The following is a 72,089-nucleotide window of genomic DNA, read 5'->3' on the forward strand; positions in this document are numbered from 1 at the left end:
GTAGCCAAGAGAGAGACAAGTCCCATTATAAGTTCTCCTTCAAACAGCAGCATTTCTTTTCACTTTCTTCTCTACCATAGGTCATTCTCTCACCTTTTTCTCCAACACATTTTTCCCTATTATTTGCTTTTGTTTTCATATAATGTGATAGATGCAAAACAATACTGGTAATACTTATAGTGGTGGTCAAATTTATATGTCAATTTAACTAGGTCATGATACATAGATATTTCATTATAGATATTTCTGTGAAGATATTTTTTGGATGGAATGAACATAAATCAGTAGACTCTGATTAAAGTACTATTTTGTTTTGCTCGTTTTTTAACTTTATAGAAACTCATCATACTTGTATATAGTTTTAAGTTTGTAAAACTTATTTAAATCCCCAAATTAGGCTTTAATTATTCATCTAGGCTATAAAAAGTAGCTATAGCATGTTTATTTTCAGTGCTCTATAATATACCACATGTGAATATACTGTACTTTTCCATTTATTCTCTTTTTTAGAAATAATTACTTTGTATCTATATTTTGTGCATTTTTGTAATCCTTATTATACATGAGTTTCTTGGAATGTACCTTGAAATCAAATTGTTGGGTAATAGGGGATGCTCAATTTTCCAGAAAATGACACATTGCATTTCAGGAGTAATTTATAAGTGTTTCCATTGACCCACGTCCGTTCCAAATATAGACTTCTTCAATTTTGCCAAGCAAGTAGATAGAAAATCGAATCTATTTATCTTGTTCTTATGATATGTAAGCATTCTTTATTCTGGATACTAACATCTTTGTCAGTTATGTGTATTACAAGTATTTCCTTCCACTTTGTACCTTACTTTTTTACATTCTTTGAAGTATTTTTAAAAAACTAAATTTTGTATAAGTAGTAAAGTATAATTATAGCTTCTCTTTGGAAGAGGAAAAGTCACATTTAAAATATGATTCCCTCATCTCAATCAGAAAGATATTATTTTATATCCAAGATGTCTTCTATTGGATAGATTTTATGTATTTTCTTTTTCTTTTGGAATATAACCATGAAAGGCTGTACATTGGTACTCATTATATATCACAACTCTACTCATCCCCCAACTCTCGCAAGAAGACTGAATAATGTTTTAGGAATTTTAAAATAGTTATAACCAATGAAATGAGTTAATTTTAATTCCTGCTATGTGCTAGGTATTATGATAAAGAAGTTGAATAATTCGTAATCCTAACTCTAAGCCCATAAAATTCACCCTGTCGTGAGAAACAAATATGTAAAGCAGACACCTTAAAATCTGTTGGCACAGGTTCTGCAGCACATGGAATAAAAAGTAGCATGGGAGCACTCAGTTGGGCATTCCTTGGTTACTTAGCCTGTGTGCACTAACTGGGAATTGAAACTGTAACCTTGTTTTGGGGCCACACTCTTAACAGATTGAGCTAAGTCACCAGGGCCCAACTTTAGCTTCAAAATAAAAATTATCATTAAGATGTTTTAATACTAGACCACAATGATGACTCCATGAATTCGTATTTCTTTGTTGTTGTTGTTTTCAGGAGAGCATTACTGGTCTGTGTTTCTCAGACAGCTTAATCACACTGGAGCAGATCTTTACTAGTGGAGTCTCTGGTAGATATTCAAGCTTTGTTGCTTGTTTAAAAGAAAGCCAGAGAGGAAAAAAACTCTTTCTATGTTTATATATTTCAAATCAGATAAATAGTTACTGAAAAATTATTTATTTTTCAGCAACATTTTTCACATTCTATCTGCCTAACTTTAGTCAGATAAAATGTTATAATTGCCCAAATTTACATCTCAGAATACAAATAAGAATTTTTGCATACTTTACTCATATATTTTCAAGTGCCTTTTTCTCAAGTTTGTATGTGTGGAAGGCATCCTTTTGTTTGTTTTTGCTTTCAATAACTTGAGACATTTAAGAAGGACTTCCTTTGCATTTTGAAGCCTCTTTGCCTATCTGAATGATGCTTCTTAACTAATGACTGATGCAGGCTCGAGTAGCAACTTCTAAGCTCCTTGCTTTGGTTCAGGACAACTCTAAAGTACCATTTATACCCGAAAATATCTCTGCAGGGTCAGGCCAAAGCTTCCAGTCTGGGACATGGCCTTGGATGGTCTGCCTGCCTTTCCTTCTCCTGCTTCCCCAACTGCGTTAATGGTTTCCCCGGAGAATTCCTTATAAGTGGCTTGCACATACATTCTCAAATCAAAGTCCGTTTCTAGGTACTTAGCATAAAGACATTTAACCTTGAAAATCACAGGTAAAATAAGTCTTTTGCTTCATCTTTAATTTGATAGAAAATATAAACTCTGTAATAGATTGAGGTTTTATTTTTACAATTCAAATAGTAACACAATTTTATGCTTTGTAACAATATTTCATTTATAATTTATTAAATAATAGCCCTAATAGGGAGATGATTCAAAATCTATAACTTTTTTTTTCCAAAATCCATAGCTTATTAAAGTCCCATTTTATCTATAGAGTTACAATACACAGGACTTGGGTACCAAAAACTACCAGGAATTCACTAGTATGTACTGCAGAATGTGCAGTCAGTTATTCTCATTGAATTCTATGTAAAAATGTGCAATTCTCTCAGACTTCATTGTTCTCATTGAATTCTATGTAAGAATGTGGAATTCTTTCAGACTTCATTGTCATTTTCAGGATTCTTGGACAGTTGAAATACAATGACAGTCCTATTAGCATTAATATAGCTAGAGGGGTCTCTGAGAAAAACTACAAAAAATAGTATTGTTTTTCTTTTAGAGAATTTTCTTACACAGTATACAGCTAGGGAGATGGTTCTCTACAAAAAAAAAGCAGGCAATTAGCCATTTGATATTGACTAAGCTCAAATATTTATAGCCGAGCTAGACTTAGTGGCGGTTTCCGAGGAGGACCTATACTGCTAGGAGAGGCCAAACATGAAGAAGAGGTTTTATTTTACATTTTTTTAGAAAATGAACGATCAAACCATAAAAAGATAAAATACAGATTGCACACCTAAAATCCATTCAATTGCTTGATGTCACAGAGGACAGGGGACTGAGTAGAATAGACAGTGGGAAATGGAGAACAAGAGACAAGTGAATCAAATGAAAGCTGTTGAAGATGGTGGTCAGATGGAAGAGACTTTTATTTTAGTTCATCACAGTGGTCTTAATACTATGATATGTGCCACAAACTTCTATGATTGAAAAGTACTCGTTTACGGGTTAAGTTATATTTTTATTGTAAAGCCTGAGTTTTATTCCCCGTCCAAACATCTTTTTTCTACTCAGGCTACAAAGAAAGTCCCAATAAATTATAAAAATTCAAGATTGTATAAGTCATGTTTTATATTATACAGTTATGAGTTAAATTTGAAAAGAAGACAAAAATATTTACTGGGTTAAAAAGAAAATACAAATTAAAATTTTATTTGCAGGCTAAGCTTTTCCCCATTTTCAAGTATTCAAAACTTGATATAATTTTAAAAAAATTATTAAGAAAGATAATGTGATGCCGTGTCAAAATATTGATGAATATATAAAAGTCTTTTTGGGTCTTTGGTAAACTTACATTATATATATCAACTTATTTATTATATCTATATATATGATCTTATTTGTAAGTATTAAACAAATGCTAGAGTAGGCAGAATTTTAAGATTTTTCCCAATAACCTTTATTCCTCATGAAGGTGTGTGAAACTTGTGAATACAATAACATACCACTTCCATGATTACATCAGTTGTACAGCAAAAAAAAGATTGTTCAGATTAGGCCTTACCTTAGCAAGTTTTTTGTTTGTTTGTTTGTTTGTTTGTTTTTCTTTTAAAGCAGAGAGTTTTCACTGGTGGTTGGCAGACAAGGAAGTCAAAGAGATAAATCCTTCCTGGTCTTGAACACAAACTACCAAGTTTTAACTGCCTATAAAAGCTATGTGTCAATGCACAATGTATGACCTGTAGGATCTCAGAACAATCCAAAGAATGGCTGACACAAAAACGAAGAAAAACAAAGACTTCAGTTCTCTCTACCTGAAAGGGGATGAATTCATCAAAACCTCAATGAGCTTGGAAGCAGGTTCTTTCTGAGTCAAGCTTCCAAATGAGAATGCAGTTTGGCTGACATTTTTTTTTCATCTTTTTTTTTTCTTTTTTGACAGAAGCAGAGAGAGAGTCAGAGAGAAGACAGATAGGGGCAGACAGACAGGAAGGGAGAGAGATGAGAAGCATCAATTCTTCATTGCAGCTCCTTAGTTGCTCACTGATTGCTTTCTCTTATGTGCTTTGATGGGTGTGGGATTGTGGGGGGGGGGCTACAGCAGAGCAAGTGACCACTTGCTCAAGCCAGCAACCTTGGGCTTCAAGCCAGTGACCATGGGGTCATGTCTATAATCCCATGCTCAAGCCAGTGACTCTCCACTCAAACTGGAGAGCCCACGCTCAAGTTGGATAAGCCCATGCTCAAACTAGTGACCTTGGGGTTGCAAACCTAGGTCCTCTGCATCCCAGTTCGACTCTCTATCCACTGTGCCACTGCCTGGTCAGGCTGTTTTCAGCTTTTGATACCCTGAGTGAAAGGACCTTGCTAATTCATAATCCTGACTCACAAAAACCATGAGATAAGAAGTTAGTGTTGTTTTAAGTTGTGACATATATAGTAATTTCTAACACAAGATAGAAAACTAATACAGTTGGATAAATGGCATCTTCTTTACATTCTTTTTCAACAAATTCTGCTTTTATTTCTCTTAGCAAATTCTACTTTTGCTTCTTTTGAATTTATCACATAACATGGTAAGCCTTAAAACAGGACAAGAAGTTTTGTTTGGGATATACACAAAATGTAAATTGAAAATCTATCAAAATAATATTTATAAGTATATTTCTTGACATGAAAAAATAATGTTCCCAATATAGTGTTAATAAAAAAAGGTTCTAAACATATTAGTGGTTGATTTATTTTTATTTTACATCTGTGTTTACATGATTGTGGGCATGTAGGGCCAGTAGCCGTGGCCATCATGGTCATGCACTTGCCAGTTCCCACAGGATTCGGGCACATGGTAAAGAAACAGTGAAGCCAAAAAATGGTGGGCCATTCCTTTATTAAAGTCTCACACTGGCTGATGAGAAACACACAGGGAAAACACTTCCTTCTTCATTCATTCATTCAGAGCTCACAAAGCTACTGACACATTATTCGGTTCCACAACTAGGAGACTCTTCTCTGGTTCCTCCTAGAATCGAAGGCCTCACCAGTCCCAAAGCCCCTCACCTCTGGTTCCTCATCTACACAGCTCTTTCCCTGCCAACATGGCTTCTCACTTTTCAAAAATTGGCTTCTTCTCTCTTACCCTGCCATCTTGGCTTCTCTTCTCTTTCTCCTTCTCCTTATCTCCTTTCAAAACTTTTCTGGCATGGAAACCTCTCCTCCAGCAAACGTTAGCATAATTATAGCCCTTCCTAAGCAGGAAGGTAATTTGCAATTCATAGATCCCATACCTGGGGTTGCCCAGAACTGTTTTTAACAATAAAAGTGAGAAAATTAAAAAAACACAAATTTTACAAACTAATTTGGCAAACAGGGCATATATGCATACACATACTATATACCAATGATATTTTACAAGGCAAATACCAAAAATATTAATAAAAGTTTCACCATTAATATTTACTGTAGAAAATTTGAAAAGTATTAATGACCTCAATTTTATCAATCATTTAAAATACTAATCACTGTCCTTTCAGAATTTTACAAAATGTGGTGTGAGATCCTTAACCTTGACTTTTCATTTCCAAAATATTTTACTGTTATTATTTTTATTGAACTACTAAATGTGTGGAATATCTGTGTATTAGTCAGATTTCTCAAAAGAAATTTCTAGAGGAAAAACATAGAGATATATGTGGAGATTTATTACAGAAATCAGTTATGGATGCCAGGAATTCCCCAATCTGCTGTATGAAAGCGGGAAAACCAGAAAGCTAGTGGTGTCATTTTGTATGAGTCCAAAGATCTGAGAACCAGAGGGCAGCTGCAGTTGGTTCTGCATTCTCAAGGCTCAGTATTCTATAGCTCCAGTATTCTAGGGCTGGGAAATCTGGATGTCCCAGCTCAAGAAAAGAGAAAGAAACTTTGCTCTTTCTTTGTCTTTTTGTTGTTTTGTCCTCAATGGATTGAACAATATCCATGCATATTGACTCAGTCTGTGAGAATCAAATATTAATCTCTTCCAGAAACACCCTTACAGAAAAACTCAGAAATGTTTTATCAGCTATCTGAGCATCCCTTAGGCCAGTCAACTTGACACATAAAATTAACCATCACAATCTGTCTAATATATCACGATAATATAAGTAGGGGTGACCCTTGAACCACATATTGAACAGAAAAGCCACCACATTAGTCCCATGGTAGATCTGTCATATACAAATCAATAGCAAAAATGTATTAATGTCTTAATAGTGCCCTATAAGTGTGGCGAACCAGAGTGAAGCAATGTGTCCTTGTCTAGTTGACATTAGAATACTGTTTACACACAGTACACATTTCTTTGTACTGTATTTACATAGCTTAATGGGGTTTTAAAAGGTCAGAATCAGAGCTGTAGACATTTGGAACTGTGAATTATATACAGAGGCATTGTTGAATTCTCAATTATATTATTAAAGGGTTTACACAAAGTTAGTTTATACCAAAAAATAGATAGCTCTTGGTATACATTAATTTCAAATTTGTATTTTCAGTTATTTTTTCAGACCCTTATATCAGATACCAGGTTTACATCAAATAAAAAACATGGTCCTCATGCACCATTCTGTATTTTCAGGTAGTGTATTGACTTCTTTCTTTCTCTAATTGGTGAATACCAAGAATTAGCATTGGAACAAGATGAATGTGTTTTCTGAAAGCATTGTGGAAAGCCTTTGGAAAAGGAATGCTAACTAAATAAAGATACTGATTAGTTTAAATTGTTCTTTCATTACTTTTATTGTAGTTTCTCATATGCATTTTAAAATAATCCCAGAAAGGGGCCATAGACATAATCGAAGTTCCAAGAGGCTTAAAGAAAAATGACTATGCCAATGAGAGTTATGCAGAGACTTTGTAACAACAAAGCTAGCAAAATTTCTTCAATCCCAGCGAATTTATTCTCCTTAATGTTGGCTTCTATTGGAGCACATGTGAGAATAGAGTTTCCTACTTTTAGGTGAAACCACACTTATTTCCTGCTAAGAAAAGTTTGTTCCTCATCTTGGAATCTAATGAATTGAAAGAGAATAGGTAAATAAATAAGAAAGTGAGTCCTTACCAAGTAAGCTATTCCTCTGCAACTTTAATGGAAATGAGTGCTTGAGAGGCAAATTAGCTTTCAAAACTGTTTTAAGTTTTAATAAGTTTTGCCTGACTGATTTTGTGAGAATAAAACATAAGATATTTGGGTAACCTTAGGCTGACCATTAGACTAAAAATATTGTTTTAGTTTAAGAATAAAATATTGATGAGCTGAAATTATTTTACAATCATGATAAAATAAATCGTACAATGCTAAAATGATAGTTAATATGCAGGATAAAAGAACAAAGTTCAAAAAGTTTTTGACAGGTAAATTTGAAAGGCATAAAATTTACCATATATAATATATATAGCATTCTATTTAGGCCCAATAGTAGAACTACAAAGTAAAGATTTAAGGAGATCTAATTTGCAAAATTTGTGTGAATGAGTCTTGAGTTTTCCCATTGTTCTTTGACTGTTAAAGAAGCAGCATTACTAATATAGTCAACCTAAGCTTGTGCCAGCTAAAAATACATTAGTACCAGTATTGTATTTAATTTCAGAAAGTTGCAATTTATATAGAAAAATAGAAAGGATAGTGCAGACCTTCCAATGCTCGTTTTATTTATTGAAGTATATTTGACATACATTATATTAGTTTCAGGTGTATGACAGAATGATTCGATAGTTGGATAGACTGTGAAATGATCACATCAAAAAATCTAGTTAACATGTATAATTCCAATTTTTTCTTGTGATGAACTCCAATTCTTGATATATGAAAATTTATTGAATAAAATTTACTTGGTTGAGATGAAAAAAAGTTAAAGTTTATATGCAAGCTGAAATATACAGTGAAGTAATTAGGTATAAGGGCTGTGGCACCAGACTTTGAGGTTGATGCAGTGCCATTGGGTAAGTTGCTTAACATTTAACAAATTACTTTTATATCCTCCTACATTTCCCCACATCTGAAAAACAGCAGTAACTGGGACTACTTTGAAGGATTGTTAACATTAAAAGATAGATCTTACCTTTTGCGACAACATGGATGGACCTGGAAACTATCTTGCTAAGCGAAATAAGCCAGGCAGAGAAAGAAAAATATCACATGCCTCACTCATTTGAGGAATCCAATGAACAATGTGAACTGAGGAACGGAATAGAGACAGAGGCGGGATCAAAAGGACCAGAGGGAAAGCAGTCAGAGGGAAAGTGGAAGAGAAGATGGGATCAGAGAAGGGAAAGAGATTAATGAAATTATATATACATAACACAGCGTTATAGAGAACAGGACAGCGAATCCTGAAGGGAAGGGGGGAAGGCAGTGGAGGAGAGGGCAAAGGGAGACTGTGGGAAACATGAGGGTGGGGGGAGATATATTCGGTGGGACACTTGAATCTATGTAAACACAATAAATTAAAATCATAACAAAAAAGAGAAAGAAACAAGCAGGAGGTTATAGTTTTAAGGTATTCCATGAAGTGTGTGTGTATGTATGTGTGTGTGTGTGTGTGTGTGTGTATATATATATATATATATATATATATATATATATATATAAATTCTGTTTGACCTGTGATGGCACAGTGGATCAGTGGATAAAGCATTGACCTGGAGTGCTGACGTCACTGGTTTGAATCCCTGGGCTTGCCTGGTTAAGGCACATACAGTAAGTTACTAGTGGTTACCAGAGGGAGGGGGATAGAAGAAGGAGGGTGTAGGGGAAAGAATGGAGAAGGGAGTAAAGAAGGACAAATATACAGTGACAGAAAATGATTTGTCTTTGGGTGATGGGTATACAACATAATCAATAGTTCAAATGCTATAGAAACATTTACCTGAAACCTATGTACTCTTATTGATCAATGTCACTCTGTTAAACTTAATTTTCTAAATAAAAATTTTTAAAAAAGATATATTCAAAGCACATAGAAATTTCTTGGAATATCGTGCTCAATAAATTTTAGTTATTATTATTGTTCTTGTTGACTACAATTGCTACTAAATATTTGAAAAGACGTTCATATGGAAATGAACCAAGACCTCTTACTAGTTTTAAAGGGCAGAACTATTACTAATGGTTAATTAGGTTTTGAAGTGATTAAGGTTGACTCAATATAATACCTTGAAAACAAAGTGCCATGGTCTTCTTAAAGAAATAATGGCCTCCTGTTCCCAGATGACTTTTGAAAGCAGAAATTAGGGATCATACATAAGGAAATCCTAGAGCAAATGAGAGAACCAAGAAGGTTTCATATATATTTAATTTTAATATTGAAGATTCTGTGTTTTCCAATGCTTTTGAAAAACATTTTCTGCTTGAGAAATTATATATGGATAATATAGGTTATGTTTTTTTAGTTATTTATGAATAAAGATGGAAAAAATAAATATAGTAAAATATAGCTTTGCATAATTTATACATACTAGGCCTAAAATATGCTCTTCTTTGTTGTTGAAGAGCTATGAAGTTGATGTTTTATGTTAAGTAATGTTGTGAAGTCATTCGGAGATTTGGCCAAAAGCGAAGCAAAGATGTTGATAAAGCAACATTTCAGAATGCAGCAGTGAGGCTGAATGAAAAGTTCAGTTGACAAAGAGAGAGCAAATTTTGAGTCCTTATTTGTTCTTTGTTGTTTGAGAAATCACATGTCTGAGTATAAGAATTATCATAGGTAAAAAGACTATTAAATGTCTACTTTTCCAAGATCTGTGGGGAAAAAAATACCAATCACATATACAATTATTTCTCCTCGGTTACCTCTCCTGAGTGGGTATTTTCAGATAGTCCCATTTAATAGTAAAACCATTTTTCTTCACTTATTTAAACTCACTAAGGTCCCCAGTGGGGCTATCAAGTGGTGGAAATATATTAATTTGCATATATATTATAAATAAAATATATTACAGCTTTAATTAGAGGAAGAGTTCCATTTTTAATAATGAAGTCTTAGGTCTATTACCATAGTAGAGGAACAAAACAATGAGCACATGCTGTGTGTCAGCATCAATTTGTGTGTACAGAAAGCACCATCTGTTCACACACACATACACACACACAATTGGCTATGTGTAGCCAGAGAGGACTTCTGAATAATATTAATAGATTGCATATATAGTTTCTCTCAAAAGTTTCTATAATTAGTTTTTTTACCTCTAATCGGTGTTAAATTCATATGAATTTATTGACTGAGAATGTTAAGAACCTTTCTAATCTCAAATTTTGTTTTCCTTCTAGCTCTAGGGCATAGGAGACAGCTGTGAGGCACCATTACAATGAAATAAAAGAAATAGAATTATTTTATCACAAAACTACTTTTTTTGTAGATAAAAAGCAAAATAATGTAGTAGATGTAGTTGCATTTTTAATTTATCTGTCAAGTTAGACGAGCTTCTCTTTTTAAAACAATGAAGATGAAACCAACAGCTTGGCCCCACACACTTTACAACCAATAAAATGAAAATGAGCTAACTCCCTCAGAGGGGCATTATTACCCTTTGTCTGACTGAGCTCTGTATAAAGCTGTGCACTGTGGAAATTTTAATAGTGTCACACAGTGAAGCAAGCTAAGGGACCATAAAACCTCTACCTTGTCTGTGCTCGAACTGTAACCTAGCATTCATCTTTTTGTACTGCAATGCTAACTGCAGGTGCAATTATGAGACTGAACCTAATTTAACATGTGGACCTACCAAAGTAGAATGCCAGACAAAATCAAGTTCATCATCTGCACTTATTCTAAATGAATGCATTTGAACAATATTTACCATTATACTTTTTAAGTCTACATACATTGTTATATAGCAAAATTTCAGAATCTCATGAGAGAGTTACTTACATATTGAATTATCTTTGCATTGTTTCTGTCCTCACAGATCTGTGCCTTTCCATTGAGAAGTGTTGCATGTGGGCAGATGTTTAATTTGGGATGATTTCCAGTTGTTTTTTTAAAAGCTCATTATCACAGTACACTTCATTTTGTAAACTATACCAGTAGAAATGTAAATGCAATTTGAATTTAAAAGACCTATTCAAATAAATTCTTATTTTGTGGTAGAGGGAGAATAGATATTGAAAATATAGTAAAACTTTCTGGAAAGCAAGGTTTTTATCATGTAAGACTTCTTACATTTGATAGCAATTAATCTTGTTTAACACAGAAATAATTATTGTAATTCCCTTATAAGTTTTAGTTCGATAAAATTAGATGAAAATATCTACTTAAAGTCCCAAATTACATAGTTCAGTGAGATCAAACACTAAAAAACAATAGTTTAAAATTTTTACTAAAAGCAATGTTCTTTAGTAATAACTGAATTAACAGTTTCAAAGACTAAAACTCAGGAAATGGTGCATAAATAAAAAAGATTAGGAAAAAAATAGATACTAAATTTAGTCAACACAGTCTGTTAGTATAAAAAATGACTACAGAATATTGGCAACAACATTGACATCTGTAACACTCACAGTGAATTACTGAGAATTGTTTTACTTCTCCTTTTCATCACTCACTGAATGTTCACTTATTCATGCACTCATTCAGTCAATTAAGAAGTCTTTATGTGATGGTTAATATATGTACTCTGCTATAGTAGTTTTCAAAAGAATTGGCTAGAAAACTTTCAGTAGTTGTTTCCACACCACTGCAATATGACTTTGTCGCTCTTCCTATCATGTTTTGGAGTTTGTTCTCCGCTCCTTGAATCTGAGTTGGCATTATAACTTGCCTTGAATAAGAGAATGTGACAGAAGCAATATTGTGCCAATTCCCAGCATTGAACTCAAACGGCCTTACACGTGAGCCTCTCTGGGAAACCTGTCCAGCTACCACAAGAACAAGCCTAAGCATCATCCTGCTGGGTGATGAGAATGACATGGCCCAGCCTACCCTGCTTCCAACCCCCCCCCCACACACACACACAACAGCATCCAGCCCTCCTGGGAACAGCTACCTCATTGCCTGTAGACCTGTACCTGTGAATGAACCCAGCTGAAGTCCACAGAACTGTCTAGCTGTGTCCAGCCCTAGCTGACCCTCAGATATGTGAAGTAAAGATTATTGTTTTAAGCCACCAAGTTTCTGGAAGGTTTGTTTTACGTCAAAAGTAACTGATATTTAATCTACTTGTTTAAAAGATGATGTATATAAATCACTAGATAATTTTATTTTTGTTGCTATTTTTACATATTGTCCTTTTTTTAAAAATATTTTTTATTTATTGATTTTTTTTAGAGAGAGAGGAGTGAGAGAGAGAGACAGAGAGAGAGAGAGAAGGGGGAGGAGCAGGAAGCATCAACTCCCATATGTGCCTTGACCAGGCAAGCCCAAGGTTTCGAACCGGCGACCTCAGTGTTCCAGGTCGACGCTTTATCCCACTGCGCCACCACAGGTCAGGCCCATATTGTCCTTATTGAAAGGTTTTTACTTTGTACAGCGAGGGTTATAATTTTAGAGTTTAGCAAATAGGTATTTGAGCTTGTTTTCTTTTTTTTTTCCTTTGGATTAAGTTTAATACAGACAAATCATTGCTTCCTTTCAATATTTGTCATTATTTTCTCACCTCAGGAATGTGTTTTTCTTATATAACAAGGACAAAATGTATTCTTTCAAACTGTAACTGAGAGCACAGCATGTGCTATCCAACAATTCTGGAAAAAAACCCAGCCATTGGCTTATATTTATAGTTTATGAGATTGAGGAATATTTATCTGTTTATATACTTTCTTATTTGTATTCATTAATTAAAACGTAGAATTAAAAATTCTATGCCAACTGTTTCTTTTTTTTAATAATACAAGCATATGTCAAGTTATTACTGTGACTTATTTTTACTTTATTCAATGACAAATTGAATATACTGTAGTTCTTTTAAAATCTATTTAGTTCCATTTCCAACTTTGGTATATTGGGAAAAATCTTTATGTCTTTGAGAAAATTAAATTTGAAATAATAAGGCAAACTGCTGAAAGATGAAATATAATATGTTGAATATGTTCACATAATAAATTCTCACAACCAGCCAGTCATTTTTAATGAAAACTGTTTTAAATACATCAATATTATTACAACAGTAGTTTATAGCAGAAGATATAAATTTGCAACTAAGAAGTATTTGAACTTCCTAAATATCTGAAGGGTATAGTTTCATAAAAGACTTATTGTAGACAAGCAATCTAAAATTATAAATGAGGAGTTGATTTTGTTTTATTTTAACCAGTATTTCTTATAATTTATTCATTGATCTTTATAATAGTTCTATACATATTCAGTTAGTAAGGTTAACTTCCTTGTGAGATTCTCTATAGTTAATATAATTTAAAATTCTTGTTAAAGTGTAGTTGGCAAACAAAAAAATGTTTCAGGTGTACAACATAGTGATTCAACATTTATATACCTTATGTTGTGATCACTATGGTAGGTCTAGTAAACATCTGTCACTGTACAAAGCAATTTTGATAATAATGAAATTCCCTGTGCTGTAATTACATCACAGTGGCTTGTTTGTATTTTTGGTGAGACAGAGAGGTAGAAAGAGACAGACAGAACGGAAGAGATATGAGAAGCATCAACTCATAGTTGAGGCATCTTAATTGTCCATTGATTGTTTTCTGATATGTGCCTTGACCAGCGAGCTCTAGCCGAGTCAGTGACCCCTTGCCAAGCCAGTGACTTAGGGTTCAAGGTGGCAACCTCAGGATTTCAAACCTGAGTCCTCAGTGTCCCAGGTTGACACTGTATCCACTGTGCCACCATCTGGTCAGGTTCCAGTGGCTTGTTTTATAACTGATAGTTTATACCTCTATTCCCCTTCACAGTTTTCACTCATCTTTCCCACCAACTCTCCTCTGGCAACCATCAGTTTGTTTTGTGTTTCTGAGCTTCTTTCCGCTTTATGATTTTTTTTTTTAGAGATTCCACATATAACTGAAGTCATATGGTATTTGTCTTTCTCTATATGTGTTACAAATGGGAAAATTTTATTCTTTTTTATTCATGTGTGTGTGTGCATATATAGATCTCATCTCCTTTATTTATCCATCTATTGATGGATACCTTGATTGCCTCCATATCTTGGCTATTGCATACAATTCTGCAGTGAACATAAGGGTGCATATATGTTTTCAAATTAGAGATTTTGTTTTCCTTGAATAAATACCTAGGAGTAAAATTCCTGTGTTATATTCCTTCTTTTTGTTGTTGCTGGTATTAAAGTAAGTATATATATTGACCTTTGTTGGTATTATCCTTGAATAATGACAGAAGCGGATAGTTGCTTCTCCTGTGTTGCCCTGACTGGGAATCAAACCTAGAATATATATAAGCTGGGCTGACACTCTAGTGCTGAACCAACCAGCCAGGGTCCTGTCAATCTTTCTAAATGTTTATTCATTTAGTAGATCAACCTAAAATGAAGTGATTACTTTGGAAATTTAATTTTCAATGAGTCTTGCCATAAGACTTTAAGCATTATTCTTATTTAATGCTTTGTAAACCAGAGTTCTGAAGTGTGAGTATTTTATGTTTGAAGACAAACATTTTTCTAAAAGTTGCTCAAATGCAACTTTTTTTAAGGTGAACTGTCTTGAAAGATGCAGCGAAAGGTGTAATGATCTTGGAATAATGGGATATCTTAGCCAGAAATTAAAAATAATTTTAAAACTAAATTTATAAGTCTGGGACTAACTAGTATTGTCATTTATTTTATAAGTAATTTTATAAACTATTAGATATGGAAATGCTTAGTAGTCTAATCTGTTGATTTAGTTGCTCAAGAACAAATTGTTCTAGCACAGGTGTACTCAAAAACTATTTCCATTAGTAACTGTGACTTCAAAAACCCACAACCATTTTGTGCAATACACTACAAATATTTAAAAATATTTATATGTCAAAGTTGGACAATATACCTTCAATTCCCAATGATCTTCATTCAATTCTCTAAAATACAAACACATAGCCTTTGTCTCTTTTTTTAGTAGCCTTCCTTAATTTTTTAGAATAAGAGCATTTTATTAGATATATTTGGAAAAACTAAAGTTGGATATGTGCGAATAATACTCTTTAGGGGGAAAATGACATGAATTCAAAGAACTAATATTGTAGTGGAACAACTATCTGCCACGGATAGTGACAGGCAGTTTTCTAGATGAGACAGTTATAATGTGCTTTAATGAAGAATAAGAGATAAAAAAGAGATACTTAGGGATTGGAGTCAATGACTGATTTCTATTTTTATTTATTTTTTTGAATTTAGTGGGTTACATTGGTTCACAAAACTGTACAGGTTTCAAGTGTACAACTCAATAAAACACCCTCTGCATGCTGCATTGTGCAACCTTCCCAAAGCAAAGTGTTTTTCCTTCCCCATTTCTGGCTCCCATCCATTCTTTGCTCACCTCTACCTTGCCCCCATCTACCTCCCTTTCCTTTTGGCGACTGCCATCCTGTTGTCTGTGTCTATGTGTTATATGTGTTTATGTGTATGTCTTTGGGCGGATCCCTCCACTTTCTTTCAGCAAGTCCTCTTGCACCGCTCCCCACTGACTGTGGCCCCTCTGTTCCATGTGCCCGTGCTTCTGTTTCTATTTTGTTCCGAGTTTATTGTGTTTACCATTTTAAAATCATTCTTCTGATATTTATTTTCTATTTTTTTCATATTGATGTCTCCAAATCATTTCTGTAGAAACAAACCTGTATTCACAAGTAATAACCTTGAAAAAAGGGTTAATCATTAAAATCTGCCTAAATTTCAGATTTTATTACACTGCAACTTTTCCCTGATCCAATTAGAATGAAAATGATTGATGGTAGGTAGCTTTGGTGAACACTTTGGTCACGATAAGGTAAATAATAATACGTAAGAATAATGTTGACAAAAATGATAATTATTTCAGGCAGAAAATTTGGTCTTTGAATAAAAAAAATTATAATTGTAAGTTAAACAAGTTTGAAGCAATTCTCTGACAGACTGCTGTTTTTCTGCTTTCTAATATCTATTCCAAAACCTATTTTGTAATGCCACCTGTACTCATTTGTAAATATTCAGGCTAAGATCACATGTTTTGTTGTCACAAACAGGGTAATAGCTTGCACCTGGACTAAAAAAAAAAAATCACTAAGACCTTGCTGGGGAGGAATTCAGTCTGTGAGGGGGAGACTTGTGTATTTTCTCCTCATTGGGCCTGTTGTTATTAATGCTTCTGCAAACATGAGTTAGAAATTCTCCCTTCATGATTATCTAGCCAAGACTTAAATGCTAAAAAGGTTTCATTTTTTTCATTCAGTCTACCTACTAGAATTTATTATACTCAATGCCTTGTAAACACACACACATGCGTGTGTGTGTGTGCGCACACACACACAGACACACACACACACACTTACACCAGAGACAATAAAGGAAAAACATGCTTGCTCAATGTAGTTTAATTCAAGATCCAAGGTCTTTAGTAGTATGGTGGTATAAACATAAAACTGAAAATTTGAAATGTTTCTTTTAATGACTGTGAGTCACTCAGGTTATTTTTGGTTGTTTTCCCTCTGCATATTTCAGAGTGAAAATGCAATTATCCAGGTAGTTGTTTTGTGGAAGGAATGTTTTAGGCAGGAATAGGTGTTTGACCAAAGATTCCCAAGAGACTAAAAAAAAGAGAGAGAGAGAGAGAAAGAGAGAGGGAGCAAATCAGTTTCCATGATATTTTCACTCTCCAAGCTGTTGTGGAATGTTCTTTTATTATTGCAACTTCTGGAGTCCAATAAGCTGACTAATAATTGTAGTCATCTCTGAATAGCTCAAGTGGGAGCAATTGTTTCTCACAAATTCCCAAGTAAAATTCTGTAGTTATGAGCTGTTCCATTCTGGGTACACATGAGGAGTTACAAGTGCTGGGTTTTAGCAGAGAAGTCATTCTTTTAAGAAACAATGAAAGTGTAGATGAGAGCTTTCTGACAGAAGGGATTAAAAACCCAACTTTCCAGTCACTTTTTCTAATTTCCTTCGTTAGCTGATTTTTGTATCAGCAATTAGAAAAAAACAAATAAAGTGAACAAACTCAATTATATTGACCATCATCTAAGCTAGCAGAAAACACAGGAGGAGTGGGGAAGGAAACAGAAAGAAATATTACTTTATGAAAACAGAAAAAACATTAGAAAAAGTACTCCAATAATTTAGAGATTAGATATGCTAGAAATTACATGTGTGCTTTCAAAGGACTGCTCTTTATAATGTTGGCTTTGTGTTTTATTTGAAAAGAAAATTTAATACCAATCTTTCTCTATAACATTTGTGCCTGCAGTAAATTATGGCAGACCATGGAGGAGCATTGATTAATCCATGCTTAAGGGTCCAATTCTGCTTTCTATGTTCTAGGACCACATGGAGTCTACAGATGGTACAGAATGAAGCAGGCTTCAATTACTGATTAGAGCTATCAACAGGGAGATCACAGTCTTCTAACCTTATATTGTCGTTCTGAACTGAATTCTGTACAAGATATGACACTTAATAAAATAGCACCTACTGATATGAAACCAATTTATCATCTTCTCTTCTTCCTTAGCATTCAGAATTTTTTATTCACTATTTTCTGTTGTATTCTCATCAATGTCATAACAAAACTATTGACATTGAAATCTTTGAACAGATTTTATTTTAAAAAATATATGGTAGTGATATCACCTTATTGTTAGTAAATCATAGAGATACATGTGAACATGATACTGATTCTAAATATAGCACCATAGCAGGTGACCAATGAAATGTTTGAATAAGTTATCAGACATATTGGGGACTTAAGATGTTTAAGGTGTTATACAAATATGTCTGTATAGTAAAAGCATAATATCTTAAATCTCAAATAACAATTAATGAAGTTTTCATAAATACCCAGATTCTTAAATTATTTGTTGGTCTTCATTTAAGGCATAATTATCTTTATGGATGGGTATTTAGGAATAATGGTATTCAGAATGTAAATCCTTAAAAATTTGATGAATGAGTAGATTAATTTATGGTCAAGTTATTAATTATATTTATAAAATAAAATTAATATTTAGGGAATGTATAATATGTGTTGAATGTAAATATATTATTATTTGTGTAGTATTAGTTAAGAATAATAATAAAAATACCTTGAATGATATTATTTAGGATTGATGCATATATTCACCATTCCCTGTTATAAGATATAGGCCCACTCACATCTTAATATTTCCTGCCTGGAAATATAAGGCATTTTAATTTGAAAACCTGAAAAGCAACTTAAGAGGGTAAAATATAAAATGAACAAAGATATTTAAAAAACAAAATATCACCTGATCAGGTGGTGGCACAGTGTATAGAGCGTAGGATGGGGATGCAGAGGATCCAGGTTCAAAGCCCCAAGGTTGCCTGCCAGCTTGAGTGCAGGCTCATCAGCTTGAGCACGGGGTCACTGCTTGAGCATGAGATCACAGACATGACCCCATCATTGCTGGCTTGAGCCCAAAGGTCACTGGCTTGAAGCCCAAGGTCGCTGGCTTGAGTCCAAGGTTGCTGAGGCACATATGAGAAAGAAATCAATGAACTAAGGTGCCGCACGAAGAATTGACGGTTCTCATTTCTTCCCTTCCTGCCTGTCTGTCCCTGTCTGTCCCTCTCTCTCTCTTGCTAAAAAAACAAACAAACAAACAAATAAAAAACAAACAAAACAAAATATTACAGCATAAAATTCCTTATATGCCACTTGTTTATACATATAGTGTTCCTATAGCCTATTATTTCTAGGACATCATAGTTGGTTTATTTTGCCCAAATGATACTTTTAATAATAAAAATATTAGTTGCTTTTCAGCTTCGAAATTCAGTTTATTTGAAACAACCATCTGGCATATTTAAGTCTTCAAGGACAAAACTCAATTTTAAAATCATGTATATCCTAACAAATCATTGACATTGATACCAGGTAAAATATTTGTGGAGAATTTTAATGATTCCCACTGGATGTCTTAACGATTTCCAACAACATGCTGCCACAGATAAACAGATCAGGTCTTAGTCATTATTTCAGAGTTGAATACATAGAGGGTTCTTGAATTTTCCTTAGATTAATAAGATTTATGGATAATTTTAGATATCTGGTATGTGGCTTATTGGTTATGTTGCTTTTGTCATTTTATGTAACCTCAATAATCATCATTTTACTCTTCTAAAAAATAGTTATGAGCATGAAGATGATATGTGCAATGTGTGTGACACTTAGGAAGCATTTCCTGTACTGTCTGTAATTATTGCACATTAACTAGAAAACATACTGGAAAACAATGGCATGTTCTCAAAGCAACAGACAAATCAAAAGGCTGTGATCTTTTGTTTTGGTATATGTGTTTGTTTAGCTGTTCTATACATATATTTTTCTATTAACATTTTTCTTTGAGTAGTATTGTCATTAATTCTCTTTCTTTGAATACATTCCAACAGATGTGAGAAGGTAGTATCCTGAGTGCCACGATATTAGTGGGCATTATTAAATGATTCCAAGGATACTTCATATCTGGGTCATTAAGAATAAATTATATGTTCCTGTCAATCCGTATTACCTAATGACACAAAGATGATATGAAACTGGTCTACTTGCACCATCTGTACCTGTGGTATGGCATCGCCCACCTGGAGTGAATAACAACATTGAAAATAAAACTGTACTTTTTGGTACTCAGTGCTGCATGCAGAGGGTGCAAAATAAGTTGTAAATATTATGAAGTAAAGAAGTAAAGTGTGAATAAAAAATTCCATCTGTCCTATGGCCACAGTAAATTCCATACATTTTTCCTTTTGTGTTACATTTGCTACATTTAAGAAATGGTTTTCTGAGCAGCATCAAATCCTATATATGCATTGGTTGTAGGCAAAGAAATGTGACCTTACCTTAATATATATCGTTTTTACTTAATTAAAATGTGTGATTGATTTAAAATAAAGTTTACTTCTCAGTGTTTTACTTTATTTTGAAAAGGACTGCGGCATTCTCTAGATTTGACACAACAATATATTTTTTCACCACAAATGGGAATGTTTATTGACTCAATTTTTCTCCAACCTTGGCACACGGTATAAAAAATAACTGATTCTACATTCTATTGCCATCTGTTGTATGGCATTAAGATCAACTGCCCTTTTTTTCTGTTCATGGTGCTTTTCAAAGTTTTTCTTTGGCACACAGGTCATACCATCTGATTTTGCGGCTCTGTGCCCATGGGTGGACATCTGGAAGAGTTGGCTTAAATAAGTTGATGCTTGTTGCTAGATCTGGTAGAGATATCGTTCTCAATGTTTATTTTCTTAGATTGTCTGTTGGACTAAATTGTTTTTATTCCAGTAGCATATCTTCCATTGCACTTGCTTTTAAAGTCATCCAGTCTCTTGTGTAAGATTTTGGTTTCTTTCCAGTTCTTGCAGATATAGGTTAGTAACATGATTACGGTTGAGTGGAATATCTTCAGTTTTATATCCATGCTTTTTTTGTGTATACCCCTTATAAATAATTAAGGAACTAGTTTCTCCTATATTATGAACAGTATTTATTCTATGAGTCTACACTACTAAGTGATTTTAGTTCCAAACTCATGTTAATTTGGGGTCTAAAGAGTGGTTTGGCATAACCATGAGATTTAGTAAGTAGCTAGATTTTGTGACTCTTTTGCTAAATTTAATATCATTGGATTTTCTCTATAGGTTACTTTAAATGAAATATTTGATTATGAATGGCTTATCTGTACCTCCCTAAATGCTCTCCTTCTTATTTACATCAAAATAAAACTAAGATATCCTCCATTTGAAGATTTGAAAATAAGTGAGCTTAGAAATTTATTGTAAACAAACAAGGCAGCAGTGTGAGAATAGGCCTTTGCTACCATAGATCTAATAAGAGGGAAGTATAGTTTCAAGAAAGTGAAAAAAAGGAAGGTTTCATGAAAAAAATCAGACAAAAATTTTATTGTTATGTTTATTCTGTGTTTCAAAATATAGCATAATTGTCATCCTAAAATCTTCTAAATAATTAGGAAACTATTAGTCCCTCAGTACCCAGAAATGATATATTTCTTTTAAAATATATTAGCTACATTGAACCACATCTAAAATAAAAATGTAATTACTTGTCTCAGAGTCGTGCCTGAATACAAGCTGATTTATCAATTGCTCTGCCCTGAATTGCCCCAAACAAAACTTATTCTGAGTAAAAGGAACAAATGTTTTTTTGCTGACATGGAATGTTAGCATTCTTGCACGGCCACTATGATTTGCATTCATTATTTTACATAGCTCTCACATTGTGCTAAATTCTTGAACCTGACTGGTAGTATTCCATTTGTTCTGCTTTAGTTTACTCTCTACAGGTGAAAGTTCAGTGCTTTGTGTTCTGCCTATTATTCTCCTACAAATTGAATAAATTATTTCTATTGTTTAAAAGCCATTATTTACCCATTCAGTATAAACTTCAAAATAAACAGCAATTTAACCCTCCATATACCTATAGGAGATCCCAGAAACAAATCAGCAACAAATTTCATTATATTAAAGACATTGTATGTAAATAGCCTTAAGTCAGAGTTTTTATAACAATTTCAAGACTTTCTAGGTGTTTTTATTCACTCAAATAAAAATTCAACATTTATGTCTTGAATAGCTATTTTTTTTTCAGACTTGAGTAGGGGAATAATTATAATAAGTCTTTTTTAATTTTATTTCATTTCTACTAACTTATAAACTAAATTTATAAATTGGATAGATATTTCTAATATTTATTATTAAAAACAATTCATAAATGTAGAATTTTCACAGAAAAAGGTATCTTTTGCTTAATCAGAGCACTGCTTTATCCCAGATATTTCTTCTTGAAAATATAAAAGAATAAAAATCTTAGAATCTACTGGATAATTCTGATGATTGCCACTTAGGATAAGAAGAAAAAGAAACTAATTAAAATGTTATTACAACAATGTAGGGCCAGTAATCATGACCATGTGAACATTCACATGTAAGTTCTCATTTAATTTGGGCAGACAGTAAAGAAACAGTGGAACAAAAAAATGCTGGACCATTCCTTAATTAAAGTCTCGCGCTGGCCGACAAGCAAAGACACAAAGAAAACACTTCCCTCCAGTTTCACAGCCAGGAGAATCTTCTCTGGTTTCTCCTAGAATCAAAGGCCCCACCAGTCTCAGCAGAGCTCACAAAGCCCCTCAGCTCTGTTTCCCCGTCTGCATGCCTTCTCTTTCTCAGCTAACATGGCTTCTTCTTTAGCACCTGCATTCTCTCTGCTCTCACTCTGCAAATATGGCTTCTCTTTGCATCTCCTCCTTCTCTCTCTTTTTCCAAAACTTTCTGGAGAGAAAAGTTCTCTTCCAGCAAACATTAGCAAAACAATAGCCCTTCCCAAGCAGGAAGGTAATTTGCAATTTCGCAGACCATATATACCTGGTGCTGCCCAGCTGCCAAAGCAAACTATAAGCAAGCGACCATAAAAATCATATTTTACAAACTTATTTAACTAACAGAGCAGTATATTTGCACAGGTGGAAACTGGTAGATTAAGACACCCAGAATTGAAACATTAAGTTTGTATATGAGGTAGTTGCAAGAGGAGTGTCTCATGAGCCATAATAATTTGCTCTAACTCAAAATTTAATAATATTTTAGAAATTGAATGTTTAGAAATGTTATTGCTCTGAGAGTAAATATCAGACATTTTATTTTATTTTGTGGAATTATTAGGATAAAGAAAGAGATTTATTTATCTTTTAATTTAGCTTTCTTTCTTTCTTTCTTTCTTTCTTTCTTTCTTTCTTTCTTTCTTTCTTTCTTTCTTTCTTTCTTTCTTTCTTTCTGGCAGATAAAATGTATTATGCTCACTTTGTTAAAGATGATACTGCCCACACAGAAGCCATCGCCCAGATGACATTAATGTGTGTTGGGGGCAGGCTGTGGGCAGGCAGGATCCTTATAGCCTGGGGCTTGGTTTTGGGATTAAGCCTTTCCCACCCTTTTTGATGTGGGGTGGTACAATCCCATCATGCCCCAGATAAGTGACTTTGTATTAAAGACTTCCCTATTATGTATATTAGATTAAAAGTTTGGATTTCTACACTATAAAATAGGGGCAGAACGGGAGCTTGCTCTCTCGGTTCCTGAGATTGTCATTAGAGGAGAGAGCAGAGCAGAGAGCAGGGAGAGGCCAGGAGAAGCAGCCAAGATGGCAGAGTGTTGAGTGAGAAGCCAGTTTGTGCAGAGTTTATGCATAGAGAAGGAAGGAGATGGGGAACAAAGGTGAATAAGTCTGGTGAGCTAGAAACCTTTGATTCTAGGAAACTCGGATAAGTCAGTAGCCTTGTGAGCACTGAATGTGAATGGTGTTTGGAGTCCAGTGTGTGTTTTTACTTGCCCGCCGGGTGCAAGCTAGGATTAAAGAAGATGGCTCATCAGTTTTTGGCTCCGTTTTTTCTTTACCGACTGTCTGAATCCAATGCGAACCTGAATGGGCCAGGCTGCTGTGATGGTAGCCCTGGCGACTGGCTTTACGCTTTCTTTCTTTTGTTAAATTGTGACCCGTGTGTGATATTTTTTATCAGAAATGCCTTTATCCCTATTCTGGTGCCTCATACTCTTCTAGAACTGTGCTGCTTCTACTAATTTATAAGCTAAATTAGTGAGCTCTGCCAAACTCAGAAAGCAAACTTATGTATTGGTTTAAGGTACCACCTTGGTATGGTTTGTGTGAAGCCAGAAACTGGTGCACCATCTTCTTTCATTCTAGCTTGCACCCGGTGGGCAAGTAAAAACACACACTGGGCTCCAAAACCCACTCACATTCAGTGCTCACAAAGGTACTGACTTATCCAAGTTTCTTAGAATCAAAGGTTTCTAGCTCACCAGACTTATTCACCTCTGTTCCCCATCTCCTTCCTTCTCCCTGCACAAACTCTGCACAAACTGGCTTCTCACTCAGCACTCCGCCATCTTGGCTGCTTCTCCTGGCCTCCTCCACGTGGCCTTTCTCTGCTCTCTGCTCTGCTCTCTTCTCTAATGCTAATCTCAGGAATGAAGAGAGCAAGGTCCTGGCCTGCCCCACTTTATAGTGCAGAAATCAAAATCTTTAATCCAATATACAAAATAGGGAAGTCTCTAATACAAAGTCACTTATCAGAGACATGATGAGATTGTACCACCCCACATCAAAAAGTGTGGGAAAGGTTTAGTCTTAAAACCAAGCCCCAGGCTACAAGGATCCTGCCTGCCCACAGCCCGCCCCCAACACACATTAACATCACCTGGGCAATGGCTTCCACGTGGGCAGCGCCATCTTTAACAAAATGAGCATAATATATTCTATCTGCCCAACAGTTTGTTATATAACTCTTTTTACAATGGTAAGGCCTAAAGATCAGGAGAGGACTGCCATTGAAAAGGCTGTTGCACACAGAGTTCCCAAGAGGAGGGTCACTCCATGACACAGAAGGACACACATGAAGCACCAGGGTCTGGAAGGAGGTAGAAGGAACAAGAGAAAAGTGTGGGCTAAAGACTTTGTTGTGATTCCTCAGAAAGGACTGAGCAGGATAAGCAGGTTTAAGATCAACTAATTGGAGAAAATCAGTGAGCTCTGTGGCAGATATGTCATCCTTAGTTGTCTGGAACATGGTGCTGGGTGATTAGAGCAGAGGAATGTTGGCTGTGTTTGGGAGTGTGGGTTTTGGATTGCTTAATTTGCATTTGAAAGGCACACTGGAGAGTGAGTTATTTACTGTTTCTAGGAATTGGCTAACAGAGGAAAGTGTAGTTCCTGCAGGAACAGCAAGGCCCAGATATCAAAGCATAAAAATGCAGAAGAAATGCGTATTGTTAACAGAATATCTATAGATAACCAGAAACAAATATATAACATAATTATAAAATTATATATAGTTTAATATATAATTTATATGTAAAATATAATTTCTGTGTGTAATTCTTTCTCCAGAGGTGTTGATTTAAGAAAACCTCAAATTTAGTCAAATAGATCTAGCATTGTGGGGCAAGCAAAAACTGGAAAAACAAAAGGCAAAGAACATGATGGCACTAGAGTTGGCTGTTGATTACAATAAAAGGAAAATCAGTTTAGATGTTATTGGAAACTGGAGACCAAGTAGAACTTGTGTTGTAGAAGGTTTCACAACAGTTGCCTGCAATAATATGGATACAGAAAGCATAAATAATGAACTGATGACTTACCTAAGAAGATTTCTGGTAGAGAGATGCAGAATGATGAAGGTTCTTATTGATTTTTTTTTTTACTCCCAAATTATAAAATTCAAGAGGAAAAAGATAAACTAAGATGGAATGAGTACATTCAAATGAACAAGTACTTGGAATTTTGAAAATAAACTTGTTCCTAATCCCCAGCATCTCCAGATAGAAAAAAAAGGTATTATATTTAAGAAATTAAAGAAAGATTGTATCAGTGAGTTACTGTTGTAAGGTACCAAAGGCTACAGAATTAATATTAATATTTTAGGAGGCTTAAAGAACATTTTGTTAATTTGGGCTAGGCATACAGAGGAATTTTGTAAATGATCTCTGTACTTGTGATTAGCATAAAACCAAGATGGCCCATTGCATTGTGTGGTAAATGCAGAAAGAGAAAGGAGACTTGGGTTCTCTGACCTTCCCCCATACCTATGGGGAAATGGGTGAATAGCTAGCCAGGAGTAGGGAGAGAAAAAAATTAAATTAAACCTTTTCTTATACTAAGGGACCATTTGCAGGCATTTGTCCCCATGGAAACTACCTCTCCCCTCCTAAAGCATGTAGTTAATGTATGTATCTCTGGACAAAGGAATAGCAAATGAACACTAGAAATTATAAGAATGTCTTTTTGTATGTAAAGTGACATTTTTACCATTGTGTTGCCTTGTAAGTTTTAATGTGTAGAAGCATCTTTTTATGAATCCTATAGACAGATGTTATAAACTTGCTAATGAATTGTGTCCCATCCTCCCCCCTTCACCCTTTCCCCAAACCTGTATAGGAGAAAACAAAAGGTATAGGCTTACACTGTGATGTCAGGTTATTTCCCCGCCCATGTATAATTAACGGTATATAACCAACCCCTAGACTATTAATAACACACATGATTTGGGACTGACCCCATGTAAGCTATATGTGGCTGGCATATTTAATAAATTTCCCCCTTTAATGAAACTTTTCAAAAAGTTATTTGGACTATGTGCCTCTATGAAAACCCGTGGAATTGTGAAGTGGGTACTTTACAACATTACCATTAAAACATTATCTATAGATAAAGACACAGATATAACAGTATAATCCTGTGTTAATAATTCATTAGGATTTAAGGTAATATAGTATGACAAAAATTGCTTTTAGTATCTCAGAGATCCTTTCTGTTGAAAAATGAGGCTTGTAGGACTGTAGGGACCTTGCCCTAAAATACTCTTATAGAAAACTTACACTACAGAAACTCTTATTTCTAGGAGATCAATAAAGGTGGATTTTATCTCGTGCAGTAAACTATAATAAGATTTATAAGAAATCCTTAATCTCTTTAAGAGAATAATATTGGTGGAAACACAAACATCTTAGACTAAAAGACACAGAGGTAGTGTCTAATGAAAAAGAGGGCTTTGGAGCTTTAAACTTCTATACATAGGAAATAGGCCTGAATAAAATAATTAATCTGTGTTGGTCAAATAAGTTTGTAAATATGATGTATATGTTTGCTCGCTTATAGTTTGCCTTGGGTGTGGGGGACAGGCTGTAAGCAGGCAAGGTCGTTATAGCCTAAAGCTTAGTTTTAAGACTAAGGCTTTCCCACCCTAAGTGACTTTGTTTCAGAGACATCCTTGTTTGTATATTGGATTAAAGGTTTTGATTTCTACACTACAAAGGAGTGCAGAGAAAAGCCACATGGAGGAGAGGAGAAGCAGCCAAGATGGTGGAGTGCTGGAGGAGAAGCTAGTTTGTGCAGAGTTTGTGCAGAGAGAAGGAGATGGGGAACAAAGGTGAAAAAGGCTGGTCAGGTAGAAACCTTTGATTCTAGGAAACTCAGGTAAGTCAGTGGTTTTGGGAGCCCTGAATGGAAAGGGAAGTGTTTTCCCACTGTGTGTATTTCTTGCCCGCCGGGTGCAAGCTAGGATTAAAGCTAATGGCCCACCAGTTCTTGGCTCCATTGTTTCATTACTGTCTGTCCGAATCAAATGTAAACTTGCATGGGCCAGGCAGCTGTGATGGTGTCTGTGGCTACTGGCTTTACATTTGGTGTAGTCTGCAGGATTTGATACAGATCGGTATTGAGCCACCACCACCTTTGAGCAGTGGAGTAGAGGACTGGCTGCTGTTACGGATCCCCATGGCTGTTCTTTTGCGGGCTATAGACTGGCTAACTTTTACAGCCATGCATGAGGAAACAGAGCTCTGTGGAACATGTTGCCCAGGACCTGCAAACCGAGCAGTGGAAGGAGCTGGAGCAAACTCGGGAGAAAGAGATGTCGACCCTGGAGATGGTGCAAATGCTGGAGGAGGCCAACCAGGTTTGTGAGATTCGCCTGGAAATGGAGTAGCCACTGGAGAAGGAATTACAGATTTGTGAGTTGGAGATTGCCCTGGATGTTGTGGAGAACCAGTAGTGGTGGAAGGCCAGGGCTGAGGCTGAGGCTGTAAGGCCCGTGGAGCAGAAGGTGGTGGCGGCCCAGGGTTCAAGCCTGGCAGCAGAAACTGATGTTTTCAGTTCCTCTTTGGAAAATGAGGAGAATTGGTCTGGAGTTGCGATCTGCAGTATCCAGAAGATGAGAGCCCAGCAGCAAGGAGTACCTACTATGCCCCTGGTAGGTGTGTGATTTGGGGACATAGGAGTGAATGCCATCATGCTCTCCGGAGCAGAGATGGAAATGCCACATTCTCCTCCTTGGTACAGTGTAAGACCTTCCAGGATGGGAGGAATGAGGGGGGTGGCTGAGACCCTGTTTGTGTGGACTGATTCCTGGACTATGATCAGAGTGGGCACTGGCTCCTTTGTTGGATGGACTTATGAATTTTGGACAATGTGAAATACCCTGATGGGGGTGGGGGAGTGGCTTTGCTGGAGGCCCTTCCCCTGTCCCGGGAAGCTTTTCCCATGGCTACAAAAAAGTCAGAGGACATTTTGCACTTTTGGCAAAGTGCTCAGAGACTAGTGAAGTGTATCATTGTAATTGTTGAAATTGTATGATTTGTCATGTTGTAATTTGTGTAATGTGCCCAATTTCCTTGTGTAGGAATATCTGTGTTTTAGATTGTGAAGCAATCAAAAGGGGTGGAATGTTGGTCAAATAAGTTTGTAAATATGATATATATGTTTGCTCGCTTATAGTTTGCATTGGGTGTGGGGGACAGGCTGTAAGCAGGCAGGGTTATTATAGCCTAAAACTTAGTTTTAAGACTAAGCCTTTTCTACCCTATGTGACTTTGTATCAGAGACTTCCTTGTTTGTATATTGGATTAAAGGTTTTGATTTCTATACTGTAAAGGAGAACAGAGAAAGGCCACATGGATTAGAGGAGAAGCAGCCAAGATGACGGTGCTGAAGGAGAAGCCAGTCTGTGCAGAGTTTGTGCAAAGAGAAGGAGATGGGGAACAGAGATGGATAAGGCTGGTGAGGTAGAAACCTTGATTCTAGAAAACTCAGATAAGTCAGTGGCTTTCGGAGCCCTGAATGGAAAGGGAAGTGTTTTCTCACTGTGTATTTCTTGCCTGCTAAGTGCAAGCTAGGATTAAAGCTAATGGTCCACCAGTTCTTGGCTCCGTTGTTTCATTACCGTCTGTCCAAATCAAATGTGAACCTGCATGGGCCAGGCAGCTGTGATGGTGGCCGTGGCTACTGGCTTTACAATCTGCCAACACTAACAATTTTTTTTAATGGCAAATAAAATTAACTTATAGGAAACCCAGAGAGCAAAGCCAAGATCTGTAGGGAATCATTCCTGGTATTGTGTACCCAGATGGAATTTAGAATTTCTGTGGACCTGTGATTCCTTGTTTTCATTTTCTTCCTTTTTTTAGATATGTCTTATTTTGTAACTAAAGGATCTATAACATATCTAACTATAGTGTGAGGGTCGTGGGGGCAGATAAATTGCTTAGTTTGGAGTTCTTCATGTTAGCAGAACTATTATCTAGAAGTTATACTAGACTGTATACGCTTGAGGTGCTTCATCAATAATTGGATCTGATTTAGATAATGAGATAAACCTCCATCCCAAAACTAATGTCATAATGGGGTAAGGCTTTGAAAGATATTTGGGAAAGAGTGATGGCATTTTGAACAGGAGAGGGTTAAGAACTCTTGTACGCAGAAGTAGACTGAGGTAGATAATAGTTTCGAGAAAATGGTCTCAGCAACTTTTCCAATCCCACATGGTCTTCTAGAAGTTTGCTTGTTGTTAAGTTACTAAATATGGAATCATCTTCATAGTTTGATGAATTAGAGCAGTGATTCAATGTAAATGAAATAATTCTTAAATCTGTCCTTGCATTTGTAAATATGTAGTTTTTTTTTTGTTTTTTTTAGTGAGAGAAGGGGAGATAGAGAGACAGGCTCCTGCATGTTCCCAGACTAGAATCCACCCAGCAATCCCTGCTTTAAGCCAATGCTTGAGTTAACCAAGTTATCTCAGTACCTAGGGCCAACTCTCAGATCAACTGAGCCATTGAGCCTTTGGCTTGGACAGGGGAGAAGGAAAGGGAGAAGGGAAGGGAGGAAGCAGATGGTCACTTCTCATGTGTGCCCTGACTGGGAATTGAACTTGGGGCATCTGCATGCTGGTCTGATGCTCTATCCATTGAACAAACCAGTCAGGACTATGGGTAGTTTTTTTAAACTTTCTTTTTGATTGCTAGTATAGGCTGTTTAAGTAATATTTCTGAACTTTTTATATTGTGCAGTTGCTGGATCCAGGATTCAAATCTGAGCAATCTTTATTTAGATTGCTTAGTAACTAAGCTATGCTATTTATCACTTGTTTATTGAACACTTCTTTTATATCTGGCATTATATCATTTTGCAAACAAAGAAAAAGAACTTTACCATTATTTTTATCATCTTTAACAGTTAGGGGAACAATTACACAGAAAAGTAAATTTCTTTGCTGGAAGCCACACAGCAGGAAAGTGGCAAAACTAGGCCTTAAACTTAGGGAAGAAGTTTCAGAAACCCTGCTGTTAAATAATGTCATAGATGGCCAGTAATGGTTTAGCTTTCTTATCTTTTTTTCTTCCCAGTATATCTCAAATTTATTACTTTCTCTTCATAAAGCAAAACAGAAAAGTACAACTGCAGCTGCACAATTTGGATGTCACTGTATTATTTCCCCTCATCATTGATCCTGCCCTCACATACAGAGGTAGTTTAAAAATTGGCCTTTTCCAAGGGGTACAATTATTTTTTCACATTTCTTCATTGTTTAATAACCATTTAGACTGTGATAAACACAGATAGCAGATATTCTGGCAATGGTGTGAAAATAGAAAGGTCATGAATTGCAGTGCTTGTCATTAAAAAAATACATCTTTTCTAAACTGCTATTCAGACTACTTTTTCTGTGTTTCTTTCTCATGTTCTTTATAAAATTAGTTTTTTTTAAAAAAAAACACATATCCTAACTGCTCCACTAGTCTGTAAAAACCTTTCAGTGCCATGGTATCCAGAATGTAAACTGTCAATATAAATTTGATAAATAAATGGATTAATTAATGGTCAAATTATCAATCACTATATCTATAAAATGGGGTTAATACCTCTAGAAGTGAAGGGGGAAATAGCCAATTTTATTGTGATAATTTTTTGAACTATAAAAATGATCCCTGAAAGTACAGTCTTTTTATTGTGATAATTTTTCAAGGTGACAGATGATTACTAGACTTACTGTGATGATCACACCTCATACCATAAGGTATACAAATGTTGAATCACTATATTGTTTTCCATAAAATGACTTTGATATTGTATAACAGCTATACTTAAATTAAAAAAATGTATGATACCATAAAAAATAAATAATTTTACATAAATGTTATTTAATTTCATAAATACTTTCAGTCCAGGCATTGTTCTAAGTACTTTATAAGTTTATCATATTTGATATATTAAATAATTCTCTGCAGTAAGGACAATTATTTTCATTTTGAATTTTAACAAACTGCTTGACCAGTGGTGGCACAGTGGATAAGCATTGACCTGGATTGCCTAGGTCACTGGTTCAAAAGCCCTGGCTTGCCCGGTCAGGGCACATACAAGAAGCAGCTACTACTACAAGTTGATGCTTCTTGCTCCGACTCACCCCCTGCCACCCTTTCTCTTTCTTTCTCTTCTCTCTAGAAATAAATAAATAAACTCTTCCTTTCTCCTGTCTCTAGAAATAAATAAAATCTTAAAAAATAAAATTGATCTAACTGATACATAAAACATCTGTTAAGCAATTTGCTGACATTCACACTGAATAAGTAGGAGACTCAGTATTTGAACCAGGCTAATTTCAGACTCAACACTCTTAACCATTACTGTATAAGCATATGAAGTGACTTAGTATTAAATCAGCAGGCACTGGGCAAATATGTTAGGGTGAATTATATTTTTGACCCTTAAATACATCAATTTTACATTTTAATCAATAGTTGAAGGCCAAATTTGACCAAAAAAAGAAATAAAAAAAAGAAACAAGAAAAAGAGAAAAAATGTAAATAAATTTATTTTCTGTGAATGAGAAGTCACAATGAGGAAGATAAAATAAACAAGTTTTAAGATAGTATATTCTGTACTGTCCCAAAGATAGTTGTGTCTTCAAAAAGTGATGGAAAGAGTAATTTGTTGGTGTCTCAGCTTTCACATCCATTTAAACATTCCCAGGACTGGCAATGAGTGGGGGCAGCACAGATAATAAGTACGTGAATACAGCTACAGCAATTTAGCCAACTGAAGAGTTAAAGATTGCTGCTATGCTTTACAGTTAAAGACGGGTTCATGATCAATGGTCTGGGGGGCTGGAATGATCAACTGACAACAAACCCCTAAACCTATAATTGTCTTCTTGGTAAGTTAGCCCTAATTCATTCAGCAGGAGATAACACAATGGCAAAAAAAAAAAAAAAAGGCGTTCTACCTTGGACTTTGTAGGTTGACAACAGTCTTTTGCATTGCTCAGATTTTGACATGAGAGATACTTATTATTTTCAGATGCTAAATACTGAACTCCCGCCTCCCCTCAACCCCCAGCCTACTGATAAATCACTTATCTTGGAAATATCCTCTAGTGAGAGAAAGGCTGGGCGTCAGCACTTCTGGCATCATCTTCTGGTTCTCTCTCTCTCTCTCTCTCTCTCTTTTAACAGTGTGAAGTCGAACAAAACATTTTTCTGTGTGTCTGTGTCCTCAATTAAATTAATTTACCTGATTTTTCAACTACTTTGTAACTGACCGTGTGATTAGGTAAAAGAGATGTATCTTTGGCTATAATACTGACCTTGCACTCAAGGGGTATATACATGCCTCTATGTTTCAGAAAAATTCAAAAAGTATATGAAATAACAAGAATTTTTTTTTGGAAACATACATTCTACATGTTAAAATGTTATCAAACATAAAATGTGGGTGTAGTAACAATAATAATGTATTATTGAGCGCTTACTCTGGGTAAGTCTCTGGTTCTCACATTGTCTTTGAAGTGACAGTTCCCACAAACCTCTCAGAACGCAGCAGTCAGCATTTCCCTGTGAACCTAATACTGTTAGCCAGAGTTCTCAGGGGCGATACTGCTCTGGAAAGACAGGCATTGGTAAGATTTAGTATTACTAACATAGCATAAATAATTAATGCTTAGTTTGATGGGAATTGAGTGAGAAATAGATTTTGCATAAGAAATTAAAAGTAAACATTGTCAATGAGTGTAATGAGAAAGATGAATTAAGCAAAATGTATAGAAGTGTGTCCTTATATCCTACATAGAATAAACACCTAACTGTGCACCTTATTGTGTCATAGGTTAAAATATATTTATAGATTATTTTAGGTGTCAATTTATTTATAACCAAGATATTAACAATAAAAAATGACTGAAAGAACCCTTCCTCCCCCCTTCCCCCCAAAAAACCCCCACCTAAGAATCATAAAGACAAGTAATGAAATTCAGCTTCTAAATAGCATGAAGAAAAACAGTATCTGCCAAGGCACATAAAGGAATAAAGAAGATTAACTCAGAAAATGAGCCCAGTGTTTAAGGAGCATGAAATGAAAAACAATATACAGTATGCTGGTATAATGTTTTAAAGCATTATGGAGTTTATATTGGTGCTCATGGCAACATCTAATCTGCCATAGCAACTTATTTTGATATTGTGTTGTACTCAGGATGCATGTCAAAGTAACTTTTCTACCTCAAGTTTATCAGAATCAGACTCAGAAATAGATGTTATATCTTAATATCCTCAATTGTCATGTTCTAATCAGATTATCCTCAATTGTCATGTTTTAATCAGATTATCCTCAATTGTCATGTTTTCATCAGACCTAAACTAGGATGAAGTTTTTAGATGATTTGTAATAGGAATTAAACAATTATGAATTTTTCCCACCAACAAGCAAAGCTAGACATGTTGGTGTGACATAGTTATTGCTGGAATCACGACTGGAGTATTTCAGCTGACTTTCTGAGAATTTAGAGTACAATAAGAGTAAATTAGTGATAATATCTAATACTTTCCTAAGTGAATTATAGTGTTCTATAAGTCTTTTTATAAGGGTAAAAATTATTTATTCATTGATTTTTGAGAGGTATACTTAACAATAGTCCAGCACTACCTACCATTTGCTACTTTCATTTTTAGCCTAAGGTAGATAAAAATTTTAAAAATATTACGCTGAATGTGTTTTACTGCATTTTTAAAAATAGGAAGCAACTTAATATAGAGCCTCACCCAACATTGTGTGAGCCTAAAATCTTTCTTTGTATTCTCTGAAAACATAATTTAATTCAGCTTCGGTTTTATAAATTTATCAATAATGAGAACCAACCAAGTAATTGTAATATGTGTGATTCAGTTTAGAAGTTACTATCAAGCTTTCATAGCACAATTCTGTAATAAGACAAATTAATGTACTTAGCCCAAATTTGTTACTATTTATTTATTTACTCTATGGGTGATTTGATAATGGCTTTCTAAATATTGAAATACCAAAGAAGAAATACCAAAAGTTTTATCTTTTAAAAAATATATGCTATAATTCTTAATCATAATACCTTCTAAATAGCCTCTTACATATTATATGTTTTATATATAAAATAGCTTGTATTCAAACTTGGTATTAGAATAAAATGTTCTTAAACAATGACACACTGTAAATGAAATATATTTCTTACTGCACATGTGACTTCATGCTCAAACCTATCTGCAAATTTTCTGTGCTTCAGTTTTCTTAGTTACAAGAGAAGGGCATAGCATTTTTAAGTGTGAATCAATACTGGCAATAATTACATATGGTGGTTTAGTAATAAGCATTTTCAAAAATGCCCTAATTATTATTATATGTTTGGAAACCAATCCATTGACCTGACAAATTGTAGATCTGTAATTCAGAATAATTTTTAAATAAATATACAAACTAACCAATAGTATCTCACAAAGAGCTTAATGAACCTGAATTCTGCTCATTATATTTTATTGTCTGTTTCTCTTCAATAGAGGCATGACTGGTGCTCAGAAGCATAAGGGAACTAGGCAATGAATACATTCGACTGAGTTGTCAGAGTTCTATTTTGGGTTCTCGGTATCTCATACATGGACTGGGAAGTCTTAGACAAGTTATGCCTTCTTTCTGATTCATATGGACTTGACATGTCAAATAAACACAAATAACAAGTTAATATACTTGAACTATCTTTTAATTGGGCAAAGATTACAGAACCTATAAACATATAATGGAATCTGACTAAATTTCTATCAAAAGAGGTCAATCTTTGACTGACATTTTCTAAATTACCACAACAGAAACTCAAGCACATAAAAGGCTTGATTACACAGTTTAGCCAAAATGTGATATGCCAATTTTTCCTTTATTATCTCTTTATTTCCCGGTATGCTCTTCTTCTGCTCCATGCTCACGTTCTTCAACGTGACCTCTTCCAGTGCCACAAATTAAAACTTAATATTCATATTGAATACGCTCAGATTTATCTCTTCAGGCCAAATCCCTCAAATTGATGCTCAACTTTACATCGTTAGGCTATATCTTTCCATTCCCGAAACTCATACATTTTAATTTTCTTCATAAAACTTACAAAATCCAGTTATTTATTTTTGGTGTACTTTTCTATTTCCCTCACTGTAATATAAACACTGGGCTTACAAGGTTTATACTAAGCAATTAATAATTACAGACACTTCCGAAGTTAACATGTTGAACACTGTGTTTCTCTCACACAACTCTTCTGTCCCCTGAATCCTTCACTCCCTGAGTATTCTCTGTTTGAATACCTGAAACCCCATACTTACATTAGTTAGAAGATGAGGTCCTTATTTTTTCCTCTCTTCTAATATCCCAGTCCGTTAACAAGTTCCATTAATTTCATCTTCAAGATATTTCCTGTAGAGCACTGCTATTTCCTTGGTCTAGGAACCTATCACCTCTCCCCTAGATTATGAAACAGTTTTCTAAATTGCTTCATTTACCTCTGCACTTACTTGCTAAAGTTCACCTGCACAATAGGAAGTGATTTTATTAAACATAAATCTAATCATGTTTTCCAGGCTTAAAAATCTTCAATGGTTTTGCACGATACTAAGAATAAAATGTTCCAAAATACCAGTGATAGTCCACAAAATCCTGCTTGATTTGTGAACCTTCATTCTTTTTCCAAAGTCATCCCTTGCTATTATTCTCTCACTTGCTGATCATGTCCAGTCATGCTTGACTTCTCTCTATTCCTGCAGCATGCTACTCTTTATTCTGCCTTAGTGTATTTGTATACATTGTTTCTTCTTCCTACAATATTCTTTCTCCTCTCTCTTCAAATGGTGACCTCTGTCTCATCTTTAGGGTCCCACTTTAATATTAATGCATCAGAGAAAGCTTTGCAGAGCTTTTTCCTTTGTTTAAGCGCATGCACGTGCGCGCACGCGCACACACACACACACAGACACACACACACACACCTTACTTGTTACCTTCATAAGACTTACAAAATTAATTTTTTTTTTGCTTCCTTGTTTTTGTTTTTGTCTACTTTCCTCTCTGTAATGTAAACTCTTTGAGACTGGAGATCATGTTGATGTAGTTCCTTTGGATCATAGTAATCAATAATTACTATGGAATGAACACATTCCTGGATTCCTTCTGTCTTGTGATGTATGCAATCCAGAAAACACACTGAAGAAGTCCTGAATAGATTTACTGAACAGCAGAGTCTTAAGTACAAAGAAATTTTGGACTGGACTGTCTAATTAAACTGTAGCCCTAATATTAACATGTCACATATTTTAATAATATTATAAATCAAAATCCCTTCAGTTATAAGCAGAATCAAACCAAATTTAATCAGCCAAAAAGAAAAAAAAGAAATTTATTGTTTAATTAATGAGATAAGCTAGGGATTTGATTTTGGTATGCCTAGATTCAGGGCTCAAACATTATCAAGATTCTATTTTCCTCTTCACCTGGAGGATATGCTTGATTTCTCTGATGGGGTTGAACTTCTCTGGTTCCCCTAGAATGATATAAATAGCAGTGATACATTGAATTGATAAACTAGATTTCCCAGGAGCTCATAGATATTAGTATTGAATTCTAAAAATTATAAAAACAATTAAGATTATAATAAAGTATAAGAAAAATATATTTCTTACATTCTTTTTTCCTATTGTGGTCAGTTATTATTATAGTTTTAGAATAGGAGAGAGAGAGAGAGAGAGAGAGAGAGAGAGAGAGAGAGAGAGAGAGAAATGGAGAGAAAGTGTGAGAAGCATCAAGTGGTAGTTGCTTTCACTTTAATTTTACATTGATTGCTTCTCAGACATGCCTTGACCAAGGCCAAGACAGGTCCCCGTCCTCAAGCCAGTGATCTTGGGTTTTTCATGCCAGCAACTCATAGGCTCGAATTGGCAAACTTTGGATCCTTCCCCCTTTCAAGCCAGTGATCTTGTGCAGACAAGCTGGGGCTCAGAGCCAGTGACCTTGGGGTTTCAAACTGGCAACCTCAGTGGTCCACGTTGACACTCTAGCCTCTGTGACAGCACTGCTAGGCATCAGTTGTGTTTTTAACATATATTTATTATGATTGTTTTTCTATTGTGGGCAGTTATCATTTTTAAATGAGAAATGAATATTATAAAGAATAGTAAAATCTATTTTCATTATTTTAGTTCTTCTAGTGAGAATATGTTTAATTGGATCTTGCCTATGACTTTTACATCTATTCCCTAAAAGAGTAACACATTTGTGGACTTCTGTATGGCTTTTTGATATTTAAGATCAGCTTTTTTGAAATTTTGATTCTAAGTAGATAATATTTACTGTTTGTGGAACACAATGAATTCAATTTATAAAGCAACCTCCAAGAATACAAATCTTGTTAGCTGCCATGTTAGTAAATCAACTCACCTAAATAATCCTGAGACTCTGACAATGATGTAGGCTCTGGGCTTGGAAATTTAGCCATTGCCTCACTGTGAACTTGATCTTTTGACATTTTAATGGATTGAGGTCCTATTTCTGATGGTTCAGTTTATACATGGACATAAACTATTTTGAGCACATCAGAGCTTAAAGCTAAAAGCTGATGTTCACATTTGGAGTCAAACTGTCTGTCCTTTGGACTAAGTAGGGTGGGATAAATGAACATCTAAAGAGTTTTCATTATATGTGCAATTACTACACTAAATAATATCATATATACATGTACAACAAAACTAAACAAAGTAACACTAAAACAATTCATACCCAGGAGGGTATGATATATTTCCAGGAACTTCTCTTGTCTTTTCAAGTCAACTAACTTTATTATTTATTTACGATAGTCGTATGTGTGTGTCTGTATATTAAAACAAAATGAATGTTGTTACTTCAAGGCATAAAGGCAGCTTCCAAGAACATGGAGTCCCATGTTTGAAGTACTTTAATTCTACTTTCTTCCTAGTGTCTGGAACTGTTTGGCAATAAATTGTATTCTATGCGGCTTCAATTACTAGTCTTTTCAGATCTGACTGCACTTAATTACTCAAGACATGATCTGCTAAAGCTACATCTGGAAACAATGTCACTCTCTGTGTTTGCATTTGAAAGTTAGATTTATGTTAAATGAATGCTCTTAACCACAAAGCTCTGGGGGGGGGGGAATTAGAATGGCCAGACACTTTTTATGGATTTAGCTTAAACCAAATTGGGTATGCTATTTATTTATTCAATATTTATTATTTGAACTGTCTAAATGTGTCTCTACCTATATCTTATTGTTATCTATGTATCTAACCATAGTTTCCCAGAAAACTGCCTCTCCGGTATTTAGAGATGATCTAATCTTTTCTGTTTATTAATTTAATTTGCTGAGAATAGTATGCAAAATCTTGAACCTAGCCTTTGGGTTGTCAAAGGCAATAGAGGGTGTTCCCATTCAATGGCAACTTTAATTTTAGAAATTTCACAGAATTTTTTTTACTTGTTTGATGAGTTAAAATATATGCTTCTGTTTCACCCATAATGATTTGGCCCCTTTCTAAGGTGCCTGGTGAATATGACTCATACCACGTGGAGCCCATCAATTGGATAGCTTCTGTAATATTTTGGACCCTAGGTTTGCTCCATCTTGTAAAGATGTCTGAGGTTTTAAAAGATTACTGTGATAAATACTTTTGTTTTGCTTACTTGGGGTTCATCAGTCCAAACGCAGCCAAATAATAAAATTAGTAGTATATTTACTAGTTAAATATGTATCTTTATAAACTAAGGGTAATCTAGTTACTAGTAAAAGAGAATAAAATCTGGTACAAAAAATAAGATAACTTCTGTTGCCTTTTCCCACCCCCCCACCCCCCAGCTAATAGCATTATTTCTGATATGCTTAATTTTCAATGGCAGAGTAAGAGACATGATTGTATACTTCATTTTACCATGATCTCAGATATGTTTGTTTTAACAACAACAAAATCTTTAATCAGAAACTTGCCCCTTTTTAAATTATTTACTTCCTTGAGTTTTAAGTAACTTGATAAGGCCAGCCTTTCATCACCTTATTAAATTGATTGAGGGTAGAAGTAAGTGATTTACAAGCTAGAGTTAAACTCTCAAAGAAAAGTAAAATCTGAGAAATCTGAATTACACCGTCCACTGCAAGGAAGACTAGTTTCTTAGTAATTTATATTCTTAGATAAGCTCATTGGTAAATAAATATTACTACAGAGTCAGCACTACATGTCATTTTGGCACAGTAATTAATGATATATTTGGCAAAACTCAGGTGGTCATTGTTCATTGCAAAAGATGATTGGTTTTTATCTCCAGAATCTACTAGATGCATGACAAGAGATGGTAGGGCAAAAATTGTTTATATTGTTAATTATATCCGTCTATTCATTCAGGAATATTTGCTTTGATGGTAATATATGTAGTATACAGTTGATCAACTTAAAATCAACACTTTGCTTCAGTGATTGTATAAATAGTGTTAATACCTTAATAGAGCACTTACTGATGGGAAATACTTTAAGATTAAATGGTCAACAGAGGTCTTCTCTTTGAATGCAACACTTCTAAACATTTGTGAAATTATTCATGGCTGAGGGAGAAAAGACTGATTGATGTCCTAATATCTGTGCTTCTATTACAATTATGCTGCAATTAAAAGTGTTTTCTATATAGCTTGTAAAATTTATCATTTAAAAAAAGAGCCATGCCTGACCTGTGGTGGCGCAGTGGATAAAACGTTAACCTGGAAACACTGAGGTTGTCGGTTCAAAACCCTGGCTTGCCTGGTCAAGGCACATATGGGAGTTGATGCTTCCTGCTCCTCCATTTTCTCTCTCTCCCCCCCCCTCGCTAAAATGAATAAATAAAATAAAAAGTAAAAAAAAAAAAAAAAAAGAGCCAGTCCTTCCGATAATGTTTTACAGGTACTGGAAGTGACTCTCTGAAGAATTCATTAGAGTTGCTATTTTCCTAGATTTTCTGTTAACTTTGGTATATGTTTGCTGTATTCTCATGCTGTCATGAAGGAAATGTTATTGATGTGACACATTTAAGGTATCAGAATACCATGTAAAAAATTCCTCTTGGACTTACATGATATAGTAATGAGGTAATAAATTATGTTTTAGTGGTGAGAATTTGAAAACATCAAAACTTCTTTCTCTTTCTTGCTTCTGGTGAAAGTAGCGGTGACAACCTTCCATGTCTAGGTTCAATAACCTGCATCAAATAATAGTTGCGCGTAATGCTGGGTTCAATGTAGGCAATTAATTCCTCTAAATTGAGGAAGAAAATGTAATGCTATCAGGTACAGAAAATCAGGGAATATGAAATGTAAACTAGAGAGCATGTGTATAAGGAACATATTCTGACTTTCAATTGCTATTTAACTGCATAACTCATAACTGCTTTCTAGTCATCTGCATGAATTTGACTGAAATGAAGCACAATGAATAAAAGCAAATATAGTTTTATGTAACACATCATACTGACATACAAAATTGACTACCTTTACTTAAAAATTTTTAATTGATTTTAGAGAGAAAGAAAGAGAAATAGAAACATTGTTTTATTTATTCATGCCCACACTGGTTGATTCCCTTTTTTTTTTTTTTTTTTTTACAGAGACAGAGAGAGAGTCAGAGAGAGGGACAGATAGGGACAAACAGGAATGGAGAGAGATGAGAAGCATCAATCATCAGTCTTTCATCGTGACACCTTAGTTGTTCATTGATTGCTTTACCATATGTGCCTTGACCATGGGGCTACAGCAGACCAAGTAACCCCTTGCTCGAGCCAGAGACCTTGGGTCCAAGCTGGTGAGCTTTGCTCAAACCAGATGAGCCCACACTCAAGCTGGCAACCTCAGAGTCTTGAACCTGGGTCCTCTGCATATCAGTCCTATGCTCTATCCACTGCGCCACCCTCTGGTCAGGCTGGTTGATTCTTATATGTGCCTTGACCAAGGATCGAACACACAACCTTAGCAAATGGGAGCAACACTCGAACCAACTGTGCTACTCAGCCAGAGATGAGTACCTTTACTTTTATTTGTGATGACTTTAAAGTAGAGAATTAAGAAATAGAGAATGCACAGATATTTTATAGAAATTTTCTGAACAATTTAGTGTAATAGAAATAATACTTAGCAGTTAACAAAGATATTTGCTAAGCATGTGTCTGCATGATATCTCTGCAAAATTTACATTAAAACTTTTTTTTCCAGATTGTCACAAGATTATACCATTGCTTTGGGTGCAAGGAATTAGAGCTGTAGTAAACTTGAAGTAAAATTGTATCATGAAGAAACTTAAAAAAATGATGTATCTATAACACGTTTCATCAATGTTTTCTTCATTTTTGTTTCCTTCAAATAAAAAGAAAACTTTATTTTGTTTGCCTAACAATCTCATCATACCTAAAAATATTACTATGTTTAATGGCAAGAAAAGAATTGCTAGCCCATATAAAAATTTACTTTGTCCATTTTCTTTTACTCTACTAATCAGTACATACAAAAAATTTAGTTCTTCTATCACTAGTAGCCCTTTTAGATTTCTAGTTTTCGCTGGCTTAAGAATTGTTTTCTTAAACATATTTTTGAGGTCCTCTCAAATTTCATTATTTTTTTTTTCTCAGTGTCTCATTTCCTTTGGAAGAAATGAGTTTACTTTCAGCCTGTTTTCTTCTGCTTTCTGATGAAGAACAGGGGGTTAATACATCCGAGCCTACCTCCCTTTTCCATTTACCCCGTTGCCTTTTGGTTTCTCAAGAGGCAATAGTGGCTCTCATAAGTTTACTGTTGCTTTATTTATCTGAAAAACCTTTTATCCTCTATCTCATTGCCCTTTGTATTTCCCATTTTATTTTCTGCCTTAACTTTCTGGATCGTTTTCGTGTGTTCTTTAAATCAAACAGGCTGTTTCTGCAAGGTTAATATCCTATGTACCTTTTTTTTTCTTGGTCTTTGATCATTTTCTCCATTTCCCTGGTCCTTCATATGGCTCATTTACAACTTCACATAAAAGCTTATTTCTTTGAATTCCCTGAAATCAACCCATGAATACTTTATGTTTGCTCCTCGGGTCTATTCCACTTACAACTCTGGTTTTCAATGTATTTCCTTTAGCAGAGCACACATTTATCCCACTGGGCCTTTTTCCTCCTGGACTTTGTTTGGTTGCTCTTTAAGGACATGTGTAGGATTTTTGTTTGGGACCAACAGATTCAGATTCCATTCAGAATGAAAACTCTTCAGCCTTTTTATTTTATTTCAAACTTGTTTCTTCTGTGGCTGCAGCACACATTTCAAAATGACTTTTCCCTCTTCCCTGCCACAGAGTAAACAAACAGATCTCAGGATGAGATCTCTCTCCAGCTTCCAGCTACATAAGGGATACTAGAGCAGTGCTCAGATCTGTGTTTTCACCCATGGGCGTATAGCACATGCAAATAATGCTGATGCTTTAATAAAACTATTGCTAAAACTTTTAGGTGCATTATGGTAAATTGAAAAATAATATTTCTCTAGGGACAATTGCAGACTGACACATGCTAATAATCTTCTTAGACTAAATGAACTGCAAGGTTGTGTTCAGTTCTCTTTCATTAACGACAGAGGAGGAATCAACTGAATTACAGCTGAAATAATTTGCAATTAGACTTCCAGAAAACCATATGATTCTAAGCATAAGTGTGTGAGGTTAGGGGCTGCAGCATCACACAAAGATATTGGACAATTGCCGACACTGGTGATTTTGGAAAGTGAAGAAGGTAAATGCTTTGGAAGGTATGGAATATCTCCATCTCTTTAGGGAATTTGTCCCTTCCAGAACTATAATTTTCTTTTTATTTATTTGGATAAAAATTTTCTTGATGATGAGCCAGAAATTCTGTGTGTAAAGTTTGCTCCAGGGATTATGTTCCAGCTGCAGGATGCTGAGTTTATGCTTCTGTCAAAACACTTAAATTTCTGGAGGGTAACTTATGGACTAAGAGAATCTAACCATTGGAGACATTAGCTTTCCTTTACTTTATTTAGACAATATCTCCATTTAACTATTTTTCAACCCCAGTCAAAATAATATTCTTAAAAATTCCATATTGATGCTTATTTCCACATATGCCTTATTTTGGGTGAGAGGTTAGGTTTATATTTTCTTTTTTGGTATTTTCTAGGCCAAAAATATACATTTCTTTTATTTTCCTTTCAACTTATTTACTAACTTTTAAAAAATTCATAAGTAGTCTTAAATATTGTAAATAACTTTACCTCAGCTATATTTGTGAGTTTCTAACATTGCTTTTGGATAAGAACCACAAATAAATGTAGTCTTTATTTTAGTAATTTAGTTTAATAGAAATATAGATACATATCTGTTTTTAAGAGTTATTAACAAAAAAGCAAGTTGAAAGTATTTTTTAATTTAATACTTTCAGTGAAAAAGAATAACTCTATAAATGTTGAACTTGCATAGCAAATTTCTGTTGGGGCACACCAGGAAGTGTTATTAATGGCCACCATTAGGTATGTGACCAGAGGTCATGTGAGGAGAATAGGGAAGAAAGAGAATGTTTACTTAACATTATACACACACACACACACACACACACACATCTTTTATCAGATCCTACCATGAGGGAGTATTGGTTTTATAATATTATGAAATTATCTTTTATTGTTATAAAACAAGACCAAGTCACCACTGTGTCAGCAACTAATTTGCAGTAGGAGCTTACAAGTTTCCTTTCCTAACAATATCAACCAGAGAAAAAGAAAAAAAAAATAGTTGAGACATTTGTTTCTCTTGCCCTTGCTTCAAGAATGAATTACAGGTAAAAGCAGAGTCAAGTCACATATTCTTTAATCCCTTCTAAATAAAGCATATTAAGAAAACTAACCCAGTCCTGTAACATTTCTTCTTTATCATTTTCTTTTAAAGGAGTTAGCATAAAATACCAAACATGGTGTTTGTTTATTAAAATTCAGGGCTGAGAGAAAGGCAGCTGACAGCTCTGAACGGTAGTTACTGCTGTCCCTTTTCCCTCCAGATCTACATGTAACTGTTGAATTTAAGAATGGGGAATGTCTCTTCTCCTAAACTGTCAGCACTCTAGGTGGGCTGGATGAGAGAATTTGGGTTCTGAGTATCTATCTGTCAGGTAAAATAGAGTGATGATGGGTCTCAGAAAAGGCCCAGTAAACTTTAATCTTATAGTAGTTCTAGCTGCAACAAGTTCTTTATTGCAGCAGTACTGAGAAGGCAATGGAAATCGTATGATATTATTGCGCCTTAGAACTGACCTCCACCTAAGACTCCTGGCCTTCATTATAGCTTTGTAACTAAATCCAGTTACATTTTCCTTCACTACAAAGGCTCTTCCTTTCTGTTTGGCCCTAGTTCCCAAATATACCTCTCTACTCAGTTTCATTCCTCTAACAGGAATGTGAAATTTACTCTGCTTTAGTCATCACTGTAAATGTCAGGGAGAGTCTTGGCCCTATGCCTTCTGCAAAACATTCCTCATTCCCTCAACTTCTCAGATGAGATCAAAAGATTTGAATGAAAGTTGAAAACTTCACATGAGTTTCAAAATCAACTATTTCATTAATCAAACTGCCTTAAGAAAATAAAAAGAAACCCTGGCCAGATAGCTCTGTGGGTTCCAGCATTGTCTAGGGTGCTGAGGTTGCTGATTCCGGTTAAGGCACATACAGGAACGGATCAATGTTTCTCACTCTCTCTCCTTCTCCCTTCCTTTCCCTTCCTCTCTCACTAAATCAACAAATACCAAAGTTAAAAAGAAAACAAAAGTAAAAACTAACCTCAAACATAGTTAGATCGCTAATTGAGAAAAAATTCAGATTTATCAGCAGTATTTATATATGAACAATTACTTTTCCTCAAAATCATAAATCACAAATCCATGTTTTGTAGGTATAGTGACATCACCACATTAAACCAGTACAATTATCTTTATCTTGAGTAAAGATAGATTTCTTTTTTTTAAAAAAATCTGTTTTTCCCCATCTTGCTTCCAGATTTATTTCTTTCCAAAGAACACAAATTTGTAAAAAATATATTTTTTATATAAAAGACTGTTTAGTTATAACTGTATTAGCTTAACAGGCAGAGTTAATATATAGAGAATACATAAATGTGTAGATAAAAATAGAAGAAATCGCCCTGGCCGGTTGGCTCAGCGGTAGAGTGTCGGCCTGGCGTGCGGGGGACCCGGGTTCGATTCCCGGCCAGGGCACATAGGAGAAGCGCCCATTTGCTTCTCCACCCCCCCCTTCCTTCCTCTCAGTCTCTCTCTTCCCCTCCCACAGCCAAGGCTCCATTAGAGCAAAGACAGCCCCGGCGCTGGGGATGGCTCCTTGGCCTCTGCCCCAGGCACTAGAGTGGCTCTGGTAGCAGCAGAGCGACCCCCCGGAGGGGTGGATCCCAGTCGGGCGCATGTGGGAGTCTGTCTGACTGTTTCTCCCCGTTTCCAGCTTCAGAAAGAAAAAATAAATAAATAAATAAATAAATAAATAAATAAAATAGAAGAAATCGGATCTTGAGTGTAGCTCTAAAATGTGAACAGATATGATAGAAGTTCCACACTTGAAAGCTGACACTGAGTAGGGTATTTTCTTTCCAGTCATCCTTTGCCTATGTTTGCTGTCATTTCACTGATTCCATATAGTTGTACAGAAGAAAAATACTTGCCTCAGAGGAAGGTAGGACATTGCAGTTTTGGAATACAATTAATATGGCACACGTGTTCCAGTATTTACTTTATTGATGAAAAACAGCAATGACAACAACAGCAATGAATATATAAAATCAATGGAAAAGACTTCATTGGGGATTTGGATGATTTAGTGGTAGGTTAACCAATGACACTCTTTCAAGGTAGAAAGTAATATAGTCCAGTGCTGAGGATTTCAAGTCTTTGGAAAAGTGTTGCAGTGAAATATATCATATTTTACACTCATCCATTTTTTTTTTCAATCCCTACTGTAACTCAACTATTTGGTTGTTATAAAATAGTTTCCTCATTTACTTTCTTGATTCAGTCTTGCCAACACATCTTTTGTTCTCCAGAGTTATCTTTTAAACAAGTCAGTCAAATCACGTCACTTCCCTTTCTTAAAGACTTCTTATTACATGTAGAATAAAGCTAAACATTTACCATAGTCTGCAATCCTGTAAGGAACTGTACCTACTCATCCCTCCAGTCTTATTGTGTCTTTCTTTCTCTGCCTCATATACAGCAGGAACAGCTATTTGGTAGATTGATTAATTGACAGATATAATTGACATATCACATTATATTAGTTTCAGGTATAATGCGTAATGATTAGATATTTGTATATATGTATATTACAAAATGATCACCACAATAAGTCCACTTAACATTCGTCACTATACAGAATTACAACAATTTTTCTTGTGATGATAACCTTTAGAACTATTTTCTTACCAACTTTCAAATGGGCAATACAGATTTATTAATTATAGTCATGCTGTATAACACATACCTAGAAATTATATTACAACTAGACGTTTGTATCTTTTGAACTTCTTCATTTATTTCTCCCTCCACTGTATTAATCATCGATCTGGTTTATTTCTGTATTTATGAGCCAATGAGCTCGTTGTTTATTTTTTAATTCTTCATGTAAGTGAGATCATATAGTATTTATTCTTCTCTGTTTACTTATTTCACTTGGCATAATGCTTTCAACTTCCCTTTATTTTGCAAATGACAAGAATTTCTTCTTTTTATGAATAAATAATATTGTCATATTATATATATGTATACATATTTTACATATTACATTTTCTTTATTCATCGATCCATTGATGGATGTTGCATGTCTTTTCAAATGAGCATTTTCATTTTCTTCAGATAAATATGCAAGTGGAATTGCTGGCACATATGGAAGTTCTGTTTGTAATTTTTTGAAAAGCCTTAGACTGCCTTTTACAGTGGTTGTACAGATTTACATTGCCAAGAGTGCACAAGGTTTCCCTTTGCTTGACATCCTCACGACTTATTTCTCGTCTTTTTTGATAATTGCCATTCTAATAGGTGTGAAGTGATATCTCATTGTGATTTTGATTTGTATTTCCCTGATTGATGATGTTGAGCACTTTTTCATGTACCTGTTGGCATAGGTATATCTTCTTTGGTAAAATGTCTATTCAGAGCCTCTGCCCATCTTTTAATTGGATTGTTTTTCTACTGAGTTGAGTGAGTTCTTTATATGTTTTGGGTATTGACTCCTTACTGAATATATGATTTGCAGATATTTTCTCCCATTCAGTAGGCTGCCTTTTTATTTTGTTGATGTTTTCTTTCCTGTGCATAAGTTTTTAGTTTGATGCCCCACTTGTTGATTTGTGCTTGTGTTGCATTTACTTTGGTGTCAAATTAAAAAAATCAACACCAAGACTGATATCACAGAGCTTACTACCTTTATTCTCTTCTAAGAGTTTCGTCACTTCAAGTCTTACATTCAACTCTTTCATCCATTTTAAGTTAATTTTTTTTTATAAATAAATTTTTATTTTAATGGGGTGACATCAATAAATCAGGGTACATACAAAGAAAACATTTCCAGGTTATCTTGTCATTTAGTTATGTTGCATACCCATCACCCGAAGAGAGATCGTCCTCTGCCACCCTCCATCCAGTTCTCTCTGTACCCCTCCCCCTCCCCTCCCCCTCTCCCTCCTTCCCTCCCCCCACCCCCCATAGCCACCACACTCCTGTTCATGCCTCTCAGTCTCGCTTTTATGTCCCACCAATGTATGGAATCCTGCAGTTCCTGTTTTTTTCTGATTCGCTTATTTCACCCCGCACAATGCTACCAAGAATCCACCATTCCGCTATAAGTGATCCGATGTCACCATTTCTCCTAGCTGAATAATATACCATAGTGTATATGTGCCCCATCTTCTTCATCCAGTCCTCTATTTTTTTTACAGTGATTAAAAGCCTTTAAGCAAACTCTTGGCCAATACAGCAAGAATCCATAAATGAGTAGTGTCCTTAACATGTTCCCCAAGTCCAAGTTGGCCCCCTCACCATGCCAAATCCCTGAAAAATGCAACCCAACCACAGTTCAGTCTGTTAGGAGCTGTCACAGGGAGCAGGAGTCCAGGAAAGTTCCCCACAGGAAAAGTCCGTATGGCACTGGAATTGTTGTCACCATTCTATACTTTGCAGCTCATGTCCAAGTCCCAATGACCGCTGCTTCTAGCTGGTAATGATTCAGGTAGACTGGAAAAAGCCATTTGCAGCATGCGTGGATATGGAGCTTCTGTTCTCCTCTGCCTGGAGAGTTGAGACCAGGTTGCTTTTTCCTGGAGCTCTGTGACTGTGGCATGGTAAAGAGAACCTTGGGATACACTGAGCTGGGTGGCAAAGGTAAATTCATAATACAAGTTGGCAAAAGGAGGAAAGAGAGCTCTAAATTAAGAGTAGGTCCCAGCCTGAAATATGAGTGGGGCATTGAGGTAGGAGGAATAAAGGAAACACTATATATTAAGCAAAGCAGCAGAAAATAGGACTATCAACACCCACAACAGAGATCTTTGAGGGAAGAATAAAAAACCTGACTATTCAGGCAAAACATAGTTAAGTGGCCCTTGTGCAAATGAGATCAGTTTACCTACTTCTTGGAAGAAATACCCTAGGCTCATCCACAGTGTCGTAGATGGGGTCGACGGCCCTGGGCACCTTCAGCCTTCAGTGGCAAACCCCAGCTTTCTGGGCAAGGTTAGGTCATAGGTGGCTGGAGCAGGGCTGGAAGAGACTGAACCCTCCCTTAGAGGAGCGAGGGGGAAGCCCACCTTCCAGTGTCCCTGTTTCCTCACAGCAGAGGCGTGTAAGCCTGGCAGGCTTTAGCTCAATGACCTTCTTTTCCACGATTGAAGCAGAACCCAGATGGCATCCTATGAGACCCCTTTGGGGTGTTGGAGCCTTTAAGGGTGTATCCTAAAAGCTGGTAGTTCTCCCTGATCTCTATTGGGCTTTTTCTGCCTCTAGGTATCTTAAAAGCCATTTTCAGAAGATCTCGCTGAGGGGTTTGAGGATCCCCATCCACCTATATAAATCTTTTCCATATATCTGGAGCTATTTGGAAAGAAGACAGAACAGTGTTATTAGCTAGATCTAATAAAGAAGGTAGTAGTTTGCAGGCGAAAAAGATTTGGTGTCTCCTGTTCATCAGCATTCAAAAGAAATGTAAATTTTTTTTTAAGTAAAAAGCATGATATGGTAGACCCGTCGGAGTCATTGGCCTGGTGTGCAGGATTCTCGGGTTCGATTCCTGGCCAGAGCACACAGGAGAAGTGCCCATCTTACCTCTCCACTCCTCCCCCTCTCCTTCCTCTTGGTCTCTCTCCTCCCGCCCGCAGCCAAGGCTCCACCGGAGCAAATCCACCCTGGGCACTAAGGATGGCCCCATGGCCTCCACCCCTGTCGCTAGAATGGCTCCGGTTGAAACAGAGCAACATCCCAAATGGACAGATCATTCCCCCCGGTAGGCATGCCAGGTGGATCCCAGTCAGGCGCATGCAGGAGTCTGTCTGACTGCCTCCTCATGCCCATCCTCAGAAATATACAAAAAATAAATAAATAAAAGAAAAAATACAAAAAAAATACAAAAAAAAAAGGGGGGGAATTCCCTTGAGCTAAAGCTCCAGGAAGCATGGAGTGAGCTTGAGTATGTCCTATGAAACATGGAGCTCTATGTTTACATATAAGTCTTTGAAGAAGGAGGAACTGCTGAAATAGTTTGTCAGCATTTGTCCCTAAGACAGCAGTCTTTATAGTGGGAACACTATACGTAAATATTTGCTGTCTGCATATAGATTAAGGGGGAAATATGGCCAATGCTGAAAAGCCATGATCTTTGTGCCCCTCCCCTCCCCCAACCCCCTCCTTCTCCTCCCCCCACCCTGTAACCCCAACACTGTTGTTCATGTCTCTGAGTCTCATCTTTATGTCTCACCTATGTATGGAAACATATAGTTCTTAGTTTTTTCTGATTTACTTCTTTCACTCAGTATAATGTTATCAAGGCCCATCCATGTTGTTGTAAAAGATCCTATGTCATCATTTCTTATGGCTGAGTAGTATTCCATAGTATATACATACCAAAGCTTTTTAATCCACTCATCCTCTGATGGACACTTGGGCTGTTTCCAAATCTTTGCTATTGTGAACAATGCTGCCATAAACATGGGGGTGCATTTCTTCTTTTCAAACAGTGCTATGGTGTTCTTGGGGTATATTCCTAACAGTGGTATAGCTGGGTCAAAAGGCAGTTCGATTTTTAATTTCTTGAGGTATCTCCATACTGTTTTCCACAGTGGCTGCACCAGTCTGCATTCCCACCAGCAGTGCAGGAGGGTTCCCTTTTCTCCACATCCTCGCCAGCACTTATTCTGTGTTGTTTTGTTGATGAGCGCCATTCTGACTGGTGTGAGGTGATATCTCATTGTGGTTTTAATTTGCATTTCTCTAATCATTAGTGATGTTGAACATTTTTTCATATGCCTATTGGCCATCTGTGTGTCCTCTTTGGAGAAGTGTCTCTTCATTTCTTTTGCCCATTTTTGGATTGGATTGTTTGTCTTCCTGGTATTAAGTTTTACAAGTTCTTTATAAATTTTGGTTATTAACCCCTTATCAGATGCTATGTCAAATATATTCTCCCATTGTGTAGTTTGTCTTTTTATTCTGTTCTTATTGTCTTTAGCTGTGCAGAAGCTTTTTAGTTTGATAAAGTCCCATTTGTTTATCCTGTCTTTTATTTCACTTGCCTGTGGAGACAAATCAGCAAATATATTGCTGCGAGAGATGTCAGAGAGCTTACTGCCTATGTTTTCTTCTAAGATGCTTATGGTTTCATGGCTTACATTCAAGTCTTTTATCCATTTTGAGTTTATTTCTGTGAGTGGTGTAAGTTGGTGGTCTAGTTTCATTTTTTTGCAGGTAGCTGTCCAGTTTTCCCAACACCATTTGTTGAAGAGGCTGTCTTTACTCCATTGTATTGTCTTACCTCCTTTGTCAAATATCAGTTGTCCATAGAGCTGTGGGTTTATTTCTGAGTTCGCTGTTCTGTTCCATTGATCTATGTGCCTGTTCTTATGCCAGTACCATGCTGTTTTGAGTACAATGGCCTTATAATATAACTTGATATCTGGAAGTGTGATACCTCCTGCTTTTTTCTTCCTTTTCAGGATTGCTGAGGCTATTCGTGTTCTTTTTTGGTTCCATATAAATTTTTGGAATATGTGTTCTATGTCTTTGAAGTAAGTCATTGGTATTTTCATTGGTATTGCATTGAATTTATAAATTGCTTTGGGTAATATAGACATTTTAATGATGTTTATTCTTCCTAACCATGAGCACGGTATATGCCTCCACTTATTCGTATCTTCCCTGATTTCTTTTTTTTTTTTTTTTTACAGAGGCAGAGATAGACAGGGACAGACAAACAGGAACAGAGAGAGATGAGAAGCATCAATCATCAGTTTCTTGTTGCGCGTTGCGACTTCTTAGTTGTTCATTGATTGATTTCTCACATGTGCCCTGACCGTGGGACTTCAGCAGACCGAGTAACCCCCTGCTGGAGCCAGCGACCTTGGGTCCAAGCTGGTGAGCTCTTTACTCAAGCCAGATGAGCTCGCGCTCAAGCTGGAGAGCTCGGGGTCTCGAACCTGGGTCCTTCTGCATCCCAGTCCGACGCTCCATCCACTGCGCCACCACCTGGTCAGGCTTCCCTGATTTCTTTTATCAATGTTTTATAATTTTCCGAGTACAAGTCTTTAATCTCCTTGGTTAGATTTATTCCTAGGTACTTTATTTTTTTGGTTGCAATGGTAAAGGGGATTGATTCCCTGATTTCTCTTTCTGACAGTTCATTATTAGTGTATAAAAATGCCTCTGATTTCTGAGTATTGATTTTATATCCTGCCACCTTGCCAAATTCTTTTATCAGGTCTAGTAGTTTTTTGACTGAAACTTTAGGGTTTTCTATATACAATATCATGTCATCTGCAAATAATGATAGTTTTACTTCTTCTTTTCCAATTTGGATGCCTTTTATTTCTTTTTCTTGTCTGATTGCTGTGGCGAGGACTTCCAGAACTATGTTGAATAAGAGTGGTGAAAGGGGGCAACCCTGCCTTGTTCCTGATCTTAAGGGGATAGCTTTTAATTTTTGCCCATTGAGTATTATGTTGGCTGTGGGTTTGTCATAGATGGCCTTTATCATGTTGAGGTATGTTCCCTGTATTCCCACTTTGCTGAGAGTTTTGATCATGAATGGGTGCTGGACTTTATCAAATGCTTTTTCTGCATCTATTGAAATTATCATGTGGTTTTTCTCCTTTCTTTTGTTTATGTGATGAATCACATTGATTGATTTGCGAATATTGTACCAGCCTTGCCTCCCAAGAATAAATCCTACTTTATCATGGTGTATGATTTTTTCCATATATTGCTGGATCTGGTTTGCTAATATTTTATTGAGGATTTTTCATCTAAGTTCATCAGGGATATTGGCCAATAATTTTCTTTTTTTGTGTTGTCTTTGCCTGGTTTTGGAATCAAAATTATGCTCGCCTCATAAAAGGAGTTTGGAAGTCTTCCTTCCTCTTGAATTTTTTGAAATAGCTTGAGAAGGATAGGAGTTAGTTCTTCTTTGAATATTTGGTAGAATTCACTTGTGAAGCCATCTGGCCCAGGACTTTTCTTTTTTGGGAGTTTTTTGATAGCTGTTTCAATCTCATTTGTTGTAATTGGTCTGTTTAGATTTTCTGATTCTTCCAGATTGATTTTTGGAAGATTATATGATTTAAGGAATTTGTCTATTTCATCTAGGTTGTCTAGTTTTTTGGCATAAAGTTCTTCATAGTATTTTCTTACAATCCTTTGTATTTCTGTTGTGTCAGTTGTTATTTCTCCACTCTCGTTTCTAATTTTATTTATTTGAGTCCTCTCTCTTTTTTTCTTGGTGAGTCTTTTTAAAGGTTCATCGATCTTGTTTATCTTTTCAAAGAACCAGCTCCTAGTTTCATTGATCCTCTGTATTGTTTCTTTAGCCTCTATGTCATTTATTTCTGCTCTGATCTTTATTATTTCCTTCCTTCTACTAGCTCTGGGCTTTACTTGCTGTTCTTTTTCTAGTTCTTTTAGATGCAGGGTTAAGTTGTTAATTTGAACTTTTTCTAGCTTCTTGAGGTATGCCTGTAATGCTATAAACTTCCCTATCAGGACTGCTTTTGCTGTGTCCCATAAATTTTGAGTTGATGCATGCTCATTATTGTTTGTTTCTAGGAATTTTTTAATTTCTTCTTTGATCTCAATGTTAACCCATTCATTGTTTAATAACGTGCTATTTAGTTTCCAAGTGTTTGAATGTTTTTCAATTTTTCTATTGTGGTTGATTTCTAGTTTAATGCCATTGTGATCAGAGAAAGTGCTCGATATGATTTCAATCTTCTTAAATTTGTTGAGCCCGCTTTTGTGCCCTAACATGTGGTCTATTCTAGAGAATGTACCATGAGCGCTTGAAAAGAATGTATATTCTGCTGTTTTAGGGTGAAAGGTTCTGAAGATATCTATTAAATCGAGTTCATCTAATATGTCCTTTAAGTCTGCTGTTTCTTTGTTAATTTTCTTTCTTGAGGATCTATCTAATGATGTTAATGGGGTATTGAAATCTCCTACTATTATAGTATTGCTGTTGATCTCGCCCTTTAAGTTTATCAAAGTCTGCTTTATATATTTAGGTGCTCCTATATTAGGTGCGTAGATATTTATAATGGTTATATCTTCCTTTTGGATTGCTCCCTTTATCATTATGTAGTGACCTTCTTTATCTCTAACTATGGTCTTTGTTCTAAAGTCCATTTTGTCTGATATAAATATTGCTACCCCAGCTTTTTTTTCATTTCCATTTGCATGAAATATTTTTTCCATCCTTTTATCTTCAGTCTGTGTGCATCTTTTGTTTTAAGGTGTGTCTCTTGTAGACAACATATGTATGGGTCCTGTTTTCTTATCCACGCAGCTACCCTATGTCTCTTGATCAGATCATTTAATCCATTAACATTTAAGGTTATTACTGATATGTAATTGTTTATTGCCATTTTTTTTCTTTAAAACTGTTTTTCTCTTTTGCTATATTCTTTTTTTTCCTTTGATCTGTTTACAACAGGTCCCTTAGCATTTCTTGCAGCCTTGGTTTGGTTGCAGTGAAATCCTTGAGTTTTTTTTTGTCTGTAAAGCTTTTTATTTCTCCTTCAATTTTAAATGATAGCCTTGCTGGATAAAGTAGTCTTGGTTGTAGGTTCTTGTTCTGCATTACTTTGAATATTTCTTGCCATTCCCTTCTGGCCTCAAGTGTTTCTGTTGAGAAGTCAGAAGTCATCCTTATGGGGGTTCCTTTGTAGGTGATAGTCTTTTTTTCTCTTGCAGCTTTTAATATTTTCTCTTTATCATTTAGCTTTGGTAATTTAATTATGATGTGTCTTGGTGTTAGTTTCTTTGGGTTTCTCCTTAATGGAGTTCTCTGTGCTTCCTGAACATGTGAAATGTTTTCCTGCCTTAATTGGGGGAAGTTTTTCACTATAATATGTTTGAACAAAGTCTCTATCCCTTGTTCTTTCTCTTCTTCTTCAGGAACCCCTATGATGCAGATGTTATTTCTCTTCATGTTGTCACAGAGCTCTCTTAGAGTTTCCTCAGACTTTTTGAGTCTCTTTTCTTTTTTCTGCTCTGCTTCCGTGCCTTTATTTATTGTGTCCTCTAACTCACTGATTCGATTCTCTGCTTCATCCATTGTGCTTTTAATTCCTTCCATTGTATTCTTTATTTAAGATATTGTATTTGTCATTTCTGTCTGATTCTTTTTTATTATTTCAATGTCCTTTTTTATATTTGTTATCTCTTTATTTAGGTTTTTGTAATGGCCATCTATGGTTGTTCTAATATCTTTTAGCATCCTAACAATCGTTATTTTAAACTCTGCATCTGGTAATTTGGTTATATCTGATTCACTTAGGTCCTTTTCTGGGGATTTCTCTTGTGTTTCTCTTGTGTTTATTTGTGTTGTATTTCTCTGCCTCCGCATTTTCTCTTCACGAGAGTGGCTGTGATCACATGCTCGGGTGCACAAGGGTTGGTGGCCTTGGCCTTTGCCCCGCCCCCGTGTGTGACGTTATGCTCAGTCCTGAGGGCACTGGCGAGCACCTTTGCTCAGCTGCGGGTCTCCGCCTGTTTCCAAGCTTTCGCCCTGCCTTTGCAGGATGATCCCACTCAAGGAACAGCTGCTAGCCTTGGCTCTACCGCCAGGCAAGGCTGCGTGCCCAAGCTCAGCTCCGTAGCGGAACTCCGCCTCTTCTGGGCTTTTGGCTCTACCCTCGCGGGAGGAGCCGGCTACCAAGTCAGACCGCAGCCCTGGGTTGCACGGGCGGGGCAGGGATGTGCTCCTCTGCCCTTGCTCCGGGGCTGGTTTCTACCCTTTCTGGGTTTCCCACCCTTCTCCCGGAGGCTGGATTACAGGCTGCCGGCAGCTGAGTTTAGCCGCTTTTGCACGCCCCCTTCTCCCTAGCTGGGCAAGACTGAGCTCACACCTGAGCCCACTGGTGGCCAGCCGGCTTCCGCCCCTGCCAGCAGAACTGCACTTTTGTCTCCCGCTGCCGCCCACTCTCCGGTGTGCCCTCAGCCGCGTGGGTGGAGGCGTTGCAGCTCGGACCCTAAGACTCACTACTGTAGACCCGAAAGCTCCCTCCTTCTATGCGACTCTGCTCTGAGTGCTGTGGGGGCGCTTGTTTGGCTGCTCTCCTGCTTCCCTTTGCTGGTATTGCTGTTTCCGGGGGAAATATTCACTTCAGCTTTGGGGAGTGTTGGGCAGATAAAATGTATTATGCTCACTTTGTTAAAGAGGCCATTGCCTAGGTGATATTAATGTGTGTTGAGAATTTTTATATCCTGAGGCTTGGTTTTGGGATTAAGCCTGTCCCACCCTTTTTGGTGTGAGGTGGTACAATCCTATCATGCCTCAGAGAAGTGACTTTGTATTAGAGACTTCCCTATTAGTATATTGGATTAAGGGTTTGGACTTCTACACTATAAAATAGAGGCAGAATGGGACTTGGTGCTTGGTTCCTGAGACTAGTATTAGAAGAGAGAGCAGAGGAGAGCAGAGAAAGGCCACGTGGAGGAGGCCAGGAGAAGCAGCCAAGATGGTGGAGTGCTGAGTGAGTTGCCAGTTTGTGTAGAGTTTGTATTTGGGATAAGGAAGGAGATGGGTGTAAAGCCAGCAGGCAGGGCCAGGGCCACCATCACAGCAGCCTTCTGGCCCTTGCAGGTTCGCATTGGATTCGGACAGTCGGCAAAGAAACAGCGGAGCCAAAAACTGGTGACTAAAGACTAAACATAGTCTTTAATTCTAGCTTTGCACCCGGCGGGCAAGTAAAAATACACACTGGACTCCAAAACCCAGTCGCATTCAGTGCTCACAAAGCTACTGACTTATCCGAGTTTCCTAGAATCAAAGGTTTCTAGCTCACCAGACTTATTCACCTCTGTTCCCCATCTCCTTCCTTATCCCAGATACAAACTCTACACAAACTGGCATCTCACTCAGCACTCCGCCATCTTGGCTGCTTCTCCTGGCCTCCTCCACGTGGCCTTTCTCTGCTCTCCTCTGCTCTCTCTTCTAATGATTATCTCAGGAACCAAGAGCCAACTCTCGTTCCGCCCTCATTTTATATTGTAGCTTCACAACCTCTAATCCAATATACAAAGTAGGGAAGTCCCTAATACAAAGTCACTTCTCTGAGGCATGATTGGATTGTACCACCCCACATCAAAAAGGGTGGGAAAGGCTTAATCCCAAAACCAAGCCCCAGGCTACAAGGATTTTCAACACACAGTAATATCACCTGGGTGACGGCCTCCTTGTGTTATCTTTAACAAAGTGAGCATAATACACTTTATCCGCCCAACAATGGGGAACTGAGGAGAAAGTCTGGTGATCTAGAAACCTTTGATTCTAGGAAACTCGGATAAGTTAGTGGCTTTGTGAGCACTGAGTGTGACTGGGTTTGGAGCCCAGTGTGTATTTTTACTTGCCCGCCGGATGCAAGGTAGGATTAAAGGCTATGGCCCACCAGTTTTTGGCTCCATGGTTTCTTTACCGACTGTCCGAATCCAATGCGAACCTGCATGGGCCAGGCTCCTGTGATAGTGGCTCTGGCCCTGCCTACTGGCTTTACATTTGGCGTAGTCTGTGGCAGGATTCGATACAGATCGGCAAGGAGCCTTTGAGCGGTGGAGTAGAGGACTGGCTAGTGTTAGGGTTCCCCATGGCTGTGCTTTTGGGGATTGTAGGCTGGCTGACTTTTACAGTCATGCGTGAGGGAACCGAGAGCTTTGTGGAAGAGGCTGCCCGGGACCTGCAAACTGAGCAGCGGAAGGAACTGGAGCAAACGTGGGAGAAACAGATGCTGACCCTGGAGCTGGAGGAAGCGCTGGAGGAGGAGGCCGACCAGGTTTGCGAGATTCGCCTGGAAATGGAGCAGCTACTGGAGGAGGATTCAGAGGTTCGTGAGTTGCAGCTTGCCCTGGATGTTGTGGAGAGCCTGCAGTGGCAGGAGGCCAGGGCTGAGGCTGAGGCTGAGGCTGAGGCTGAGGCCGGGTCCGGAGCTGCAAGGTCTGTGGAGCAGAAGGCGGCGGCAGCCCGGGCTTTGAGCCTGGCAGCAGGAGTTGGTGTTTTCAGTTCCTCTTTGGAGGATGAGGAGAATTGGGCTGGAGTTGTGATCTGCAGTCCCCAGAAGATGGAAGCCCAGCTGGAAGGAGCACCTACTATGGCCCTGGTAGGTTTGCGATTTGGGGACATAGGGCTGGACATGCTTTCCAGAGCAGAGATGGAAATGCTGACTGCCATTGCCACGTGCCCCTCTTTGGGACAGTGTAAGACCTGCGAGGATGGCAGGAATGAGGGGGGTGGCTGACGCCCCATGTGCGTGGACTGGTTTCCTGGACTACGACTGGAGTGGGCATTGGCTCCTTTGTTGGATGGACTTACGGATTACGGATTTTGGACAATGTAAAATACCCTGATGGGGGTAGAGGGTGGCATTGCTGAAAGCACTCCCCTGCCCCGAAAAGCTTTTCCGATGGCTAGAAAGAAGGCCAAGGACGTTTTGCGCTTTTGGAAAAGTGCTCAGAGACTGGTGAAATGTACCTTTGTGATTTTTGAAACTGTATGATTTGCCATGTTGTAATTTGTGTAATGTGCCTAATTTCCTTGCACAGGGATGCCAGTGGTATAGATTGTGGGTAGTAAAGTGAGCATAGGGGTGGATTGTTGGGCAGATAAAATGTATTATGCTCACTTTGTTAAAGAGGCCGTTGCCCAGGTGATATTAATGTGTGTTGAGAATTGTTGTAGCCTGAGGCTTGGTTTTGGGATTAAGCCTGTCCCACCCTTTTTGGTGTGAGGTGGTACAATCCTATCATGCCTCAGAGAAGTGACTTTGTATTAGAGACTTCCCTATTAGTATATTGGATTAAGGGTTTGGACTTCTACACTATAAAATAGAGGCAGAACGGGACTTGGTGCTTGGTTCCTGAGACTAGTATTAGAAGAGAGAGCAGACGAGAGCAGAGAAAGGCCACGTGGAGGAGGCCAGGAGAAGCAGCCAAGATGGTGGAGTGCTGAGTGAGTTGCCAGTTTGTGTAGAGTTTGTATTTGGGATAAGGAAGGAGATGGGGAACTGAGGAGAAAGTCTGGTGATCTAGAAACCTTTGATTCTAGGAAACTCGGATAAGTCAGTGGCTTTGTGAGCACTGAGTGTGACCGGGTTTTGGAGCCCAGTGTGTATTTTTACTTGCCCGCTGGATGCAAGGTAGGATTAAAGGCTATGGCCCACCAGTTTTTGGCTCCGCTGTTTCTTTGCCGACTGTCCGAATCCAATGCGAACCTGCATGGGCCAGGCTGCTGTGATAGTGGCCCTGGCTGTGCCTCCTGGCTTTACAGGGAGTGACTCGTCCCAGGGGTTAGGGTGGCTATCTCCCAAAAATGTTTCTCCCTATGCCTCCTAGATTGCACTCTCTTCCTGTTACTGTGGTTCTCTCCCCTCTCCCTCCGTCTCCAGGAGCCCCGGGTGAGTGTTTGTGAGAGAGATGTTCTGCGTGGTCCCTTTAAGAAGGATCCTGGGTCTGAGAAATCAGACTCTCTCACAAACAGTATCCTGACTTGTTTCCAGCTAAATACTGTCCTTATGTTTCTTCTGGGCTCTGGGGCTGCAGGCTGGGGCTTTGTTCCTGGGGCTCAGGACCCTTTCCCCTCTGCTAAACTCACTTCCCACCACGCGAGTCTCTCCATACTGCCGTTCGCTCCGAGAAGCTGGGCAGCCCTCTCCGTGTTTCCGCCTTTCCGCTTTTCCTACCAGTCTCTGTGTGGCTTCTTCAGCGTTCCTGGGTTGAAGAGTCCTTTTAGTTTAGTCCAAAGTTGGTTTTTCCAGCTGATAGTTCATAAAATTAGTTTGTAATCCACATTGGTTCTGGGAGGTAGATGCTGGTACGTCCGCCTACTCCAGCGCCATCTTGTCTGTCCAAGTTAATTTTTGAATAGGGTACAAGATAGTGGTCCACTTTTATTCTTTTGCAAGTTGACTCTTCTGTTTTTCCAATACCACTAATTAAAGAGATTGTCTTCTCCCTATTGTATAGTTTTAGTTTCTTTATCATAAATTATTTGACCATATATGGATGGATATAGTTTTGGGCTCTCTATTCAGTTATATTGAGCTATATGTCTGGTTTTTATACTTATGACATGCTATTTTTAGTACTATATTTTTGTAATACAGTTCAAAATTTGGAAGCATGTTGCCTTCTGTTTTTTGGTTTTGTTTGTTTGTTTGTTTTCTTTTTCTCAAGACGGCTTAGGATATTTGAGGTCTTTTGTGATTCCATACAAATTTTAGGACTGTTCTATTTCTATAAAAATATTTTTGGAAGTTTGATAGGGATTGAAGTAGACCTGTAAATTGTTTTGGGTAGTATAGACATTTTAATATTAATTTTTTCAGTCTATGAGCCTAGAACATCTTTGCATTTATTTGTGTCTTCTTTAATGTTTTTATTACTGTCTTACTGTTTTCCATTTATAGACCTTTTACTTTCTTGGTTAAATTTCTCCCTGGGTATTTTATTCCTTTAAGGCAGTTGTAAATGGGATTGTATTCTGATAGTTTATTATTGTATAGAAACACAACACATTTTTATATATTGATTTTGATCATGGAATTGCCAGCTTGAGAGTGGGATTATAGACTTGACCCATGGTCGCTGGCTTGAGCCCAAAAATCACTGACTTGAAGCCCAAAGTCACTGGCTTGAGCCCAAGATTGTTAGCTTGAGCAAGGAGTCGTTGGCTCAGCGGGAGCTTCTCGGTTAAGGCACATATAAGAAAGCAATCAATGAATCACTAAGGGGCCGAAACTATAAGTTAATGCTTCTCATCTCTCTCCCTTTCTGTTTTTCTGTTTCTGTCTGTTCCTCTTTCTGTATCTATTACAAAAAAAAAAGTGAAACTCCACTATGACTTCTAAGGCTGTTTTTTTTTTATAACCATAAATCATACTTGATTTATTCACTACCTGCTAAAATACAAACTCTAAAGAGCATGGTTGTGCTCTTTAGTGGTTTATGATTTTTAAATAGATAAAACAAGTAGTAATGATTTCAAAGAAATGATTTTAGAAAAAGATCTAGAGCAGTGATCCCCAACCATTTTTGGGCCATGGACCGGTTTAATGTCAGAAAATATTTTTACAGACTGGCCTTTAGGGTGGTACAGATAAATGTATCACGTGACCGAGACAAGCGTCAAGAGTGTCTTAGATGGATGTAACAGGGAATCTGGTCATTTTTTAAAAATAAAACATCATTCAGACTTAAATATAAATAAAATGGAAATAATATAAGTTATTTATTCTTTCTCTGTGAACCGGTACCAAATGGCCCACAAACTGGTACCGGTCCATGGCCGGGGAGATGGGGACCACTGATCTAGAGCATACACTTATCAAAACAGCAGGTTGTGCCTAACCAGGCAGTGGCGCAGTGGATAGAGCGTCAGACTGCAACGCGGAGGACCCAGGTTTGAAACCCCGAGGTCACCAGCTTGAGTGTGGCTTCATCTGGTTTGAGCAAAGCTCATCAGCTTGAGCCTAAGGATGCTGGCTTGAGAAAAGGGTCACTTGGTCTGCTGTAACCCCCTGGTCAAGGCACATATGAGAAAGCAATAAGAAACTATTAGTTTCAATAAGAAACTAAGGTGGCACAATGAAAAATTGATGCTTCTTATCTGTCTCCCTTGCAGTCTGTCTGTCCCTCTCTGTCCCTTTCTCTATCTCTCTCTATCTCTGTCACAAAAACAACAACAAAAAACCCCCCAGCAAGTTGTACAATTTAAATACAAGTGGGGTGAAAGTATGTTTACAGTTGTGAATACATAAAACACATAGTTTATTCTTATATTCTTATTTATTAATTATTGTATTTTTTCCATATGAACAATTATAAAACTACTTTTGCTACAGCCTGTATACATTTTTTATTTGTCAATAATACTTTAATGAAGATGGTGGGAATGGGGTGGAGAGTGAGATAGAGCTTTGTATTAGGGCATAGTAAAAATGAACAAAAATTCCCATGGTAATTGACATACACTAAAATTTGACATGCAGTAAAATTTGCAGCAGCATACAAGAAAATATGTTATGGTAGGATAGAAAGATGGGGGAGCTGGCATGATCCTAAGTTCAAGAAATCCTTAAGTGTACATCTATTTCAGAATGAATAATTAGGAAGAACTAGAATGTAAGCTAAAGGGTTAGGTATATTTGTATTAAAGAATACCACTCCAGTATTTAGAATGGAGAGAAAGGTTTCTTTCATGAATTAATATATAAATGCAAGTTATGGTATTAAAATATCTATGTATTTTGAGATTTCATTATCAGTGTGAAATGTTCTATATAGAAATAGACACTAATTGTGTTTTAGATTACCTGTTTAAGTTTGTATTTAATATTAGCTTGTGGAGTAAGTCTAGTATGACTAATTAAACTGATTAATATTTTTCTATGGCATGCGATAAAAACATTATAATAATAGTTCATTATTACTGAATAAGTAAAGAGTAAGAGAATGTCATAAGTGAGACAACACTGGTAAAAGACAAGGCTGAGAGTAAGTTGGAATTCATAAGGTCAGAGAGAAGCCATTAGAGAATGTAGCAGTAGGCTCTTCTTGAATTATATTCACTGAGAAAACAGGGGACTACTATATCATTCTCATTGTCTGCACACAGTGTTAGAACAAAGTAGAATAAAGTTAATGTCTTCAAGGGAGAGAAATCTTTCATCTTCCTGACTGCAGAACTGCATCTATAACTCTAACAGGACATCTTACAACTTGAAACATATGGCCAACAAGTGCTGGCATATTACTGAAAGTAATCTGACTGAGCAGGCAACTTTCACCTTTCTGATGAAAATAACCGTAACTCCTAGAGTTGACGTAATTTTGTGATTTAGGGACCAATCTCAATCATACATGAACATCCTACTGTTTTTCCAAAAACTCTATGCAAATTGTGAAATATAGTTTGTTCAGATTTTTTTTTCACACTGGACTCAACTTGAATACAGGTTAATGCTAGTTTTCTTTTTTGCCTGAAACTATAGGATAATGAAGAAAAAATAACTTTTCTGAGAGCTCATTACTGTGAAATCCTAGCTCACTTTGAGAGGAAGTGGAAGATGTGTTGACGATGTTCTGAGTCTATGAATAATGCATTCTTTGATATTATAAAGATACAGAAATTCTAATTCACATCTGGGAAGGTTAATAGTAATTTGTGAGTAGGAAAAATAGCTACCTATTTTTTATACGTTTTTTTCTATAGTAGGAAAATTTGGTAGAAAATGTTTCATTTAAATTATTGGTAAAATATTTTGGTTTAGAAGAATTTTGAAAAGTTTACTCAAAAAATGATTGATATCTTGCCTGACCAGGTGGTGGTGCAGTGATAGAGTATTGGACTGGGATGAGAAGGACCCAGGTTCGAAACCCTGAGGCCGCCAGCTTGAGCGCGAGCTCATGTGGTTTGAGCAAAGCTCACCAGCTTGGACCCAAGGTCCCTGGCTAGAGCAAGGGTTTACTCAGTCAGCTGTGGCCCCACGGTCAAGGTACAAATGAGAAAGCAATCAATGAACAACTAAGGTTTTGCAACAAAAAACTATTGATTGATGCTTTTCATCTCTCTCCATTCCTGTAGGACTCTCTATCTATCTTTGTAAAAAAAAAATTGATATCTTAAGAATTTTATTTTTTTAAGTTATTTTAAAGAAACAGAATAAGTACACAGCCTTTAAAAATGTATCATCTGGACAACTCATTGACATCTGCAAACTTGTTGCCCTCTTATTTTTGTTCTTATTTTTATTAAAATATCTATAAACATACCTATTTGATTGCTACCTATGAAAATATCAAGTAATATGTAATGGTACATTTTCAACACTTTATCATAATTTAATGAGATAAATGGCTGTTTTGCTCTAGGTGTTCATTAACAACTTGTACAATATTAAAAATACCTTTATATCTTTTAAAAATTTTCATGTGCTATAGCTTTTAAGGTCAAATGCTTTGATGGAGCATGAAAATGATGTTCAGTGGACTGGAATCTTGAAAGTATTGCCAAGTCAGTTTGAGTACTAAGTCAGACCATTAAAAGGTGGCAATAAAGAGGAACGGGGATGGGATATGTTGGATTGTGAAAACTCAGATACAACTAGGAAGGGTAGTTTTTGGAAATGTCAAGAAAAAATAAACTGAGAAGTAATAACAAGTTCTAAAACTCCAACATTAGGTAGGAATCTGAAATTGGAATAATGAAAGGTCTAGTGTGGGTAGTAGATTGCAGAATCCTGTGATAAATTTGAGAAAACATTTTAAACAAAGTGTGCAGGTTTTAACAATTTGTTTTCGTTTCAACATACAATTATAAGATAATTAGTAAGTTAGTACTATATATATATGACATATATGTCATAAAATATCTTCTCTCAAAGTATTAATATCTCTCAAATATATTAAGTATTACGTCTAATTTTAAGCAGACATGAAAGACTATCCAGCAGGAACTGACATAGTGGAGGACACAGCCTTGAAGTGCCTCTCCTGAATCAGAGAGAGCACTTCTTCTCATCCGCCATTTCTCCAGCCAGCCACCCACCCACCTATGAGTTGGTTCCATTTTCCTAGGAACTGGAGGAAAAAGACCTGGAAATGGAGTAGAGCCTAAGATGGCTCTAAGTGGAAACAAGCAAATCAATGACAGATGATGTTATTCCTTTATTAGTTTCTTATTGTTGCTCTAACAAATTACCATAAACTTAGTGGGAGGGGGTTGGTATTTTTCTGAAGTTAGAAGCAGGGAGGCAGTCAGACAGACCCCCTCATGCACCTGACTGCGATCCACCCAGCATGCCCACCAGTGGGGGCGATGCTCTCCCTATCCGAGGCGTTGCTCCATTTGCAGCTGGAGCCATTCTAGCACCTGAGGCAGAGGCCATGGAGCCATCCTCAGCACCTGGGCCAACTTTGATCCAATGGAGCCTTGGCTGTGCGAGAGGAAGAGGGGAAATGAGAAAGAGAGAGGAAGGAGAGGGGGAAGGTGGAGAACCAGATGGGCTCTTCTCCTGTGTACCCTGACCAGGGATCAAACCCTGAACTTCCACACGCTGGGCTGACACTCTACCACTGAGCCAATCAGCAAGGGCCAACTTAGTGGCTTAAAACTGTTAATTGTCTAAAATTGGTCTTAAAAGGTTTAAAAGAAAGTGACTATTGAGTTGAGTTCTCCTGGAAGCTTTCAAGGAGAGGAGGATATATATCTGGCCTTTTCCAGCTCTTAGAAGCCACCTGTATTTCCTGTCTCATGGCTGCATCACCCTGACTTGTGATTTCATTCTCACATGTCCTTTTTAGACTGTTTTGCCTCCCTGTTATAAGGACTCTCATGATTATATTGGGCTCACCTGGGTAGTCCAGGATACTTTCCCCTTTTCAAAATCTTTAATCACTTTTGTAACATCCCTCTGTCATGTAAGGTAATAGATTCATAGTTTGAAAAAATTAGAACTTTGTGACACTTTGTGGGGTGGGAGGTGGGATCAGAGATGTGGTGGTACATATTCTGCCTACCATATCCCTTTTTCCAATTATGTAAATTTTTTTAAAAATTGCCTATTATTGAGTTATGTATTATTATAAGAAAATAAGATATAAATAGATTAATATTCTTCTGATTTCTTAGTTTTTGGAATTTTTTTATTCCTAAATATAGGCCACCATTACTTGTTTAGCAGATTTTAAATGCAGGATATAAAAAATAAATATTGATGATGACCTAAAGTCATCAATATTTTTTTAAATCTTATTTTTAATAATTTTAATGCGGTGACATTGATAAATCAGGGTACATATGTTCCGAGAAAACATCTCCAGATTATTTTGACCTTTGATTATGCTGCATACCCCTCACTCAAAGTCAAATCATCCTCCATCACCTTCTATCTGGTTTTCTTTGTGCTCCTACCCTCCCCCCACTCCCTCCCTCTCCTTCCTCGCCCCTTCCCCACCCCTCCACCCCACGCCCTGTTACCATCACATTCTTGTCCATGTCTCTAAGTCTCATTTTTATGTCCCATCTATGCATTGGTTTATATAGTTCTTAGTTTTTTTCTAATTTACTTATTTCACTCCGTATAATGTTATCAAGGTCCATCCATGTTATTGTAAATGATCCGATGTCATCATTTCTTATGGCTGAGTAGTATTCTATAGTATATATGTACCAAAGCTTTTTAATCCACTCGTCCTCTGATGGACACTTGGGCTATTTCCAGATCTTCGCTATTGTGAACAATGCTGCTATAAACCTGGGGGTGCATTTCTCCTTCTGGAACCATTCTATGGTGTCCTTGGGGTATATTCCTAAAAGTGGGATGGCTAGGTCAAAAGGCAGTTCGACTTTCAATTTTTTGAGGAATCTCCATATTGTTTTCCACAGAGGCTGCACCATTCTGCAATCCCACCAGCAATGCAGGAGGGTTCCCTTTTCTCCACTTCCTCTCCAGCACTTATTCTGTGTTGTTTTGTTGATGAGCGCCATTCTAACCTGTGTGAGGTGATATCTCATTGTGGTTTTTTTTTTTTTTTTTTTTTTTATAATTTTATTTTTTTAATGGGGTGACATCAATAAATCAGGATACATATATTCAAAGATAACAAGTCCAGGTTATCTTGTCGTTCAATTATGTTGCATACCCACCACCCAAAGTCAGATTGTCCTCTGTCACCTTCTATCTTGTTTTCTTTGTGCCCCTCCCACCCCCTATCCCTCTCCCATTCCCCCCTCCCCCCCGTAACCACCACACTCTTATCAATGTCTCTTAGTTTCACTATTATGTCCCACCTACGTATGGAATAATACAGTTCCTGTTTTTTTCTGATTTACTTATTTTGCTTCGTATCATGTTATCAAGATCCCACCATTTTGCTGTAAATGTTCCGATGTCATCATTTCTTATGGCTGAGTAGTATTCCATAGTGTATATGTGCCACATCTTCTTTATCCAGTCATCTATTGATGGGCTTTTTGGTTGTTTCCATGTCCTGGCCACTGTGAACAATGCTGCAATAAACATGGGGCTGCATGTGTCTTTACGTATCAATGTTTCTGAGTTTTGGGGATATATACCCAGTAGAGGGATTGCTGGGTCATAAGGTAGTTCTATTTTCAGTTTTTTGAGGAACCACCATACTTTCTTCCATAATGGTTGTACTACTTTACATTCCCACCAACAGTGTATGAGGGTTCCTTTTTCTCCACAGCCTCTCCAACATTTGCTATTACCTGACTTGCTAATAACAGCTAATCGAACAGGTGTGAGGTGGTATCTCATTGCCGTTTTGATTTGCATTTCTCTAATAGCTAAAGAAGATGAGCATCTTTTCATATATCTGTTGGCCATTTGTATTTCTTCCTGGGAGAAGTGTCTATTCATATCCTCTTCCCATTTTTTTATTGGATTGTTTGTTTGTTTGTTGTTGAGTTTTATGAGTTCTTTGTATATTTTGGATATTAGGCCCTTATCTGAGCTGTTGTTTGAAAATATCATTTCCCATTTAGTTGGCTTTCTGTTTATTTTGTTATCAGTTTCCCTTGCTGAGCAAAAACTTCTTAGTCTGATGTAGTCCCATTCATTAATTTTTGCCTTCACTTCTCTTGCCATTGGAGTCAAATTCATAAAATGCTCTTTAAAACCCAGGTCCATGAGTTGAGTACCTATGTCTTCTTCTATGTACTTAATTGTTTCAGGTCTTATGTTTAGATCTTTGATCCATTTTGAGTTAATTTTTGTACAGGGGGAGAGACTGTAGTCCAGTTTCATTCTTTTGCATGTGGCTTTCCAGTTTTCCCAGCACCATTTATTGAAGAGGCTTTCTTTTCTCCATTGTGTGTTGTTGGCCCCTTTATCAAAAATTATTTGACTATATATATGTGGTTTTATTTCTGGACTTTCTATTCTGTTCCATTGGTCTGAGTGTCTATTTTTCTGCCAATACCATGCTGTTTTGATTGTCGTGGCCCTATAATAGAGTTTGAAGTCAGGTATTGTTATGCCCCCAGCTTCATTCTTTTTCTTTAGGATTTCTTTGGCTATTCAGGGTTTTTTATAGTTCCATATAAATCTGATGATTTTTTGCTCTATTTCTTTAAAAAATGTCATTGGAATTTTGATGGGAATTGCATTAAATTTGTATATTGCTTTGGGTAATATAGCCATCTTGATTATATTTATTCTTCCTAGCCAAGAACAAGGTATATTCTTCCATCTCATTATATCTTTTTCGATTTCCCTTAACAATGGTTTATAGTTTTCATTATATAAGTCCTTTACATTCTTTGTTATGTTTATTCCTAAGTATTTTATTTTTTTTGTTGCAATCGTGAAGGGGATTATTCTTTTGAGTTCCTTCTCAGTTGTTTCATTGTTGGCATATAGAAAGGCTATTGACTTCTGTATGTTAATTTTGTATCCTGCGACCTTACTGTATTGGCTTATTGTTTCTAGTAGTCTTTTTGTGGATTCTTTGGTGTTTTCGATGTATAGGATCATATCATCTGCAATAAGTGATACCTTTACTTCTTCTTTTCCGATATGGATGCCTTTTATTTCTTTGTCTTGTCTGATTGCTCTGGCTAGAACCTCTAGTACCACATTAAATAAGAGTGGAGAGAGTGGACAACCCTGTCTTGTTCCTGATTTAAGGGGGAAAGCCTTGAGTTTAGTGCCATTTAATATGATGTTAGCTGATGGTTTATCATATATGGCCTTTATCATGTTGAGATATTTTCCTTCTATACCCATTTTGTTGAGAGTCTTCAACATAAAATTGTGTTGTATTTTATCGAAAGCCTTTTCTGCGTCTATTGATAAGATCATGTGGTTTTTGTTCTTTGTTTTGTTGATATGGTGTATTACGTTAACCGTTTTGCGTATGTTGAACCATCCTTGAGATTCTGGGATGAATCCCACTTGATCATGATGTATTATTTTTTTAATATGTTGTTGTATTCGGTTTGCTAGTATTTTGTTTAGTATTTTAGCATCTGTATTCATTAGAGATATTGGTCTGTAGTTTTCTTTTTTTGTGCCATCCTTGCCTGGTTTTGGTATGAGGGTTATGTTGGCCTCATAAAATGTGTTTGGAAGTATTGCTTCTTCTTCAATTTTTGGAAGACTTTGAGTAGAATAGGAACCAAGTCTTCTTTGAATGTTTGATAAAATTCGCTGGTATAGCCGTCAGGGCCTGGACTTTTATTTTTGGGGAGGTTTTTAATGTTTTTTTCTATTTCTTCTCTACTGATAGGTCTGTTTAGGCTTTCTGCTTCTTCTTGACTCAGTCTAGGAAGGTTGTATTGTTCTAGGAATTTATCCATTTCTTCTAGGTTGTTGAATTTAGTGGCATAAAGTTTTTCATAGTATTCTACAATAATTCTTTGTATATCTACGGTGTCCGTGGTGATTTCTCCTCTTTCATTTTGGATTTTGTTTATATGAGTTCTTTCTCTTTTTTCCTTGGTAAGTCTTGCCAAGGGTTTGTCAATTTTGTTGATCTTTTCAAAGAACCAGCTCCTTGTTCTATTAATTTTTTCTATAGTTTTTCTGTTCTCTAATTCATTTATTTCTGCTCTGATTTTTATTATCTCCTTTCTTCGGCTGGTTTTGGATTGTCTTTGTTCTTCTTTTTCTAGTTCCTTAAGGTGGGAAGTTAAGTGGTTCACTTGGGCTCTCTCTTGTTTGTTCATATATGCCTGAAGTGATATGAACTTCCCTCTTATCACTGCTTTTGCTGCATCCCATAGATTCTGATATGTCGTATTGTCATTTTCATTAGTCTGTATATATCTTTTGATCTCTGCACTTATTTCTTCTTTGACCCATTCATTTTTTAAAAGTATGTTGTTTAGTTTCCACATTTTTGTGGGATTTTTTTCCTCTTTTTTGCAGTTGAATTCTAGTTTCAAGGCTTTATGATCAGAAAATATGCTTGGTACAACTTCAATTTTTCTGAATTTGCTGATATTGTTTTTGTGGCCCAACATATGGTCAATTCTTGAGAATGATCCATGTACACTGGAGAAAAATGTATACTCAGTCACTTTGGGATGAAATGTCCTGTAGATGTCTATCATATCCAGGTGCTCTAGTGTTTTGTTTAAGGCCACTATGTCTTTGTTGATTCTCTGTTTGGATGACCGATCTAGAGTCGTCAGCGGTGTATTGAGGTCTCCAAGTATGATTGTATTTTTGTCAGTTTTTGTTTTAAGATCAATAAGTAGCTGTCTTATATATTTTGGGGCTCCTTGGTTTGGTGCATATATATTAAGAATTGTTATGTCTTCTTGATTCAGTGTCCCCTTAGCCATTATGAAATGGCCATTTTTGTCTCTAAGTACTTTTCCTGTGTTGTAGTCAGCATTATCCGATATGAGTATTGCTACACCTGCTTTTTTTTTGGATGTTATTTGCTTGGAGTATTGCTTTCCAGCCTTTCACTTTGAATTTGTTTTTATCCTTGTTACTTAGATGAGTTTCCTGTAGGCAGCATACAGTTGGATTTTCTTTTTTAATCCATTCTGCTACTCTGTGCCTTTTTATTGGTGAGTTTAATCCATTTACATTTAGTGTAATTATTGATACTTGTGAGTTCCCTATTGCCATTTTATATCTTGCTTTCTGTTAGTTTTGTGTCTTGTTTGATCCTTCTCTTTCGTTTTTCTATCTTTTGTATTTATTTGGTTGTATTCCATACATCTTTCCTCTGTTGCTATCTTTTTTATCTCATGTGCTTCTGTGGTGGTTTTTTCAATGGTGGTTACCTTTGAGTAATGAAAAGGGTCCCTACCCTGTTCATTGTAGCGAACTATTTTGTGAGTACTTTTGCACTCCATCGTCCTTTGCTACTGTTAATCTCCGTCTTCTCCCCCTCTTTCTTTTTGTTGTTGTCACAGTTTAAATTTGGTTTTATTGTGTTCTTCTTGGAGCTTTTACTTGTGGCTCTGTTTTTTTTTGTTCTTTGTATCTGATTGGAGAACCCCCTTTAGTAATTCCTGGAGTGGGGGTTTTCTGATGATAAATTCCCTCATCTTTTCTGTATCTGTGAATGTTTTTATTTCTCCTTCGTATTTGAAGGATAGCTTTGATGGGTATAGTATTCGTGGCTGAAAGTTCCTCTCTTTCAGGACTTTAAATATTGGGGTCCACTCTCTTCTAGCTTGTAGAGTTTCTGCTGAGAAATCTGATGATAATCTAATGGGCCTTCCTTTATATGTTGTATTCTTCTTTTCCCTGGCTGCCTTGAGAATTTTTTCTTTGCTGTTGGTTTGTGTCAATTTCATTATGATATGCCTTGGAGTAGGTTTGTTGGGGTTAAGAAAACTTGGAGTTCTGTTTGCTTCTTGAACTTGAGGCTTTAGTTCTTTCCACAGGCTTGGGAAGTTCTCATCAATTATTTGTTTAAGTATGTTCTCCATTCCATTTTCTCTCTCTTCTCCCTCTGATATACCTATTATTCTTATGTTATTCTTTTTGATGGAGTCAGATAATTCTTGTAGGGCTATCTCATTTTTTTAAATTTTTGAGTCTCTTTCTTCTTCTCTCTGTTGTGCCTCAAGTTGCTTGTCTTCTATTTCACTAATCCTCTCTTCTATCTGACCTGTTCTATTAGCTAAGCTTGTTACTTCGTTTTTCAGCTCGTGAATTGAGTTTTTCATCTCTGTTTAATTTGTTTTTATAGTTTCAATTTCCTTGGACATATATTCTTTGTGTTCATGGAGTTGTTTTCTGATTTCCCTATATTGCCTTTCTGTGTTTTCTTGTATAT

The sequence above is a fragment of the Saccopteryx bilineata genome, chromosome 5 (assembly GCF_036850765.1).
Source record: "Saccopteryx bilineata isolate mSacBil1 chromosome 5, mSacBil1_pri_phased_curated, whole genome shotgun sequence".
NCBI lineage: Eukaryota > Metazoa > Chordata > Mammalia > Chiroptera > Emballonuridae > Saccopteryx > Saccopteryx bilineata.